Source organism: Nicotiana tomentosiformis, chromosome 3 (assembly GCF_000390325.3).
Source record: "Nicotiana tomentosiformis chromosome 3, ASM39032v3, whole genome shotgun sequence".
NCBI lineage: Eukaryota > Viridiplantae > Streptophyta > Magnoliopsida > Solanales > Solanaceae > Nicotiana > Nicotiana tomentosiformis.
In genome coordinates, this window is record NC_090814.1 from 151,157,640 (window position 1) to 151,214,639 (window position 57,000).

General features: G+C 34.9%; 5 protein-coding genes and 2 long non-coding RNA genes across 11 annotated transcripts in view; 2 read left to right on the forward strand and 5 right to left on the reverse strand.

Annotated features, from left to right (window-relative positions):
- Positions 1–2,320: 2,320 nt before the first annotated feature.
- On the reverse strand, positions 2,321–5,583 carry LOC104100888 (pectinesterase 3). The gene is made up of 2 exons (XM_009608256.4): positions 4,355–5,583; positions 2,321–3,116 (listed from the first exon to the last, which is right to left on the reverse strand). Exons 1-2 carry the CDS (start codon positions 5,406–5,408, stop codon positions 2,437–2,439), a joined length of 1,734 nt encoding a protein of 577 aa, XP_009606551.1. The 5' UTR covers positions 5,409–5,583; the 3' UTR covers positions 2,321–2,436.
- A 5,838-nt stretch (positions 5,584–11,421) lies between these two features.
- On the reverse strand, positions 11,422–15,690 carry LOC104100889 (pectinesterase/pectinesterase inhibitor U1). The gene is made up of 4 exons (XM_009608257.4): positions 15,248–15,690; positions 14,740–15,088; positions 14,301–14,632; positions 11,422–12,392 (listed from the first exon to the last, which is right to left on the reverse strand). Exons 1-4 carry the CDS (start codon positions 15,642–15,644, stop codon positions 11,701–11,703), a joined length of 1,770 nt encoding a protein of 589 aa, XP_009606552.1. The 5' UTR covers positions 15,645–15,690; the 3' UTR covers positions 11,422–11,700.
- Positions 15,691–22,305: 6,615 nt separating this feature from the next.
- On the reverse strand, positions 22,306–28,105 carry LOC104100890 (uncharacterized). 3 transcript variants are annotated; one of them, XR_011415088.1, is made up of 5 exons: positions 27,805–28,105; positions 25,830–25,981; positions 25,177–25,280; positions 23,164–23,465; positions 22,306–23,056 (listed from the first exon to the last, which is right to left on the reverse strand). It is a non-coding gene; the product is annotated as an uncharacterized lncRNA (long non-coding RNA). The 3 variants fall into 3 exon arrangements; XR_687359.4 differs by having other exon boundaries at positions 25,173–25,280; positions 27,805–28,104; XR_687362.4 differs by having other exon boundaries at positions 23,164–23,249; positions 25,173–25,280; positions 27,805–28,095.
- A 10,801-nt stretch (positions 28,106–38,906) lies between these two features.
- Positions 38,907–39,533, reverse strand: LOC138908693 (uncharacterized). Its single transcript, XM_070199376.1, has one exon. The coding sequence runs from the start codon at positions 39,531–39,533 to the stop codon at positions 38,907–38,909; it is 627 nt and encodes a 208-aa protein (XP_070055477.1).
- A 6,273-nt stretch (positions 39,534–45,806) lies between these two features.
- On the forward strand, positions 45,807–52,137 carry LOC104100891 (pumilio homolog 23). Of its 3 annotated transcripts, none has more exons than XM_009608259.4 (11): positions 45,807–46,030; positions 46,796–47,082; positions 47,384–47,747; positions 48,013–48,309; positions 48,535–48,702; positions 49,461–49,604; positions 49,896–50,015; positions 50,371–50,556; positions 50,838–50,986; positions 51,074–51,256; positions 51,713–52,137. In XM_009608259.4, the coding sequence occupies exons 2-11, from the start codon at positions 46,940–46,942 to the stop codon at positions 52,035–52,037; spliced, it is 2,079 nt and encodes a 692-aa protein (XP_009606554.1). In that variant the 5' UTR covers positions 45,807–46,030; positions 46,796–46,939; the 3' UTR covers positions 52,038–52,137. The 3 variants fall into 3 exon arrangements, with proteins under 3 accessions (XP_009606554.1, XP_009606555.1, XP_070053964.1); XM_009608260.4 differs by having other exon boundaries at positions 46,836–47,082; XM_070197863.1 differs by lacking the exon at positions 45,807–46,030 and having other exon boundaries at positions 46,593–47,082.
- Positions 52,138–52,220: 83 nt separating this feature from the next.
- Positions 52,221–52,684, reverse strand: LOC138907274 (uncharacterized). The gene is made up of 2 exons (XR_011415089.1): positions 52,558–52,684; positions 52,221–52,482 (listed from the first exon to the last, which is right to left on the reverse strand). It is a non-coding gene; the product is annotated as an uncharacterized lncRNA (long non-coding RNA).
- Positions 52,685–56,235: 3,551 nt separating this feature from the next.
- Positions 56,236–57,000, forward strand: part of LOC104100893 (ubiquitin-conjugating enzyme E2 34-like) — a 6,712-nt gene continuing 5,947 nt past the window's right edge. The window contains exon 1 of the mRNA XM_009608261.4: positions 56,236–56,392. The gene's annotated coding sequence lies outside the window, so the exon portion shown is untranslated. The remainder of the gene's footprint in view (positions 56,393–57,000) is intronic.

Here is a 57,000-nt window from a genome sequence, read left to right on the forward strand (position 1 = left end):
GTGATGCTATACAAATCAAGTACCAAACAAATAGAAGCTCATTTATACACTTATCATTATAGTATTTCTTCTTCCACCGAATTTCGCTTTGCGTGTCTCATGCAAAAACTAACATGAAGTTTTGAATTAATATTTGGAGTAAAGTGTAATAAAATATTCAGGCTAGTTATAATATGCTTAACTGAAGAATAATGCCAACAGAATTAAATGAATATTTTTTTCGCTTACGAACAGGGTATCTGCAAGGGTTTGGAAAGAAAAGCAAGGCAAAAGGCTCCCGTCTCTAACTATATAGTTTTATACTTTTACACCATTAATTAATGGAGTTTTATGACTAAATTTTCATTAAATTTCGAGCACTATCGTTGGATACAAAATGACAAAGCCTAGCTGCTCCGTTGAGAACTTTCAACTCCTTTTCCGTTACTCGATCTTATCTGTCCCTTTATATTACACCGTCTTTATCAACTTCCCTGTAAAATAACAATCATTTAGAAAGGCCTAGAGTGCTATCAAACCATTTTGTTTACTTCAATCGACTACAGCTCTTGGGTTGTTGCAACAAAATATGTACTAAAATAAAAGATGACCATATATTTCATCTCTTTTTTTTTATGGTATGTGGCACTATCTTTATATTAATTTATTTTAAAAGGAATTGCATATCTTTTTATTTGAAACAGTTAACGGCTTGTTTAAAGTAATATTTTATGGCGTGATAATTTAAGACTTTTAGTCTATTTGGCCAAATTTCTAAAATATGCTTATTTAGAAAAATGATTTACCGTTACAGTAATTTGCAAAAAAATACATTTAGAGAGTAATAGTTTGTGTTGAATAATCAATTTGAAAATTACTTTTGGTAATATATTAGAACAACAATTTGTGTTTCAGGGAAAAAACTTTTTAAGCTTTTAAAAAATAGTTTATGGTACTACTTAAAAGTACTTATTTTTTCTAAAAGCTCGAACTAACACTTTAAATCTCTAAAATAAATATTTGTTTAAACAATAACCACTTTTGATTTCCAAAAAACTTGGCCAAGTAGGCTATAGGTTGTCTTTGGAGAACATGGCCCAAATGTCAAATACCTTCAAAACTCCATTGGACCATGAAGAGCTATTATTCCCTTCATTAAACACTATAGGGTGACTACCTAACTATGGAGTCTCGACCATTTCTTCGTTAACTTGTCTTTCAATCAAGGTGGAGCCAGCATATCAAGCTTACGAGTACGAAATTTTAATCGCTTTAAGTTACAAGGTTAGAAATTAATAATTTATATATATTTAACAAATTTTTTAAAACAAATATAGGGTTCAAACCAAAGCTACTGGGTTCGGCCGAACCTGTTCTTCGCACTCTAGCTCCTCCCACCATCCCTCTTTATTTACAAACCAGTACAAACCGAATTAGAAAACCACACCAAATCGAAAAGTCAAACTAAATCGATTAAAAACCCCGATTAGGTTTGGTTTGAATTGGTTTGGTATTGAGTAAAAAATCTGAACCAAACCGACATATAAATATATAATTTTTATATATACTTTTAAGATTTTATATAGAATTTTCTTTAAAAAAATATCTAGAAATATTTGTGATTCTCTTGTGGGATATAATATTTATTTAATAGAATATAAAGTGCTCCATATTTATTAACCTTAAATAATGGGTTGTATGATTACTTTTTATCAAGTGTTACTCAAAATGTATCAACCTCTTTGTTCTTCCATTTTCATGTCATGTGTTAAGATCTATTAAATTCTTATATCTTTTTCGAATGTGAAGTGATTAGTATTATTTAGGTATCATATTGATTTTTATGTTTAATTACTAAATTTGGTTAACCTTGAAAGTGTATATCAACGAAAAATTATTGTCAGACAACTAAAAAAATAACCATTATGTGTTGCTAAAAAAATTCTCCCATAAAAATATTTTAATAAATAATATGTTTGTCAATTTTTATATTTTTTTACTAAATATATATTTACTTTTGAAAAAATTTAACAAAGTAAGATTGAAATATAAGTAACGAAAAATCCGAAAAATCCAATAAAATCGAATCAATCCAAACCGATATAATTGATTTGGTTTGATTTTGATAAAAACTGAATTAACCCGGTCCATGTACACTCCTGACCAAAAGGAAAGAAAGAAAAGGCGTTAAAAAGGAAGGCGAAACTATCTTTAAACGAATTAATGATAGTTTCCGCTATTTGTTACTGATATTTTAATCTTGCAAATTAAATCATGTGTGTCAGTTTTCTTCACATAATGATAGTACACTGCTAATTTCATAGAATTACAAGCATATTCCTGTGGGTTAAAAGAATGTTGTTGCGAGAAAAAGAATACACATAGTACATTGCAAAATAACTGATTTCAAATAAAAAGAAACTAATGTTTTTTACTTCCTAGAGAAGCAACCCTGTCTTACAAGGAGGAATCAAAGACCACTGCTGTATCTGGTAACCAAGTATCTCCTTGTATGAGAGACTGTACTGTGAACTTGGCGGCCTGAGCTGGTGTGATACTGGACTTATAACCAGCCCATTTGACCCTTTGGGCCACACCTGCACCTGGGCCTGTGTTTTGGTATTCGGCATAGAAAATGGTGTCGGCGGGCTCTACGCCTCGAACCCATTCAATCCAACCTACAGGATGCAAGAAGGAAGCAATATTCGACTGCATAATGACGGTAGTCGAATATTGCTTCCAAGGCCTGCCCAAATATGTTGGAGCAGTGAGATCATCCAATGGTGACAAATCACACTTTTGAATAGACATGCCTGAGTTCTGATTTGGGTCTTTTTTCCCTTGGGCCGTAATGGTAACAAACTGATTGCGCAGGGGCTGCCTGGGCTGGATTTTACAACTTTGGAAAACAACTGCGGCACTACCAAAGATAAAATCAATGGTGCCTGTAATGTCACATTCGCGGTAAAATTGACGATTGGAGTGAGCATAGAGTGTGTCTTGGAAGCCATCAAAGAGGCACCTGTAAAATACAGAGTGATCGGACTGCGATCGCATGGCCACGGCCTGATGTTTCGCTGCTCCAGCAGTGTTCTTGAATGCCATGTCTCTGGCTATGAATCCTCTACCAGCAACAGCTGATACAATTACAAATTGAACCAATCTTTAGCAGGTAAAATTGCTAACTGTACCTCAACACATACACAACTTAGCCAGCGCTTGGATATACATTTAGTTGAAACTTGACAAATGAGCTTTCGTGGGTTGAAAAATATATTTTGGAAGTTAAAAGTTGTATTTGGACAAACTTCAAAATAAGCTGCGAAAATCTATGGCTAAAGGGGGTCCTTAATTTAGCAGGTCTGCTTAAGTTGCAGCCAATTCTTTACTGTCCTTGACTATTTTTCTCTCTCATTTTTCACTAGAAGTGACAAGGCAGGCTAAATCCAAAAGGGGACAGGAAAAATGGTCAATCTACAATGATGTACACAGGATGCCATTTTAATAAGCATGTTACTTTGTGAATGTCTAAGCTAACCCACTAGTCAGCAAGTGATTTGACATGGATGAGCAAATTGAGGCATCAAATCACATGGCTACAAAACAAAAGCCATGTGCCATTCTGATGACACACTGAATCGTCTTGATAAGGCCATCTACCCCACATGCTAACATAGCTTAACATGATTCCACGCGTTCGCTATTCGATGTACCAAGCAATTCAGTATTTGGACATATATTTTATTTCAACCTAGTTGAAATTTTACGCGTGGAATAATAGATTTCACCCAAAAATCGCTTGAATTTGAAATTTTTTGAATTTTTTCCTCAAAATATAATCATATTTCATAACAAATAATGTTTTCATAAAATTTTTGAAAAATTAAAATCAAAATTTATGATCAAACTGGAGCTTAAACATTTAAATAGGTAGAGCCGCAAAAACAAAACAGAAAAAGAAATGCAAGAAAGAAAACATGAGAGTCAATTTCTTATACATAGCTCCTTTTGACAAAAATCCTATAAAACTGTTGATAGACTTCATTTTCTTCAACCAACAGAGTTTACCCTTCCTTTAATCTTGTACATTTTTAATCAGCTACACTAATTTTAAAACAAGAGGAAGATCTAAATAATTCCACTAAAAATATGATTCAGTTGTCTAATGTAGTAGTTAACCATGTAAGTTCAATAACAATTAATTTTGAATTTCTATTACTAACCCAAACGGCATTGTTGTTAGTAACAAAAGCTCAAATGCATTTGTGTTTAGTGTGAAATTACCGCTTGAATTTGATTTTAGACAGATAAAATAGCAAGAAATTAAAGGAAAATTTGTCTAATGGCATATTAGAGGTGAAAGATGAAAACTTACCAAATGTGGCCGTATCAAAAGTTGGAGTTCCATCAATGAAATTCAAGCTGCCGGAAACAATGGTCTTAGTTTTGCCATCTCCGTACATCATCACATTCCAAATAGATTTGTCCATTCTCACAGTTTCAACATATTCACCCGCTTTCACATATATCACAAATCTTACTTTATTCTTCTTAGGCACCCTTTTCACCGCCTCTTGAATAGTCAGTACATTTCCTGTTCCATCTTTTGCCACTGTCACATCTGGTTTCGGATTAACCTCTTGCAAAAGTCTCCTATCACCGGGCCGAACCCATTCGGGAAACTCATTGCTCAACAATTTCCTGTGAATTGGAATGTTGTATTGACCAAGAATTCCCAAAATATTAACCACAATAGCTAAACTGTTACTAGCATATTCAGTTGAGTTTTTCATTAAAAGCTTAACATCGTTCACAAATGTAGCATTCATTTCTTCAAGTGCATCCAAACATGTTTCTTGATCTGTTAATGTTGAGCTCAACCAAGTCTTGAGGTCATCAATTTTTGGTCCTGAAAGCAACTTCTGGCCTTCGTTCACATTTACTGATGAAACAGAGTCGTTGAGCTTATCGATTGCATCGTCAAATACACTCTCACAGACTTCAAGAGCGCGCTGTACTTTAGGTTCTTTAGTCAATTTGGACCAATTTTGTTGTACCGAAGACAAATTGACTAGGGAATCTTTGGCAAGTTTTAAAGAAAGAATAAATAGCGCTTCTGGGTCAGTGGTATTTGAGGCTGCTAAATTAGATAAACTTGAAAAGCAAGAATCTTTGTACTCAGTTACGCTACAGAGAGCTTCTAAGGATTGGGCATTAGAGGTAGTTGAAGGGATTTGCTTTGAGTTGGAGGAGTCTTTTTGGTTATTTTTGTGAACAACTGTTCCAACAACTATGGCTACAACTGCAATGAGGAGAAGAATGGCAGAGACAATTAAGATAATGAGACGCTTACGTGTTTTTTTCCTGAAAGCTTGTTCTTCTACTTCGTCCACTTTGCCATAGCCTTTGAAAGACTTGATTGTATCCATTAGATCAGAAAAAAGATTGAAAATTTGAGTTTCTTTATCAGATTTTGTAACTTGTAAATGGGAATGTGAGGGTTGGAATTTGGAGAAGTGCGTGTATACAGAGCTTTTTTCTTTGTGTCGTAGGTGACATGTACTGATGTCTGATTCTGGTGTGATTTTTATACAAAGTTTTAGGAGACAAATGGGCTTTCACTTTTTCCTAGATGCTTCTGCCTTTAAGATCTCACTCCTGCAATAATTTAGTGTCACAAGTTATCACTTCATTTTATTAATTATTAAACCAACATAAACATAATTGCAGTCTTCTTAGTTCTTTCGTGAAGCAGAATGAGCAACAGGATTTAATAATTATTTGGTGTTGGGTTGTAAAATCCACTTGCATAATTTGACGTTTCGACATGTAGTAAATAGTAATATATAAACCCTGCTTGTTTGTGAAAGTGAAAACAAAAATTTGAACCAAAAATTTTCTATTTGAATTGTGGTTTGAAAGTGTATTTTAAATAAAAAAATTCCAAATCTACACTTTCACAGTTCACTTTCAAAATTTCAAATTTTATGAACTTTTTTAGACTACAATTAGGATGGTAGGAGTAATAACTAGTACTATATGACAAAATGGTAGACCCCAAACTAGTTTGGAAATTGGAATGAGTTTCAATAACACTTCAACGACAATAAATTGCGAGCTGGAATTGATGTTAAAAAAACATGTAATATGCAAGTATAAAAATGTATATCACTAATTATAATAAAAGTGCATGTCAAATTACACACTACATTTATACTCTGTAACTCCAAGTTTGAAAGTGGAGATTTTAAACCTCGGTAATCTCTCTGTCGTGTTGGTCTGCATTGTGTTGTCTTTTAATTTTGCAAAGCAGAAATAATGATATTAGTTGGGCTGTCTATTTCCTTATATTTTGGGGAAAACTTGAATGCAAGTTTTCAAAGTGAAATATCTTGGTCATTGCCTCATTGGCCTCTCATCAATTGCGTGATGGAGAGCCAGCAAATCATGCACAGAGTATAGTATTTGAACTTTGACCCAAAGCAGAGATATACTAAAATAAACTTTCACGAAATACAAATTCATATTAAGTTTAAATAAAAAATGACGTTATATAGCCGCTCTCAAAATAATAATCGAAAAAATATATATATATTATGTATACTATATATAAAATTATATAAATTTTATACACTTTTTCGGCCAACGAATATAAATAATATTTTTTGGCTAAAATAATAGTACCCCAAGTTAAAATCCACAAATACAAAGGTATTTCGAGGTATAAAATTATCTTGTATCTACTGATTTTAAAAGCTCGTTTCTAAACAAATCATTAACCGCTAGATTGGATATGCAGCAGCTGGGATCATGCATGTACGCGGCCGGCAAGTCCAAATGTGAGACAGAGAATGAATGAGGAACGAAATATAATGAGATGAACAAAAGGGCCGCGTATGCCGTGTGCCTTAAAAATTAAGTCAACGGAAAATTGTTATAAATCCAACACTATGATGAATAATAGAAGTAGTAGTAATATATATAGTGGGTGGAGAGCGTGATCATTTTTAGTGTATCCACATGGAAACAGCAAAGCGTTAAGCAGTGTGCGGATCCCATTTTGTTGCCTCTATTCTCCGCTAATTGCGGCTTATAACGTTCTTTCTCTACTCTAAGTCCCTCCGCAAATGTGGTTAGTTGGTTGCCGGTTAGAGTTATATAAGTATTAGTTATACATATATTAGTTATGTAAGTATTAGTTATGCAGGAATAAGTAATGCATGTATTAGTTATGCAGGGATAAGTTATGCAAGATTGAGTAATGCATGGATTAGTTATGCGGTGATTAGTTATGCGGTAGTTATATAAGGATTAGTAATATAAATATAATATGAGTGTTATTTATTATTAGCTTACTTTATTTTATAAAAATTGTTAATATAGTTTAAGTATATATTTTTAAACAAAAAAATACAAGTTTGAATAAAGGGTATTCTTGTCATTTTGTGTTTTAATACAAGTATTACTAATACATGTATAAGTTATTCCACTTCTACCCTGCATAAATAATATATAGATTCTCTCACAACTTATACATGTATTAGTTATGCGGAAAATAAAAACATGAATCAAACACTGTATTAGCAATGCAACATTTTATGTGGAAATGAGGAAAAACAACCAAACATTGTATAACTTATGCTAGCTTCTATGTGGGGATTATTTTTTTCCCTTCTTTTAATCAAATAGTGTATAAAGTTATCCTAGTTTTAATACATGGATAACTCATCTCTAACCGGCTACCAAACGACCTCTTAGTGTTAGGGCCTAACTCTTTGATATCGGGCGTGGCGCGGCTGTGGCAAGGATTGGGCGTGATGGCCTTGCCATTTGCCGATGTGCGGGCAAAACGATCATGCGGGCAATGGGCAATAAATTGTCATGTGGGATATTGTGGGCAAGTATTGGCCAAGGTCTTGGGGCAGGCAAGACATGCTTGACAAGGCAGTGTGGGCAAGTTGAGGCGGCATTGCATGGTATGCGCAGCAAAGTCAATTACACTGGTACTTTGGGTTGTGGCAGTACCAAGTGCGGGCTAAGCTAAGGCACGGCAGTGCGGGGTGATGGCAAAGGCTTTAAATATCTAAGACAAGGTTATGTGGAGCAAAATACAAGCAATGGCACGGGTGAAACAAGGGTTGACGTGTACAAGGCAGAAACTCGGCCAAGACATGTGCATGTGGCAGTGCCAAGTGCGGGCTAAGCTAAGGCACGGCAGTGCGGGATGATGGCAAAGGCTTTAAATATCTAATTATAAACTTGCTAAAAATTTGTCTAAGTGTTGGGAAGGTGTAGTCAAGTGCGCAACTGGACTGCCGCGCGGGTGTGACTTTGGGCTGACTAAAAACGCCCCCGTGATAGTTAGTATGGTGGGAAAAAAGTTAGTACATAAGATGCATAGAATTTATAGTTTATGAGTTCGGAATTGGATTCTAGTTTAATAATTTATATCTATTTAATGAATTTCTTAAGATAAATATATGATTTGAACTAAAATTATTGGGTTTGGCCGAACTCGTAGCCGGAAGGTTAGCTTCGCCCATGAGTACACAGACTTCCAATTATACATAGCCAAATATTAAAGAAGATTATCTTGCTTATTTAGGCCTAAAATATTTACCGGCCGAAACTATTTTTATATACCTTATTAATCTATATTATCAATTTTTGCATTGTATAACAAAATGTTTATGACCCTAAGGTAATAGAAAACGTACATGTTAAGCATTTTGTAGATATTACTCCCTAAATAGGTAAGAAGTGTAATATTTTTCAAAATGAGCATTGCGTAATTTTTTTTTTTTTTTTTTGAAGATTTAACCCAAATAGCCGCCTACCTAATCTCTTAAACTGAAAATAGCCGGATGATTTATAATATATGCATAATTTATGTACACCATCCACTTCCAACTAAGAGTGGGTTACTTTAGTGGTGAGCACTCTCCACTTCCAACTAAGAGGTTGTGAGTTCGAGTCACCCCAAGAGCAAGGTGGGGAGTTCTTGGAGGGAGGGAGCCGAGGGTATATCGGAAACAGCCTCTCTACCCCAGGGTAGGGGTAAGGTCTTCGTACACACTACCTCAGACCCCACTAGTGAGATTATACCGGGTTGTTGTTGTTGTTGTTGCACAGTATATGTATAAATATGTATAATTATTGTATACTATATGTATACCGGCTACAAAAATTAAACATTAAATCAGACTGGCTATTTATGTAATAATCCCTATTTTTATTTGGGACCGCTTGGGCACATCGCATAAATGGACCAATATGAAACTAATAGGGATTTTTACCTAGCTATACTATAATAGAAATCTATTTACCACCTTTATTTATGTTCCTTATTAATTACTTTATATATCTATATTTACAAGTATATACAAAACCATAAAAAAAGAAAAAAAAAATCAAGATCCCTTAATTTTAGCATGTCAGTTACACGACATCCTCCCCCATTTCTAATAACCCTTCCCTACATTTAAGATTATGTTTCTTCTTTCTCTCTTTCTTAATAATCACCCAAAATCTCTATTTCCTATTGATACAATGCATATGAAATTCGGAATATTGCTCTAGAATCAAGTTGTGGGTAAGTTTTTTTATCTTGTTTTCTTTCTTTCTAAATTTTTTATTGTATGTGACATGTATATGATACATCAATACCCAAAACAATACTCAATACAATTCTAATACAATTATAATACGATTATATTAGATTTTTAGTGTAGAGTTGTGATTGAAATTTGAAAAAGATGAAGATCATAATTGTATCACAATTTTTCAGAAATGTATCACGATTGTATTATAATTTTATATGTATCATAATTGTTGCAGGAATTTTATTACAAATATATGATAATTGTATATTTATTGTATATTATTATGAGCAGTTGTGAGTTCGTGACGAATTGCAGTTTATATCACAAATATATGATAATTGTATATTAATTTATTACTGTATCAGGTATTATTTTGGGTATTAATGTACCAGATATAAGTTAGATACAATTGTGATATACGTATAATACAATTATGTTTTAGGATTGATGTATCTGATACAATCAAATATAATTATGATGCAGTTATCATACAATTATCATACAATTCATGAACATTTCTTCATTTTCAGTGTTGTCTAGTCTCCCAGTAAAAGAATGATACAATTGACGATTTTTTAATAATATAAAGTTGTCAGCAATGGTGGAAAGACAGAAGATGGAGATTCTTGGCGCAGATCAAGGGATTCTGGTGTAAAAAAAGGAAAGAGAAGAGGAAAGGAAAAAAAAAGAAAAGGAAATGATGTAATTGAATCACTTAATTGAAGTAACTAATAATGGGGTAGAGCATTTAAGGAGCAATGTATACACTTTGTAAGAAAAACGTATATACTTATTAAAACTATAAAACATAAAGAACATATGTAAATAAGTTTTTAATATAGTATAGTTAGGTAAAAATCCATGGAGAATACTGACCAAGCAAGAGATTGACCATGTTAAATGGGTTAGATATTTCTCTCACATATGGGCTTTTGATTACTTCAACCCAATATAGGTATGCAATTGAGCATGGTCCACTCATAAGAAAGCGAAAGAGAAACACTTGGGCATAAGCCCACAACTAGTAATGGCACATTGGATTAATAAAAAAATTATTAATTTATATTATCCATTAAAAATGGATTAGATTAAAAATGAGCCAAACGTGGATAAGATTCATATTATTCATTTAAAAAATAGATATTCAATGGGTTTAACTTTTATATTTGCAAAGACTCAAATTGGAGTTCCTTAAGTTTGGGAGACTAGGAATTCTTTCAAAAGTGATCATATTTAAGAAACCGGGATAATATGGATATCCATATTATCCGCCGGTTAACCATTTTTCTATCCGTATTAAATATGAGTCTGGTCAGATAATTTATCTTTTTTTTTGTATTATCTATTTTCGATCCGCCCCTACCCGCCTGTGTACCGCCCCTACCCACAACTTATTTGATAGCTAGTAGCGGTACTATCAGTAAATTTCAACTTGTCCCTTTTTCCTGGACAAACCTGAGTATACAATGTATAGAAATGTGTATGTTTAGCTGTTCCAAAAAATAATAAGCCGATAAATATATATTTTTATATTATATATATAATATACACTTTTAGCCAATTTTGTATTTTGAAAAACATGGCGGACTGGTTGGTATAAATAACTTTGGAAGCTGACAAGAGGGTGGTAGTTGAACTTCAATCATTGAGTAATGTTGCATGCATATAGAACAATTAGTAACACACTTAAATCGTGAACAAGTTGCTGTGCTCAAGAGTTTAGATGAATACATGTTAATCTGTTAAAAAATAATTAATTTATTACTTAAGATTTAAGGGAAGAATAATGAAAAAGCAGAGAGTAACAACAGGGGAAGACGTTAGGACAGAGATAAGTATATGGAACTTTGAAATTCTCTTGTTTTATTTCCACATTCTTTTTGGCTTTTCACTTTAAGATAGGATAATTACACACATTAGGGAATATTTAGGTCTATATCACTAAAATTCCTCAGCACGAATAGAAGTTCATAAAGCAAATATCCAAACCCCTATTCGTTGATGAATCTTGTTATTTCTCCATCAGCCAAACACCATTGCTCTTCAGCTCAAAATAAACATTTCTAATGAAAAACTTCACAAAAACTTGAAAACAAAATACTACTTAAAATAATGGATTTCAGAGGCCAAGAGAAAAAGGGAAGCCAGTGGAGCCCAACCAACTACCTCCAGCAATGAATCTACCAGGAGTATAAGCTTGGGCCTCAGTTGCACTTGTAATGACCTTAAATCCTCTCCATTTAACTCTTCCTGAGGTCCCAGCTCCTGCTCCAGTATTTTGATACTCGCCATAGAACAAAGTATTAAGCGCAAAATTCCCATTCCATTCATGCCATCCAGCAGAATTAATAACATCAGTAATTGACGATTGCATAATCACAGTTCTGGAATATTCTTTCCACGGCCTTCCTAGATACGTGGGAAAACTCTTCTGAACTGGTCTCAAATCAGACGTTGCACCAATTCTACAATTTTGGATCACAATACCAGTGTTCTGATTCGGGTCAGTTCTTCCTTGGGCAGTGACCATGTTCTTCTGACCCGAACCAGGACGTCGGGCATGAATATCACAGTTCTGTAAAACAGCAGCAGCATTGCCAAAAATAAAATCGACTGTGCCAGCAATTAAACACTGGACAAAGTATTGACGATTGGAGTGGACGTAGAGACTGTCCTGATAAGCTAAAATGTCACATCTATAGAAAGCGGACAAATCAGATCCCACGCGAAGTGCTACGGCTTGGTGTTTTGCGGCCCCTGCTGTGTTTTGGAAAGTTATGTCTCGGGCCAAGAATTTTTCCCCTACCGCGGCTGCACATCAATTTGAGACAACTCGTCAATAATTCCATCCAACTACATGCATAAAACGACTAATAAATGTGTATGCTATGTTAGATTTTGAATTTTCAAATGTCAAGATAGTTCTTTCCCTATCGAAATCGAATAACTATCCAAGCGACTAGAGTACAAAAAAGGTGAGAGCGTCACTATTATTGTGAGCTAAGATTGTACCAGTGAATTATTCTTATCGGGCGTGTCGGAGCCGCATGCCCTTCATCAGAAAATTATACTATTTAGTTTGGTAATTTTTTTTAAAAAAAATATATATACTATATAGTGATACCCCTTGATTTCTTGGTAAATTTATTTTTTTATATTTTGACTCATTTAATGAAAATTTTGGTTCCGGCGCAGCTATCGCGGACGTAATCAAAGGGATCAACTACTACTGGCTGCTATAAAGAAGAAAAGGACCTTTGCTACCATTAGAAAATTACAATAAAATATCAATTTCCTTCGATTCACTCCGCTTACTTTTATTTGTTCGAACTTTGTATAACCTTAAAAAATAATCAATGAATGGTATAATTTATCATGATACCCATATTAATTGATGTATATTTTAAATAAATTTGAAAAAAAATAATTTGAAATGAGTAATTAATACTGTGGGTATAATAGAAAAAAAAAATTATTTTTTAAATATTTTAAAAATGACAAGTAAAATTAAAAATTTATATTTAAAATATGGACAAGTAAAAATAAACGGAGGACAGTATTATAGTCTTAAATAAAGCTATTAAACGTCAAAAAGGTGACCTCGTTGATACAGAAAAGTCAAAAGTTATGTAGTATTAAAGAGGAAAGACGCCAGTCCCAGCTGGAAAGCAGCAGCGAGTGCACGGTAACCTTTGCTCATATTATCACTAGATATAATTGGCCAAAGTGGATGACAAATCTAAATCCTGCTGTCCCTCCAATTTGCTTTTCTATACCTTTCCAGACGTGAGATTCACGATTTCTAGATTGAGTAGAATATAAAGGCTAGACACTAAATTCTGTTCAATTGCTACCAAACAACTAAAAGTACTGAACTTTAATTCTTCTTTTCTCATTTTAAAGGTAAATTAGTGAACTTTTTCTTATTTTCAAGTGAGAATAGATCAGCTTTATTTTCTTAATTTTTTTTAAAATGTGATGTAACATATTAATAATTTTATACTTTAGGATGGAGTAGGGACCGATAATGTTCCTAAATTGCACCCAAAAGAAAAGATAATGTTCCTAAATAGTATCTTCCCACATGGCCACATCCCTGCCTTCCTTTGCAACATTACGTACTATTTTGTTCGTGTGTGGAATATTAGCACATTTACCAGGATTCCAGCTCCGAAACAATGATTTCGACTTTGGAATGGGTTTAACTTATATACACTCAGCCTAAAGAATGATTTACATTAAATTTTTCATAATAATTCTGTCATAAGTAATTCAAAAGGCAAGAGTAACCTAATACAACATATTAACTGACATGATATTGTTAAAAAAAAGATGAACTATATAAGTTAAATCATTTTGAAAATGTTATCAAGAAATGCTTGTTGCCGACAAAATTAAATCGTATGCTTACTTACTTTTCACATTATGGTTCTTATCTAATCCATAAAACACATTACTGAGGTGGTCCTAAGTTTAATATCTGCTCGTAGTCACCGCAAGTAGATCAATCAATCAATCAGCAATAATATTAAACCGCCAGTTTAAGGACATTCACGCCATTTAAGATTAGTTAAAATAGCATTAAGTCCAATTAGCGATAGTCAGCCGCAGACCTAAACTAACTCTACCTGGTATTAGTAGTAAACTAAGGAATTAAGCAGAAGAAAAAAGTCACAATTGTTTTTAAGCTAGCTGGATACAAATAATTGAACAACTTACCAACTGTAGCGGAGTTGAAAGTAGTGCTACCATCTTTCACATTTCTACTTCCTGTAATAATAGTATTGCTCCTGCCATCTCCCATAAACATAATATTTGTCTTCTTCTTCGGAACATCTACATTCTCCCTGTAAACACCAGCCTTTATCCTTATTACATACCTCTTGCTGCTCTTCTCTGGTGCTTTTGCTACCGCCTCCGACACCGTCCTGAAATTTCCGCTTCCGTCCGCCGCCACAACCACGTCGGGGCTCACCGTCGAAGACTGCAGCATTCTTCGGTCCCCAGCGGACAACCACTCTGGCCATTCACTGTTGTCCTCTCTCAACTTCCTGTTGTTTAAGATATAATTAAGTAAATAACTGAATACTCTTTAATTATAACAATACTACTTGCACTGTTGAACTTTAAGATAATCGGACCACACAAATTTTAATACCTGTTAGTAGTGGTACCCTTCAACTTCATCTCATTAGCAATGTCTGTATCGGTCATGTTACAAATCATAGCTAAAGCATTACTGCACATTTTTTCTACGTGCTTTTGACCTTTCAGCAAAGCTTTGCGAACCTTTTTATCGGCGTCATCGTGAGAAAAACCGTCAAGGCAAGTCTCTTGGTTAGTAATTGCGGAACTTATTAGAGTTTTGAGGTCATCTGCGTGGTCTTTCAGAGACTTTTTGTTGGGATACAGCTCGAGGTCGTCTATGGCCGTGTGGAGTTCGTCGAGAGTCTCGTCTATTGTCTCAAGGCAATCGTGCAACGCAACCTTTTCTCGTGGCGTTAAACCTGTATAATTAAATAATTACTAAAAATATCAGTTACACAGTTTAATATGGTATACAGGCGATGGTATAATATAATTAAATACTGTAATTAAAAGTGTACTTTGTTAGATAGTTTTAAGTGTTTTCAAATGAGATGGTTATGCATTTTAATACTTAATACCTTTTCTTGTTTTGATGAGTTTCTCGACCGTAAAGAAGTTGTGTTGAACGGCCTTGCAAGTGATATTCAAGGACAATTCAATGACGTCTTTTTGGCTAGTTACTTTTTTGGAGAAATCTGAAACACTTGCAATTGTAGAGTAACATAATTCGGGGTGCAGAGTGTTTTCACACGCAGATTTAACAATGGCATGAGCTGCAGAGGTAATGGCCTGTATGTCTGCGTGGTCGTTGGAGTTATTCGAACGGGATTTTACTCCGGCAACTACTCCGATAACTGCAGCAACGAGTAGGACTGAGGCAACGACGGCCAAGAATAGTTTCTTTTTTCCTTTGGAAAAATTAACGTTCTTGCCGGAATCCAATATTCCGGCGAAGAAATCTTTGACACGTGTCATTTTGGATGAAGAAATAAAAGGTTGAGTTGTGAAGAGAAGTGTTGGATTGGTGGGGTTTTATATCAGTGACATTGGTCCTATTTTTTCAATATTTTGTTAAATTTTGTTTTAGTACTAATTTAATTTGCATGTAATAATAGATGCCACATGAATGGTGGGATTGGTATCTATACTTTTCTTTCCTTTGTTTTCTTTCGTTTTCTTTTTCTCGATGTGTGCCCCATTTGACCTCGTGCCTTTATCAACTTTAATCAATTATTATAACTCTAATCAGTGATGTTGGCATAATGACAAGATTAGTTAAAAATTATATGTTGTGTACTTGTGTTACAAGAATGACAAGTTGGCGAAGCAAAAGGGCTTTAGCCTTGGCCCTTGGGTAACTTACAGGATAATATTGGTCATTGTAAAATGACGAATCAAAGTGAATGTCTATTTTACTTGGTCTATTTTCTGCGTATTTGTTTCCTTAGCATGACATTTGTTGGCCAATCTTCATTCACTGGCTTGCTCTTTTGCCCAAGTGTTTTGTTAAACTTTTACTAATTTGGAGCAGCTAAGTGCCCTAGAACAAGAATCGTGGAACACTGGCATTATTTTTCTTTTTTAATTTATCTCGAAAAAATTAAATGTAAATTTTTTTTATGATTTGGTAACTTTAAAAGTCTTATTTAACCTTTAATGATATATTTTTTATATACATACAAATGTCGTAATATGTATTAAGCCAACTAATTTTAAAAAAATTCTTAAACTTTGTATCGAATACCACGATATAAAAATGAAACAGGAAGAGTAACATGTAGTAGGCAGCTACTGATCTTGTGTCTTCGTGAATTGAAATCCAGAATTGGAGCAACAATTCTGCTTACATGTTCATTAAAATATATGTAATATTTTTGGTTGAGACCCTATATTATTATTAAATTATATTGAATATATAAAAATAATTTATCAAAATTCCAGTAAGTTATTTTTTACTGGACTCATAAACTCAAAATCTAACTTCGCCTCGGGGCTAAAACAAAAATTTTGAACATTCCGCACAACTCAAGTAGTGATGCCTTGAGGGTGAAAAGCCGCCAATCAAGACTCCATATGTCCATGTTGAGTCCTTAGAATCCAAAGTTGCAATCCCAACAACAAAGACAGACTGACGCTTTAGCTATTGTAATCCACATTTTCTGTACCACTTACGAGAGAAGAGGGACCAGTTTTAGATTTTTCACGTCTTCTTAAACAGTAAAAGGATCCAATGTGCTCTGAAATTAACTGGACAGAGTATCACCACCGGGATATGGTGCAGTGGATGAGACTGCTCCTCTCTTAACCAGATATCTCGAGTTTGAGTACTGAGTATGGAAAAATCTTTGGTAGGGAGCGCTACTCCCGAATGAGATCCTACCCGGCCCGAATCCGAATATAGTCGAACTTCAATGCGGGTACCGGACACCGTGTGCGAAACCAAAAAAACCGAAATAGAGTATCACCTTTGAAAGACAAATGTATTGTAGCTAACTAAATACTACTAACGTAATACTAAATCCCTCGACTGTATTGGCAAATGCTGCTTTGGAATGATAAAACAGTGAAGCAGCCACTACTTTAACTTTATTAGCTTCAAAATAAAGCCAGCCAGCAAACTATGCCCCACGTGTGATAAATAAAGGTGCGAATATGCTACTCTGTGGACATGCTAGTATACGAAAACGATATATAAGCTACGTTCGTTATCCACTCTGCCCTCTTAATTTTCCCCAAAATATCAGAGAAATCCAACATATTTAGAATTTAGATTCAACGGTTACAACCCCACAAGAAAATAGGACAATCAAATTTATTTCCAGAAATAAGAAATTAACTCTTAATTTCCCTGATTAGTTCCCACTGACCAATAAATATTCTCGCAGCTGAGTAGTCTCGTTTTTTATCAGTTTGGGTGAAACTCTGTCACTATCTCATTTGAAACTTAAATGATTAGAAAGATCATATTTTTTATTTACTTAATTATATTTTTAACACGGTGTATTTGTCTGATTCTTTTTTATTTGTTAAGCACAAGAAAAAAAAATTCAATAATTAAATAGCGATGAGACTCAAACTCAAAACGTCAACCAGGTGACGGGAAGTTATATCAACTCGTATCAATTTTGCAGTAATACCATCCTAATTTTTGTTTCTCTGTGCATTACCAAACAAAAATTTACTAGCTAGAAAACAAATTAAATTATCAATTCTAACTATAACGAAGAAAAATAAACAGAAGAAAGATTGATGTAACAAGCCTGTAATGAATCATTAATTGTCAACAGGATTTGAAACTTCAAAATGGTAGATAAGAAATTAAGGCTGCAGCTAGTCGTCGAAGTAATGTTGACTAGGGGGGCCATGGACTTAGCTAGCTGTTAATGGACTATTGCTAGTAGTAGCTGTGTCGTTGTGCTGTATTAATCCGAAATTTAGAAGAATCAATATCGGCGTCCATTTGTTTTGTTTTCTTCTCTCGACCATTTAATTCACATGGCGTGGCCGAGCTACAATATTAGCTATGAATCGGACGTTTTTTCACTCAATTAGAACTCATATTTGTATTAATAAATTCTTTAAAAATATATAAACATTTAATTGCAAATCAAGTGACTTAATCAAACTATAAATTTGATGACAATTCAGAACCAATAAATTTTAAATTCTGATTTTGTGGTCACTATTAACATGGCAAGTTGCGTGTCCAATGATCCTTCTAGGTTGGCTTTGTATTATTCAGAATTCCAGACAGTTGTTGTCCGCTATTTCCGTTTAATATTCTAACAAACTGATTATGTCTCAACCAACATTATTGATTTATGTACCTAATAAAGTACATAATTTACTAATCTAAATGAATTCAAAATATAAGCCAGAGCACATCAAATGTCATTGTACTTAGTTACTAAATAACTGGGTTGAAATGACTAAAGCTTTATTTTCTTTTAATATATATTCAACTACTAGAAATATTTGCACTTTAATTTGTCATTTTTGCAGTTAAATCAATTAGTAGCTTATACCCAGCCCTGTTTGCCCAAGAAAAGAAGGCAATATCCCATATGTTGGTTTAGCTTTTTCATACTCCCTCCGTACTTTTACATATTCATTATATTAAAAATATATTTTTCCTTTCATCTGTCCATTTTTACAATTCAAGAAGAACATAATTTTTTTTCTTTGTTTGACCCTTATTATTAACTACTCATTTCCAAAATTATTTTTCAATATTTTTTGAAATGCTATCATTATTATGGATAAAATTATAAAATATATACTTTATTTATTTTTTCTTAAAAGGAGTGCAAAATTTAAAGCGAAAAACTAAAAATGAAGGAGGGAGTATTTTTTTTTCTCCATTAGGTTAAACACATGGACAACTTCTTTTATTTTTCTTTGGCAGAATAGCTTAACAGACGCCTCTACTTGTCCCGTTTTGAGATCCCAACCCCCATACCCTACGAAGTTTCATTCAGACACCTCAACTCGTGCAAAGCAACTCTTTTAAACCTCTTTGACCTCGCGTGCTCTTCAAACACGCGATATGGATGACACGTCAATGTCCAGCTCAAATTCTCTATGCCATATCATCATTTTTCACTATTCAATTTCACTCAATATTTGCTCTGCTATCTACTCGTCCCTTCTCCCACCCCAAATGGACCCTTTTCCTCCATTAACCCAGCTCCAAATACACCCAACAACCATTTTTCGAAAGCTCACAAATAAATAAAAATCATTCCAAAAATCCTTGCTAATTGCGCCCCTCATCCAAAAAAAAAAACTCTTGGGAACCATGCAATTCCTATTCTTCAGTAGATACATTGATCATATTGATGATGATTCCAAGATATTGCTTCAACAAGAAGACACAGATACTTTTGAGCATTTTAACGATAAAAAATTATTTAAACAAGATAAAACTCATATTTATTTGGGTCTCCACCTTCTCATATCTCAATTAAATCTCACCCACTGCCCTAGATCGTTGTTCAATTAGTTGTTGTTTACTAATTTACCTTTAGATTATGTTTTCTTTCAAGAATCGGAGGTGGAACACAACTCTTCTAAGTATCAAAGAGTTTGAAATAGGAGTAGGAAATCTTCTTGTTAATGCTCCGTCTAACAGTTACTATTGCCCGTATCTTGAGACTGAAGAGTATAGGAAGATGCGAGGGTGGGGCAGAAGAGTATGGGAGTGAAGAAGAGTACAGACGAGGGAATTCACGATAGTGGGGGAAGAGTACGGGGAAGGGAATGGGAAAGTTAGCTTAGCAATTATTTTTAAGTTTCTTTTCTTTTTATCTTTATTTTAATCTTTTTAAAATCAAATTCATTGTTTCCATTCACTTTATATGCGTGCATCTCACACATTTCGTCCAACTCAGCCGGCTTAGCGCCGCATAAGCTTGGTCAATAGTCAGAGGGATTTAAAAAAGTTATTTTGAACGAGTTGAGGTGTCTGAATAAAACTTCGTAAGGTATGAGGGTCGGAATCTCAAAACGGGACAAGTAGTGGTGTCTATTAGACTATTCTACCTTTTTCTTTTTCATTTTTTGGGGGGTGAGGGTGGGTGGGGAGAGAAAATACAACATAATAATACAGGAATATTATTTCGCCATATTTGATGCAAATCTCGCTGGAAAGATTTCTTATTTTTGGATTCTATTATTTACAATGGCAAACGTTGATGCTTCTTTTCTCCTTTTCCTCTTTTTCTTTTCTCCTTATTCGATGCGTCATCCTTTACTGTTGTAACGCTTTATAGCACCAAGTAGGGAAATGATATTTTTTGGAGGTTGATTTGTAGAGTAGTTGTATGTATGACGGCACACTTGTTAGTGGTGGAGTGATACGTACTTGTTCATTATTAATCAAACGTTTTGAGAAGTATAAAGTCACCTTTGTCCGAAAACGCTTTACTTCTTAATGTGAGATTTTCCAGCACGAATCTGAATTTAATCGAACTTCAATGCAAGTAATAGACAACGAATGAAATAAAAAAGGTGATGCGCATGGATCACGTTTAATATATATAGCCTGGATTCTCCATCAATATTATTGTCTTTGCTCCATCATTATTTTTTGGGGGTCATTTTCTGAATTTCCAATAAGCCTGATTCAACACTTACGAATAATTAGTGTACATAAGGAAGAAAAATAGAGATGGAATATAAGTAGGATTATGATTTATGCTCTATCAAGCATAAAGTTGTTGGTGTTTTAAATCCAAACAGAAAGGTTTTATGAGTGATCGATGGAAAACATTATACGTCCACCAAATTTTATGAGATTTGTTGAAATTGGATTAATGAATACCAAATCAAATTAAGAATGAGGTTTGATTTAAGGATACAATGGCATCATCTTAATCAATGGCCCGCATGGGGTTGGATGAGTAATTTTTCACATGGAGACCAGAGACGGACTTACATGGTCACTAAAGGGGTCACCGGAACCGTTAGCTTCGACAAAAACTGTATATGTATATTTGTATATACATCAAGGACCCCCTAAATAATTTTGATGTGCCCCTAAAACACAAAAGTTAGATTGCTGGGGTGGTTTGACATGCAGCATTTGTTCCTCCCTCTCTAGACGATTAGCGTTCAAGACGCAGCTCCAGCAGCAATGCTGCTCATTTTCATTTTATTTTTTTCCTCTTTGAATTCAGGGTAGTTTAGTATTCTGTATTTAGTGCTCGATTTGGTTTTCTCTTTTTTATCTTTTCTGGGTTCAAAATTTTTTTTGCACTAGTACATATACTAAACTTAGTTTAGCTTTCCCCCCTTCAAATCTCTCTCTTAAAAAGCCTCAAACCAAGTTTCTCTCCACGATTAGTTCTTTAGTGCTTCTACATAAAATAGTCAAAAACATTTTTGAGAAATGTCTTTCTAGACGTTGAAAAAGATAATAGAGAGACATAAAAAGATTAAAGGAAATTGGGAGGGGAATAAAATATTCCATTAGCAAGAAGCCAATTATATTCTTTTTCCTATAACTAAGCTTATAAGCATCATCATTTTCTTGACTTGTATTAAAATAAGTAATTTAACAAAAAAATTCCCCCAAAAAGAGTAATAGAAAAACTCCAAAATACTTTTGCCTTCAAAAATTACTTCGGCAAATTCAAAAATTACTTCGGCAAAGTAGCATACCTCTATCGATTTAGCGATAACGATTGAGACTCTGCTTGAACTGCTTAATGAATATTTAATCTTAATTTTATTTGAGTACATTTTTTTATATTTTAAAAGATCTTTTTAATCACCGACTCATAATCATTAAATTTTCAAGGAGTTAACACGATAGCTATATATATATATATATATATATATATATATATATATATATATATATATATATATATATATATATATATATATAGCACGGTGCCCCCGCTGTGCTCAAATCCTGAATCCGCCTCTGATAGAAACCCGAGATGGATTCTCCTCACCAGCAGCCTCATCAGAGCTCATCGCACCCGGCTTGACTAGAGCAGTTTATATCTCATGTGTGATTTGTGCGTTATTGCACAGTAAGCAGATTATCCCGTGCGCACCCGAAGGATAGCGACTGCGGGTTTTTCTGAACATTTCGAAAAAGAAAAAGAAAAATTTTTAATCAATGCAATTTGACTTTAAAAAATGATAATTGAGGCAGACTTCCAATATTCTTAATGTACCATCCAAGTAACAAAACACAGCTACGCTTTATAATATATACTAGTAAGGTGTTGCCCGCGCACAGCACGGCCCCAACATGAAAATTTAGATTAACATCTAGGCTCCGGCAGTAAAAATGCATCTTGCTTCAATTATTCTCAAACCTAATGCATATAAGACCATACATACATTTCACATGACCAAAGCAAGATAATTATTTTTTAAAATAATATATATATACATGGTTTATGGATAATAGCTCCATAACTATTACCATGGCCAATTTCAGACTTTTAACTGGTGTAACTGCTAGATTTCTCTGCATTCACTGGATATGTCGGGTATCACCTGTCGGGTATGTTGATGTGGTATGCTGCAGAGGCCCGTTTGGTGGATGATAGATTGACTCAATCCCTTGGCATTATTTCCGATACTGCAAATTTTTGCCTCTTGAGGCTTCTTAGAAGCTGATTGATCATAAGCATGCTAGTGTGGCATGCCAGTACCTGTAGTCTCGGGCGAAGATTCTAATATTTCCAGGATAAAATTTGTCGCAGCTGGTTGGTGGAGCATATATCCAGCAGCATCACCCTTTTGATTTAGCTAATTCACGGTATTAAGTATTTCCTGAGTTTTAGCAAATGCATCCAATGGATGGCCATCCTTCTCCTTAAAATAGGATAAATCAAATGGGGCTACGGATTTAGCAACATGCATCCCTGAGGTAAGAACATTCATCCCGAGCTTCATAGCAAATTAAAACACTCCTCTTTTTCTAAAGAGAACATGAAAAACAGCAAGATGCATCTAAAAAGAACAACGATACCTTTTCTTTGAAGTCTTCTGGAAATTGATCATTAGCATCCCACAGTGTGTCAATTTTATCACGGTTAAGTATCTGAATATTTTGACCTAATAAAAGATGTGTTAAACATGGTTCGAAACATCATCTCTTCCCGGTCATCGTGCAAGATAATACATTCCAACACGACATCACCTTTTATACGGCAAATGATATGAATCTTAACCAGTTCGTTTTCTAACTGGAAAAATATGATCTGGACTCCAAATTAGAGGTTGTATACCATAAAAATTGGAGCAGTGTATGAGAGAAAGTCCGTATGGATTCTGTAAAGCATATCACTTATCAAAAGACCAAATACAACTAATTTTACCTAAACAAAAATATAAAAGGAGTTTTCTATAAAACTAAGATGTCAGAAATAATTCTATTCACTCTAAATCAAATATATATATCTTTATCCCAATGAAATAACACTCAATACATATTACCAGGATAAGTTATAACCAACATCACCGAAGGAAAAATATGAAAGCAATTATTGGTCAAATGAAGATGTCAGAAGCTTCAATAAATCAAATTGTTAGTCAATCATCAATCCATTATAAATCATATATAGCACCCCTAGTCATCCTAGTAGAGACAATACATCCCTTTTCCTCACTTTATATGCATTTACAAAAGAGTTTGACAACCCATCATCAAATTAAACAATGACTTTTTTCTTCAGGTGAAGCTTGTGAAAACGTTTTCTTTTTTGTTGGTTAGTTAGTGTGAAGTTTTTGGATAATATTACTCTATTTATATATGAATCCAGGAAAAAGTATGTATCATCCAACGAACTTTCAAACGTTACCTTCTTTCTCAAAGATAAGGAAAAAACATTTAGAGGAAAAAGATACATTATCTGCTTGTAGTGACGGATAACATACTTTTCTTTGGTGTAGAGAATAAAAATTTCGGAGATCGATCAGCAACTGTTAATGGATACTGTCCATAAATACGAAATATGGGTAGTCGAATCTTCTTCTCCCTAGTTCTTATCGAATCTTCTTCTCCCCAGTTCTTGTGAAAATAGCTGATGGTAGAAAGTTACAGCTACTTCTGCAATTTCCCTTCATCTTCTGATCAACTATATTGCTCGCTCTTGATATTATGAATGTTTGGTTTCCTGCTCCTATCCCGTATGACATTTTAAACAAAAGCTAAGCTAGAGTTTCCATCTTCTAACCATTTCACTCTTCCCTTCTGTTTTAAGATAAACCCTCAGCCTTTAAGCTAAATATATTCTGCAATAGATTTATTTAACTGGTTTCTGTTTTCTGAACTGTTAACCTTTATATATGTCTCCTCAAGCTGCTGTATTTTACAGTCAGTAATCCAGTAATATGTTTAACCAATCAATACATGTGACAAACAAAGTCTAACTTCCTAACCAAAAATATTTGCTATAAGTATAATATGTGCTTAGAAATGTCTGTTTAAGAGAACCGTCGTACCTGACTACTATTTTCCTAGTTATTTGATTTGAATATATACCTAGACCTTCCACGTAAGAGGTTACCCTACCACCTACTATTCATTTGAATAAAACTGCACAAATTGTGGAATAATTATTATGAACTACATAAACCCAAAAGTAGAGACTCAAGGAACACATCCTGTCTAAAATACTCTCTGGTGCTTAATTATCCCCATTTCCCAGTGGCATAGGGTATATGTATAACCTGAATACAATAACAACAGGCAGATATAAGCCTGACAGTATAGTAATTTGATTATACTGACAGAAAATAACACAGAGAATGCAAGCAAAGAATTCTTTGCTTGAGCAGTTGCAGCAAAAGAATGCTGCGGGGAAAAAGAATGCTATACCAATATGGTATAACGAAAGCAGCAAAAGTTTAGTGCAAGGAAAAGGAAAAGAATGTTTCAATTCCTTTTATCTGATTTCAATCGTGTGGAATCCAACTGATATCTGAATCAAAAATAATAACGACATAGATAACAAAGCTACGAAATTGGTCGCTTACCCGCCTGATAAACCGAAATAAGCTTTTATCTGGGAGTAGTCCAAGAAACACTTTCTCCTCTAGATTTTTGGATTGCCCACGTCATAAAAGTACAGGAAGAGATAAATCCTGGATAAATATAAGAAAATATCTAGTCATTGATAAGTAAAGAAAGGCCTCCTAGGAATTGTCCTGTATTTCTATTTGATATTTTTCCGCCTTAGATTTGAGTCCATAAGAACTATTCCCCCTCCTCCCCCCAATCCATAAATAAGAATGATGAAGTGTGGTATACATTCTAACATTGAAAATAATCTCAAGCATTCTTATCCTAGGTAATGATATGGACACACCGGGTATAGTTAATTAAGATTACGTCGTTAATTTGTCAAATAAATGTGCTCGAGTTAAGCGTTCACTTCAATATTTTGGCATCATTTTGGTGTATAACTAATGAAATAATATAGAAAATCGGTATTGAAGTGAGTGCTCAGTACTCTCCTTCGAGGCATACATTATTATCAACACTGTCATGACATGAACCTTAGACAAAAAGATATAGCCCAGCCTTCATATACTATTTTTAAGAAGTGAAAAAAAGGACCAACCCATAATTATTGGTCATTGACCATTTCGTAAAGACATATAAATGATGTGTGTGGTCATATTGACGCATACCTCATGCTATCTTCTCAGTCATTTGAATAACAATCAAACTTTGCTTTGTTATCAGTGAGCAGATCCTATAAAACAAATCAAGACGCATCCAACCCCGGAAAAAATCACCGCTTCGTCAATTTTGACATCAAGATAGTAATTCAAGGTTGTTCCTGTCATAATCAAAAGAAGAGTTCCAAATTAAACAAACTATGGTACTACGAATTACCTTTCACAGAGGACAACATTCATGAGTTGGCTATTTCAAAAAAGTTTATAAACCATTGAAGTTGAGTCTACTAACATCATAAAGATCAATCAAAACAAAGTACAACACAGTCTAATTTCTATCCATTCTGAAAGAGACTTTACATTAGCATGCAATGGAGGCAAGTAAATGCCTAAAACTTGAGCTCCGGCAAAATACAAACACTCAGCCAACGTAGTATGCATGTTTAAGAAAAAGGAAATCAAGAATCTTCTCTTGACTATATTTCCTGCTTTACAACTTAACTAAATATTGACTAATAACTATAGTATACAGCGCAGATATTGAGCAATATATTGCGAGAAGCTCAAGGTTCTGCAGGGAAAAAGCATTAAGCAAGCAGAACTCAGTATTGAGCACGAATTGAGTAAAATCCTGAGCTTTAACGGACTTTAAAGGAGAACAATAATTCATCTATAATTTTAAAATTCAAATAAAGTTTACCTATTTATGGTCTAATTTTATGCAAAGGAAAAAAGGAAATATTATATAGCACAATATCGGATTACACTTTCCTTTTCTCTTTTCGATACCATGGAATCAAAGGCCAGGATCACAAAATTCCCTCGACCTCAAAAAGGTTTACAACAAAAATTTTAAGATCGAAGTTTCTCAAATTTAGTGTCTAAATTCAAAGCTTTTCCCCAATCAAACTATTACGGTTTATCCGAAACAAATTTACCATCGGTCATAAAAAGAAAAAAAAAATATGTATTTCGTGAAACCAGCATACAGTGTAACCCTGAGTTAACAAATGCTTTGTTCCTCAGAGAAAGCAGCGGCAAAAACTAATCAAAATACCCAAAAAAGGACCTCTTTAAACCGGCAAACGTTGCAACCCTCGATTAGTTTTTTTACTTGAGATTTCACAAATCCAACTCTTTGAATTTTGCTTAAAAAAAAAAGTAAAAGGAGAAAGCAAAATCTGAATCGGCGATCCCCAACGCGGGTAACTATGAATTACCATGACATCCATTTCTGAATAGCAGAAATTATGCTTCACTCGATTGGCCACTTCTCATATAGTAGATAGGTGCACTTTTTATGGCTCGTTGGAGAATTATGTCAAACACATATAGATGGATAGAATACATAAGAAGATGAGCAAGAAATTAGATTGAAAGACAAATGGTAAACGTTTAGTAAAAACTTTGACTGATTCAACAATTTCCTCAGTAAGAGCAAACACAACTCGACAATTAAACTTCCTGTGTAGCAAAGGCCTAGCATCCCATGATGGCAGAGAGAAACACAAGATAAGAAGAAGCAAGCTCACACGAAAACAACAATCCAAACGATAAAAGTGACCAAAGGGTAAAGCTAACAACAAGAAGAGCAAGGGGAGACAGGGTTGCAGTCGCAGAGGAGTTTGAAGATTGTGAAACTTTTCATATGTTGCTAGATTGGCAAAAAAAGCATTAAAATAGGACGTGTCTCTGTGCTCACCTCTTAACCATATTCTTCTAGGAAAAATCAATTTACTTCCAAGAGTATAGAATTGAATTTTTAATAGCAAAAATCCAGTATATCAGAAAATAAAAAATTAAACAGAAAGACGGAGGAAAAGGCAAGGTGAATCGAATACCACACGGAATAATCTAAAAATATGTCACCACCCAACTGAAAACTGATACATTCAAGAATTTATTCAAACACATAAAGAGCAAAGTCTTAGCGTGAAGTAAAAGATGAAACAGAGAAATACAAGATGAGAAAAAGATAACTCACAGGAAAACAAAGATCCGGACTGGAAAATTCACCAAAAGTGTAGAGATAAGAACAGGAAAAGTGAGGAGAGAGAAGGTGAAAACGGAAATTTGCAGACGGTGGAGCTTTTCTGATATAACTCGGGTGTTAACCTTTTGATCAGTGAACCTCCATCTGCCAGATTTCTGAAAGACCTGTCTGCCTGGTACCGATAAGAACAAGAAGAGTGAGATGAGAGAAGCCAAAGAAGAGTCGATATAATCCAAGTGAAGCCAAAATAAAGTTAAATGGAAAGACAATATTGACCTCGAGGTGCCGAGCAAACATGTCGTCCAGGTGTGAGCTAAGTCCCTCTTATAAGATAGTAGAATGTACACATGCATGAATGATTTTTACGAGAATGACTCATTTTATGTTTTATTGAAATTTACTCTACTTTATGTTGTCGTTGTCAAATGATGCTATACAAATCAAGTGCCAAACAATTAAAAACTCATTCATGTTATAAAATAAAGACTATAAAAGAAATAAACTGAAAACAAGTATAGAGGGAGATTGATATTTTATTCAACTTCAAATTCATGTACATAATGAATTGAAAACTCCTCTATTTATAGAAGAAAGGAAGCAGCTGCGAGGTTTTTCAGAAAGCAGCTGCAAGGCTTTTCTTTAGCTGCTTGTAAGCTGTCTGCATGAGCTGCTTGCAACCTGCTTGTTTAATAAGAAGCTGCTACAAATCATTTCATTGAGTTGTTTGCAACCTGCATCAGTTGCTTGTAGATAAACTTCAACAGAGTACTAAATGGATAATCTTCTTCAGGAAGATTATCTATATCGGAGTAATAAATGAACATCCACAATATAACTATTTTCATAACACTCCCCCTTGGATGTTCATTAAAAGATAATATGCCTCATTAAAACCTTACTAGGAAAAAACCCTGTGGGAAAAAATTCTAGTGAAGGAAAAAGAGTACACATATTTAGTAATACGGATTGCTAGCTGTCTCATTAAAAACCTTATAAGGAAAACCTTGTGGGAAAAAATCTTAGTAAGGAAAAAAGAGTACATCGTGTATTTTACTTCCCCTGATGAAAACCTTGTTTCAAATATTTAAGTTTCTGCATTCCAATCTTGTATATCATCTTCTCAAAAATTGAAGTTGGTAAAGATTTAGTGAATAAATCTGCTGGATTGTCACTTGAACGGATTTGTTGCACATCAATGTCACCATTTTTCGGAAGATCGTGTGTATAGAATAATTTTGATGAAATGTGCTTCGTTCTATCTCCTTTTATAAATCCTCCCTTCAATTGGGCTATGCATATAGCATTATCTTCGTATAAAATTGTAGGTCTTTTATCACATTCCAACCCATATTTTTCTCGAATAAAATGAATCATTGATCTCAACCATATGCATTCCCTACTTGCTCCATGAATAACTATTATCTCAGCATGATTTGAAGAAGTAGCGGCAATAGATTGCTTTGTGAAGTGTCATGATATGACAATACCTCCACATGTAAATACATACCCGATTTGAGATCGAACTTTATAGGGATCGGATAAATAACATGCATCTGCATAAACAACAAGATCTGCACTACCTTTGTTGGCATAAAACAAACTCATATCAAGAGTTCCCTTTAAATATCGCAATATATGCTTAATCCCATTCCAATGTCTCCGTGTAGGAGAAGAGCTATATCTTGCTAGTAAATTAACAGAAAATGCTATGTCAGACCTTGTAGCACTAACAAGATACATAAGTGCATCAATTGCACTGAGATAGAGTATTTCAGGACCAAGGAGTTCCTCATCCTCTTTTGGAGGTCAACGGATCCTTATTCACTTCAAGTGATCGAACATCCAATTGGTGTACTTAATGGGTGCGCTTTGTCCATGTAAAAGCGTTTTTAAGACCTTTTCTGTATAGACAGATTGATGGATAAAGATCTCGTCTGCTAAATATTCAATTTGCAGACTAAGACAAAGTTTTTCCCTTTGGAGCTCTTCTGGAGTTCCTATGATATTTATGCCGTTAACATAAACAACAAGTATAACAAGCTATGATGTTGTGTTCTTTGTAAAAATGCATGGACAAATGCCTTCATTTACATAATCTCCATTCATCAATTCAGTGAGGCGATTATATCACATGCGCCCAGATTAATTTAAACCGTACAAAGATCTTTGTACTCTGATTGAATGCATTTCACGATGCTTTGAACTATATGCTTCAGGCATTTTAAATCCTTCAGGGATCTTCATATAGACTTAATCAAATGAGTCATATAGGTTATGCCTTGCATTTAGATGGCATGACATCTTCAGGTGTCTGGACTACAAGTCCGATCCTCACAATCTTTTACAATATTGTGCACTATATTGCATCAAATATATCGTCGACGATCATTTTATATCGGTTCGCAAGTGACATAACTTGTTGAGATCTCATCACTTTCTTTATTTTCAGGTACCTAAACTTCTTCCGGAGTTTCATGAAATGTTATGTCGTGGAATCTTCCAGAGCTTATTTCCTCCTTATTATGATCATTTTGATCATTTGCTCCTATTCTTTTCAAGGATTGTTACCTTTGGAACCGTTTGGTCTACCACGCTTCATGCGTACAGTAAACTCTATCCTTCAGGGACTTAATTTTAATAGGAGAATTTGCAGCTGAAATATGATATTTAATTTTGGATCAACAAATACTTCTGGCATTTGATTTGAATTATCTTCTAAGCGAGGATCATATTAATGATAATTCAAATCATATAGCACATTTTTTAGTTGTTTTATTCCATCCCCCAAATGTTAGAAAAACTAACTCATATCCTCAATCTTATTTGAAAAACCTATCTTTGTGCATTGTGGTAGAAAAATTAATCATATACCACACATCAAAAGTTATTAGATAGTAAAAATATTTGGTTTCTGATCCTAAACCAATTATGAGGGGAGGACTTATCATATTTTGTTGGTCTGATGCATACAAGTGCTACTGTATGCAATTTAAAAAATCTTAGACCAACACATGAGGCGTTGTTCTCATAAGCAATAGTTTAGCCATTAATAGGAGGTATTCAATGCTAAACTAGCTTGGATATAAACCAGCATCATCAAGATGAACTATCTTGATTTCATAATCTGAAAATTATGTTCTTAATTGAGAAAGATAATTTCAAATGCCAAACTATAGGTTGACAATAAACATACATGTAACCATCTTATATATGCATTTATAAGTGGTTCACATGATAGGTGAATGTGCCCCTATTCACCTTTTATATATTCCATAATTCGGGGATTTTAGTCTCAACTTTAGCTGGTATAATCAAGTTAGTATGAGAACAAACAACACAAGAGAATTCTTGAAGAATCTTCTAGTTCTTCAGTATATGCTTATCTGAATTCTCAAATAGCTCATTTAAAGATGGCAAATGAAAACTTCAAGTTTATCATAGCATGTGCTATCTCTAAGTAAACTTCTGGTTTACTATGGCATAATCTTTTGCATCAGTAAACTTCTGATCTACTGTGGCTACTTTTGTATCTGTAAATTTTTGATTTACTGTAGCCACTTTTGCCTCAGTAAAACTTCTGATTTACTGTGACTGCTTTTGCATTAGTAAACTTCTGGTTTACTGTGATACATGATATAGTACAACTTGAAGAATAAGGCGGGTAACTTCTCACATACATATTATTTTACCCCATATGATTGTGAAAACATGGAGATTTTCAGTCTTCCAATCATTTGTGGTCTCAATATAATAGCCATATGTATCAGTAAACTTCGGGTTTACTACAACATATGTTTTGACCATAATTATATAATATGAATGACATATTTGTATATAAGCTCTTCGAGAGCCTTTCTTTATTATCCACAATCTAATATTTACTAGACACTACTGGTGTCATGTGTCTTCTAGACAACAATTAGCTCTTCAAGAGTTGTTGATACATTTTGTACTATCAAATATTGCTCAGACACTTTTGGTATCATGAGAGAAAATCATAATCAAATGAACAATATAAAATTAATTCTAAATTTGTAAATGACGAAAATTAAGAATTATAATATTTCTACCACTAACTTTGTGACAAATATCTCCTTTAAGGAGAAATATCATTAACATCTGAATATTTTGTATCAATACGGCAATCACATAGTCATTGCATCTTTTAAGAAAAGATACACGAGTTATTATTTCCTTTGGGGAACTCAATAATTAACCATAATATATTAATGTGGTTGTAGTAGAAAATATTTTACAAGAATGCTTTTGCCTTAGAATGATACTTAATAAAATTATCCAAAATATTTTACGTACAACAGATACGTGCGACAACGATCTTTATGCCACAAAAATAATATTTATATCATTTGTTATTCTAGCTCTTCCGGAGGTGAGTTGTGGTATTTCTTCATTCACTACCGGGAATGGAAATGTGCTTCAAAAATAATTTTGAATAGCTCATTATTTTATTTACGCACAGAAAGACACAATTTCATAATATTTTCCTGCTTCGGGAGAAAATTTCAATTGTGTTACTTCTTTAGGAGCAAATTAAAATATGAAAAATTGAGTATATATTCTCTCAATCATATTACCTCGTCTGGAGGTGAATTATAATATATTTACATCAAGAGCACGTTCATATTTACGACTTTATTAATATTATCACATTCACTTCAGGGAATGGATTAATATTTATCAAAAATTCTCATCCTTCAGGAAATCGAATATAATTATCTGAACGCGCATTAATCACATCAATTGTGATGCTTTAACCTCTTTTAAAATATTTACTACTTCAGGAGCAAATCGAGGCGTGCATGTAATATAGAGAATATTTCTCTAGCTTATCTTTAATTGTAACCACAGAAAACCTAAATTATCACTTCTGGTGGTTAACAAAATTTAGTTACAATGAGATATACGAAACATAACCACTTCTGGTGGTTGTATATTTCTTGCAAACTCTGCTGAAGTTTAAGTGGATCTAACAATGATATCCACTTTGTAATCCATTATTAAGATAATTAGGATGACAATAAGCACAAAATAACTATTGTATACATGTACGTAGACCGCAATCGTTTGCCATATAAAAACTGGTGTGTCTCGCTACCATATAACAACTTAAGTAAAATCAATTATTTTTTTCAATTTCACGAGACCACATCCAAGTAAAACGGCATCGGCATCATTAGTTGGCTAGAAAGACAGTAATTAACATATATGATAAACATATATTTATTCAAGCTCAAAAGACATAAAGAACATAATTTAATAGTAGTACTTATCTTAAGAATACCAGTAGGATTGCATCTCAGGTGTTCAGAGAAATGAAATTTATAACAAAGACTCACCAATTACGTCACGAGAGAAGAAGCACTCCACCTTTATTTGCCGAGTTGCCTACAGTCAATTGGTGATTTTCATTCTGATAAAAATACTTTCAGACTGATGACAAGATTAGAAACTCGTGCTGATAACGTGTTATAAAATAAAGACTATAAAAGAAATAAACTGAAGACAAGTATAGAGGGAGATTGATATTTTATTCAACTTCAAATTCATGTACATAATGAATTGAAAACTCCTCTATTTATAGAAGAAAGGAAGCAGCTGCGAGGTTTTTCAGAAAGCAGCTGCAAGGCTTTTCTTTAGCTGCTTGTAAGCTGTCTGCATGAGCTGCTTGCAACCTGCTTGTTTAATAAGAAGCTGCTACAAATCATTTCATTGAGCTGCTTGCAACTTGCATCAGTTGCTTGTAGATAAACTTCAACAGAGTACTAAATGGATAATCTTCTTCAGGAAGATTATCTATATCGGAGTAATAAATGAACATCCACAATATAACTATTTTCATAACAATTTATACACTTTTCGTCTTAGTATTTCTTTCTTTCCACCGAATTTCGCTTTGCGTGACTTATGCAAAAACTAACATGAAGTTTTGACTTAATATTTGGAGTAAATTGTAAAATATTCAGGCTAATAGTATGCTTAAATGAAGAATAATGCCAACAGAATTAAAAGAATATTTCTTTCGCTTACGAACATTTGCACTAAGGTAAGACTATCGTGCGAAGGGTTAGAAAGAAAAGAAAGGCAAAAGGCTCTCGTCTCTAAATATATAGTTTTACTTTTACACCATCAATGGAATTTTACGACAAACTTTTCACTAAAAATTCGAGCACTATCGTTGAATACAAAATGACAAAGCTCAGTTACTTCGTTGAGAACTTTCTAACTCCTTTTTCATTACTCTTATATCTATCCCTTTGTTTTGCATTGTCTTTATATTTCCATGTGAAATAACAATCATTCAGAAAGGCCTAGTAGGCTAGCATTAAACGTGTCCCAGTTCTATCTTCCTAATTGTTTTAATTATAAATAATCCAAAAAGGATATTTTATATCGAAGGACCTGTTATATCTCTGTATTCGAAAATATATTCAAAAGCAATAGCAATAAAAAAATCAAAAATGTAGAAGAACAGAAAATGAATCCGAGCCCACTGAATTCACAGTGTTTCCTTAAGGAACTTAATCCCCTCTTAGTACCCGAGGTTTAGGATTATTTTCTCCCATGATAGAACGGATAACCTCACCGGTGTAGCGTCTAAAGAGTTACAACTCTTCAGGTAAGGTTGCAATTCAAAATGGTTGTTTTATAAAAACGGTCATTTATGCAAACCGTCAAATTCAAATTATAACGGAAAAATTAAAACAGAGGAAAATTAAATTACCGTTACAGTAACGGTCGTCCAAAAAATTAATCAATCAATCGATCATTTGACCAAGTCCAAATCTGAATCCGAATCCGAGCCGAGCGAGCGAGCGACGACGATGGCGCGAGACTTGCCTTCTTCTCAACTCTTTAAGAGCTAGAAGAAGAGCAATTTTATATATATATATATATATATATATATATATATATATATATATATATATATACATCAAAAGTCTTTTCCTCCTCCAATATGAGACAATGTCCCTATATATATATATATATATATATATATATATATATATATATACATCAAAAGTTTTTTCCTCCTCCAATATGAGACAATGTCCCTCTGTCAAGAAGGGAAAATCAAATTTTTATTTTTCCCTCAATTTCCCATTCACCCTCTTTTAAGCTCTAAGAGGCTTAAACCCAACAATCCCCCACATGAATGGGGAATGGCTATATCACGGAAATATGCATGAAAAACTATGTGATTTACAAGCAAGGATTAATCGCATCTGGATAAGTAGGTTTCCCTTTGAACTTTCCGTAGTGAACTTATGTCGGATATACTCGATCAATCGGTAGATTTGATATCTTTGAACCGTCGAACTTTGGTGTATACCTAGACAATCATAAGTCACACAATCAACCCTTAACCGTCTTTGGTTCTCATTGTTGTGTTCGTTTTAGCCATGAACATCGCCTGATTTCATAAGTGCGTAGAAAACTAGCCTTACAAAGTTTTCCTTAAAGCGGCTAATATTTCACACTTACATATGTGATTCCTAAACGTGTCATCCCGTAGATACACTGTTTGATGTACCCCGTATCAATTTAGAAACTATTAAAAAGCCTTTATGCTTTATCCTTTGTACTAAACAATGTATCATCACAATTATGGACCAAAATTTTAGTTGACAATGTTGAACCGTCATTAATGACTTTATTTGATCTCCTTGAACCTAGATCTTGGGATCTCCAGTCTTCTAGGTAGAGTTACCGCCACAATGACTTGTCCTCGGCCATAGTCCCATTCCCCTCGATGATTTCTCAACTACCTCTCTAGTCAGGCCTTTCGTAAGTGGATCCGACAGATTGTCGCTTGACTTTATGTAATCAATTGTGATGATCCCCCTTGAGAGTAGCTGCCTAACAGTTTTATGTCTTCGTCGTATATGACGAGATTTACCGTTATACATGACGTTCCCAGCCCTTCCAATTGCCGCTTGACTATCGCAATATATGCATATTGGTGTCAACTATTTGGGCCAAAATGGAATATCTTTCAAGAAATTCCGGAGCTATTCAACTTCCTCGCCGGCTTTATCTAAGGCTATAAACTCAGCCTTCATAGTAGAGCGGGCAATACAAGTTTGTTTGGACGACTTCCAAGATACCGCTCCTCCACCAATAGTGAATACATATCCACTTGTGGACTTAGAATCAGTTGAACCGGTGATCCAATTTGCATCACAGTATCCCTCAATCACTGCAGGATAATTACTGTAGTGCAAAGCAAAGTCTTGGGTATGTTTTAAATATCCCAAAACTAGTTTCATCCCCATCCAATGAGATTGACCTGATTACTCGTGTATTGACTCAATTTACTTATTACACAAGCTATATCTGGTCGAGTACAATTCATGATATACATTAAATATTTCAGCACACGAGCATAATCCAATTGTGATATGCTTTGGCCTTTGTTCTTTGCAAGTGCAAGATTCACATCAATCAGAGTCTTTGCAACTTTAAAATCGAAGTACTTGAATTTTTCAAGCACTGTTTTTATGTAATGAGATTGCAACAAAGCCATACCTTGATAAGTCTAATGGATCTTAATACCCATAATTAAATCGACAACTCTCAAGTCTTTCATATCAAACTTGCTAGTTAGCATACGCTTGGTCGCATTTATGTTAGCAATGTCATTACTCATTATCAGCATATCATCCACACATAAGCAAACAATGACTATGTGATTTGCAACAGTTTTAATGTACACACATTTATCACATTCATTTATCTTAAAGCCATTTGACAATATTGTTTGGTCAAATTTTGCATGCCATTGCTTGGGTGCTTGTTTTAGTCCATAAAGTGACTTAACAAGTCTACATACATTCTTTTCTTTACCTGGAACTACAAACCCTTCAGGTTGTTCCATGTAAATTTCTTCCTCCGAATCTCCATTTAAGAAGGCCGTTTTAACGCCTGTTTGATGAATTTCAAGACCATATACTGCAGCTAAGGCTACTAACGTTTGTATGGACATAATTCTTGTAAATGGAGAGTATGTATCAAAATAGTCAAGACCTTCCCGTTGTCTATACCCTTTGACCACAAGTCATGCCTTATATTTGTCAATAGTACCATAATCTTTCATTTTCCTCTTAAAAATCTATTTAGAACCCAATGGTTTATTGCCTGAAGGAAGATCAACCAATTCTCATGTATGGTTGTTCAGTATGGATTCTATTTTAATATTGACTGCTTATTTCCAAAATAATAATTCCAAAGAAGACATAGCTTCTTTGAATGTTCGAGGCTCATTTTTCAATAAGAAAGTTACAAAATATGGTCCAAATGAAGTAGACGTTCGTTGACATTTACTCCGTCTTGGATCCTCCTGATTATACGTACTTTCTTTTGTCTCCTCCCGAGGTCGTTTAGATCCTTCACCAATCGACTCACATTCCTTTTTATACGGATATATATTTTCGAAGAACTCAGCATTATCTGATTCTATAACCGTATTATTATGAATGTTGGGATTTTTCTGATTTATGCACCAGAAAACGATATGCTTTACTATTGGTCGCATATCCTATGGAAACACAATCAATGGTTTTCGATCTTATCTTTACCCTTTTGGGTTTAGGAACTTGCACCTTTGCCAAACACCCCCACACTTTAAAATAATTCAAGTTGGACTTTCTTCCTTTTCATTTTTCATATGGAATGGATTGCATTTTGCTATGGGGTACTCGATTTAATATCCGATTAGCCGTAAGAATAGCTTCCCCCCACAAGTTCTGGGGCAAACCAGAACTTATCAACAAAGCGTTCATCATTTCCTTTAGTGATCGATTCTTTCTTTCCGCAATCCTATTGGATTGGGACGTGTAAGGGGCCATTGTTTGATGAATAATTTCATATTCTAAACTTATCTCTTCAAAAGGAGATTCGTATTCACTACCCCTATCACTTCTTATCATTTTTGATTTTCTTGTTAGGTTGCGTTTCAACTTCATTTTTGTATTGCTTGAATGCAACTATTGCTTCATCTTTACTATTAAGTAAGTAAACATAGCAATATCGAGTACAATCGTCAATAAAAGTTATGAAATACTTATTTCCACCGCGAGATGGTATTGACTTCATGTCGTAAATATATGTATGAATTAAGTCTAAAGGATTTGAATTCCTTTCAACTAACTTATAAGGATGTTTAACATATTTAGATTCCACACATATTTGACATTTTGATTTGTCGCATTCAAACTTAGGTAATACTTCCAAATTAATCATTTTCCGCAAGGTTTTATAATTGACATTTCCCAAACGTATATGCCATAAATCATTTGACTCAAGTAAGTAAGAAGAAGCTGAAATTTTATTATTGTCAACAACCATTACATTCAGCTTAAAAAGGCCCTCAGTAAGGTAACCTTTTCCTAAGAACATCTCATTCTTACTTATTACAACTTTGTCTGAAACAAAAATACATTTAAACCCGTTCTTGACGAGAAGTGAAATAGAAACTAAGTTCTTCCGTATTTCAGGAACATGACAAACGTTGTTCAGAGTCACCACCTTGCCAAAGGTCATCTTTAGGAATATCTTTCCATAACCTTCAATTTTGGTTGTTGCAGAATTTCCCATAAAAATGGTCTCGTCGGGTCCATCGGGAGCATATGAAGCAAATGCTTCTCTAACAGCACAAATATGGCGGGTGGTACCAGAATCAATCCACCACTCCTTAGGATTTTCCACTAAGTTGCATTCAGACAACATAGCGCACAAGTCATCAATATCATCATTTGTTTGAACCATATTTGCTTGAACCTTTTTCTTCTCTTTCTTTGGAGCATGACATTATACAGCTTTGTGTCCAACCTTTCCATAGTTGTGACAATTTCCCTTGAATTTCTTCTTTCTGGATATTTATTTAGTCCATAAGACTTCTTCCGCTTCTTCGGATTAGTTGGAGCAGTTTCAATAATATTTGCTCCCATAATTGTTAAGTTCCCACGTGTCTTCTTTTCTGCAACTTTATTGTCCTCTTCGATCCTCAATCGAACGATGAGATATTCGCGTTTCATCTCTTTGTGCTTGTGTTTCAAGTAATTCTTAAAGTCCCTCTATAAAGGAGGCAACTTCTCAATCATTGCTGCAACTTGAAACGCCTCATTGATGACCAAACCTTCAACAAAAAATTCATAATTAGTAACAGAATTAATACTTTCAACATAAGCATTAATTCGGATTATACCTTCAGCAAGGAGATCGTGAATGATAACTTGCAACTCTTGAACCTGGGTAATGACAAGCTTGTTGTCTACCATCTTATAGTCCAAAAACTTAGCTGCAACGAACTTCTTCAAACTGGCATCCTCGGTTTTATACTTCTTTTCCAACGCCTCCCATAGTTCTTTCGAAGTTTCCACATTACTATAGACGTTGTAAAGATCATCCTCCAGTCCGCTAATAATGTAATTCTTGCATAAGAAATCTGAGTGCTTCCATGCCTCAGTCACCATAAAACGTTCATTCTCAGGAGTTGATTCCGGCAGAACTGGAACGTCCTCTTTGATAAACTTCTGTAGACTCAAAGTAGTCAAATAGAAGAACATCTTTTGTTGCCACTGTTTGAAGTCAATCCCGAAAAGTTTTTTGGGCTTTTCCGACGGAGCCGGTGGTGGCACAGAACGACTAAAAGACGCAACATTGCTCGTAGAGCCAACCACATGATTTTCTATTTCTGTCATTTCTGTTAATCACAAACCAGAAACAAAATAAATTAACGGTGAAGTATTAAAATCTTCAAACCAAATAACTTTATCAAAAACAGATTATATACAAATGTGAAGATTTTATTTCTTCAAACCGAATACAAAAGGAGTAGAAAATCCGAAGATTTTAGTCTCTTTACAAATAGAATATAAGATGAATACAAAAAAATAAATTAAGTTCCTTAAGCTTGTTATATCTCTGTATTCGAAAATATATTCAAAAGCAGTAGCAATGGAAAAATCAGAAATGTAGAAGAACAGAAAATGAATCTGAGCCCACTGAATTCATAGTGTTTCCTTAAGAAACTTAATCCCCTCCTAGTACCCGGGGTTTAGGATTATTTCCTTCCAAGATAGAACGGATAACCTCACCGGTGTAGCGGTACTTCAAACTCCAGTGATCAACGAACTCAAAGAGCAGTAGTAAATCACACTTGCTGTTTTCTTTTCTGTTAAAACAATACAGAAAGAATAAGGAGACCTCAGAATTTTCGTAAGAAAAATCTGACGGAGAGTTCATGTATTTATGGCCAAAAAATGTTGGGTTATATTGAAGAGTTACAATTCTTCAGGTAAGGTTGCAACTTAAAATGGATGTTTTATAAAAACGACCATTTATGCAAACTGCCAAATTCAAATTATAACGGGAAAATTAAAATGGAGGAAAATTGAATTACCGTTATAATAATCGATCATTTGGCCGAAGCCGAAGCCGAGCGAGCGACGACGGCGACGCAAGGCTTGCCTTCTTCTCAACTCTTTAAGAGCTAGAAGAAGAGCAATTATATATATACCCATCAAAAGTCTTTTTTTTATGGACCCAAAAGGTCATCTTATATTTTAGAACTCGAATCTGCGCTCTTAAGCCTTAAAAATCTCATTTTTACCCTCCTCGATTTTGCGTGCGCAGTCCGGGCAGGTTTTCGAAAAAGCTTTTATGTTAAAAACTAATGAAAATAAGAATTTTTGCCTTAAAAGTTGATTTTGGTTGACTTCGGTCAATATTTTTGGTAAACGAGCCCGGATCTATGCTTCGACAGTCTCGGTAGGTCGGTATCGAATTATGGGACCTGAGCGTATGCCCGAAATCAAATTTGGAGGTCCCTAGCTTGAGTTATGAATCTTTGATAAAAATTAAAAGTTTGAAAATTATTTATTTTTAAGAATTGATTAATATTTGGCATTGTTAGTATCGGGTCTCCCTATATGTATTTTGGTATGTATTTTGGCATTATGATATTTAAGACATGTCTGTGAAATTTGGTGAGAAACGGAGTTGATTTGGCGTGATTCGGACGTTCAATTGAGAAAATAGAAATTTTAAAGTGTTCTTGAGAATTTCATTTGAATTGGTGCTAAATTTAGAGTTTTAGGTGTTATTTTGGCGATTTGATCGCGCGAGCAGGTCCGTATGATATTTTTAGACATGTGTGCATGTTTGGTTTGGAGCCCCGAAGGCTAGGGTGAGTTTCAGATAGGTCACGGGATATTTTGAACTTTGGAAATCTTGTTTTTCTGCAGAATCTGTGTTCTGGCATGTCCTTCTTCGCGTTCGCGAAGGCACTCTCGCGAACGCGAGGAGTAAACTTGGCAGCTGAGCATTTCTTCTCCGCAAACGCGAAGGCTTGGTCACGAACGCGAAGCGATGGAGGCGTTACCCTTCGCGAACGCATAGCGTTAGGCACTGGGGATGGGGAGTCAGCCTTTTCTTCATTGCGAACGCGAGCAATGTCTCGCGAATGCGAAGACCAAGGAAGAGTAGCCTACGCGAACGTGAGCACTCCCTCGCGAACGCGAATGCTTGGCAGGCCATACACTTCGCGAATGCGACAGTGCTCTCGCGAACGCGATGAACACTGTCGCCCATCACTTAACATAATCCAAATCGGGATTTTTGCCAAAAAACTCATTTTTCTCAAAAATCAAACGGTGAGGGGTGATTTTTCAAGAGTCATTCCTTCCCCAAATTGTTGGTAAGTGATTCTAAACCATTTTCTTTCAGTTACCCATTACATTTCTTGAATTTTCAACCTAAAATCTAGAGTTTTCATGGTACAATTAGGGTAAAAAAATAGGAATTTCGGGAATTTAGACTTCAATTTGAGGTCGGATTCCAAAATTAATTACATATTCGGGCTCGGGGGTGAATGGGTAAAAAAAATTTGGTCCGAACCTCGGGTTTTGACCAAGCGGACCCGGGGTCAATTTTTCGATTTTTTGGAGGAAAAATTAAAAATTTTAATTTATGAAATATAATTGATTCCTTTAGCAATATTTGATATTATTGAGTCATTTTTGAATAGATACGAGTGGTTCGGAGGTGAATTCCAAAGGAAAAGCTGTGATTGAGAATTAAGTGGCCTTCAGAGCGAGGTAAGTATTGTGTCTAACCCTGACTTGAGGGAATTAGGAACCTTAGATTATTTGCTAAGTGAAATTCATGTGAGCGGTGTATATGTGAGGTGACGAGTACTTATGCGCCGCCATCTTACTTGTTTTCCATGTTTCTCTGTTTTTCTTATATTGTCTTATTCCTATGCCAAATTACTACGTGTTATACTGGTGCTATTCAAATTATCGTTCTTATCATGTTTACGGAACTTTCTGATGATAATTGAGTTTTTATTTCAAAGTTGAGATTGATATTATGGAACCAAATGTTGAAGTAAGGTTTGTACTTATTATTCTATTTCCCTGTTGTTATTCATACATTGCATTATGGTAAGAGAGAGTGTTAATGCACGAAGGATGATGCCGTACCATATTGTGAGTGTTAATGCATGAAGGGTGATGATGTGCCATATTGTGAGTGTTAATGCACGAAGGGTGATGTCATGCCATATTGTGAGTGTTAATGCACGAAGGGTGATGCCGTGCCATATTGTGAGTGTTAATGCACGAAGGGTGATGCCGTGCCATATTGTGAGTGTTAATGCACGAAGGGTGATGCCGTGCCATAATATGAGAGTAAAAGTACGAAGGGTGATGCCGTGCCGTTTCTATTAATTTTATGGGGAGATTGAGAGTAAAAACACGAAGGGTGATGCCGTGCATTTTTCTTTATTGTATTCATTATTCCTGTTAATTCATGGTATATTGACTGCTCCGCTGATCATTCTATTGTAGTTCTTTATCTGTATTCCCCTTAGTATGTCTCCCCTCCCGACATTTCCTATTTAGTTCTTCATTCCTGTTATTTGCGTATATACTGTTAAATTGTACAGGTTGATTGTAGGTGCCTTGCCTTAGCCTCGTCACTACTTCGTCGAGGTTAGACTCGATATTTATCAGTACATGGGGTCAGTTGTACTGATGCTGCACTTTGCACTTTCTGTGCAGATTTTAATACCGGCTCAGGTTGATCGAGATTTGCTATTGGTCCGCTATCCGGAGACTCAAGGTAGATATATTAGCGTTCACAGACCTTGAAGTCCACGTCTATCTTTTTATGTCCTACTGTTTTCTTTCATTTAGACAGTTGTATTTCTTTGAGACTATTACTTGTAGTAAATTCTAGAATGCTCGTGAATTGTGACTTCAGATCCGGGTGGTAGTAATTAATACAGTTTTATGATATTCCGCACTTATTATATTTTATTTTAGTTAATTATTGCTATTTACTGAATGGAAATAAGAAATTGTTTTAATGATTCTCTAACGTTGGCTTGCCTGGCAAGTGGAATGTTAGGCGCCATCACGGTCCCGTCGGTGGAAAATTTCGTGTCGTGACACTTTTCCTTCTCCAATATGGAACAATGTCCCTTTGTCAATGAGGAAAAATCAAATTTTTATTTTTTCCTTCATTTCCCATTCACCCTCCTTTAAGCTCTAAGAGGCTTAAACCCAAAAGGGCCAATTGTCTTTGATTTGCTCTAAGAGGCTTAAACCCAAAAGGGCCAATTGTCTTTGATTTTGCAACATGATACTTAAATTATCAAGTCACATCATCTTCTCCAATTTGAAGCCACAAGCCACCTTGCGAGTTCAAATTCTATTCATAAAGAATATGATTTATATGAACAGAAAAGCGGGAAAAAAAAACTCCAAATCTGAAACAACGATCATGATTTTGCTCCAGGAGTAGGTAAGAGGTTTTATTTCTCTCCCAAAATTTGATTTAGCAAAAATTCAAGAACCACGACAACAATTAAAACATAATAAAATGACAGATGACGAACTCACTTTTGTCTTCCCTTAGCTAACTTGATGAATTGTTAAGTATAGTAATGTCAAACGTTTCAATTAAATCCCCAATGTCAGTTAAGGAATGTTTTCATTTTATTTATGTTCACCATCAAAATCGGATAATAATTAAATTTGTAAGTAATTTTAAGTATACGCGGATTAATTTGATACAAAGTAATAAATTAAGTCAAATTGAACAAACAAAGATAAAATAGATTCAAACCATACTGGGAGGATAGTTCGAGCCTTATTGAAATATTAAAATATTTACCCTCGATCCAGGCTCGCTATGGCCAGCACTAATGAACAAGAGAAATAGCTAATAACACAGAAAATAATAATATATTGCTTTAGAATGCCTGTTACAATGTCGCCATTGAATACAAATCATCTCCTTTATATAGTAGGAGAGTTTCATCCCTAATACAATTCTAAAAAAGGTAAAAATCATCTTTTTCGTTAATCATTGATCTGCTGCCGATACGGTCCGAGAACCACCCCGTGATATCCGGTCGGACGCGGATATCACGGCCCTTCGTTAGTCATGTGTAACCATTTGCCGATGCTTTTTCGAGGTCTTGGAGCTCGAACCGAATCCGGAGGCGTGGTCTCGATAGCTCCGGTGGTAAGCTCTGTTCGGGCCTTAGCACTAGAGGTATATCCGGTCGGTCTAGGATATAACGGCCCTCCGTTGGTCGTGCTTGATTGCCCGACCATGTTGTTCGAAGTCGTTCAAAGCTAGCACCGATTCCGAACCATGACTCGATGAGACTCTTGCCCTGATTTCGGTCCCTTATCATCACGTCTCGAGCTTGGCTTATATTGTCGGAGATCGGAGATACCATGAGCCCGATTTTACCCGTCTACAGTTTCCATCCTGGTGTCTAGTACTTGTTTTGGGCCGACTAATTTGAATTTACCCGTCATTCATGAATATCTCAATTTTAGGGGTAAAGATAAAGTTTCTCCTTTCTATTGTATATTTCTTATTCTTTTTAAAAAAATTAACAGCGATAAAAAGAGATATTGTTAATATAACAAATTGAGTGGTATGTTTGAAACAAAGAACTTCTAGTAGGTAGCATTCTATCCCGTTAAGGTCGAGCAGCGGAGTTAGAATTTGAAGTTTATGGTTCAGGATTTTATTATTTTTAAGTTAGTGAGTTTTAAATTAATAATTTATACATATTTAATAAATTTTTAAGTATAAGATAGTAGCTGAATATGACCCTGTATATCTGCTCTCAAAATATTTATAAGTGGTTAGATGTACGGCTATTTGGGTTAATTGTTCTTACGGTAATAGGCCTGTTTCAGTGCTGTTGGGCCCAACTCCTATTATTGGGCCTTCAACAAATTAGACCTCGTAGTATTTTTTTTGGCCGAAAGTACTTTTTGGCCAAAAATTGAGGTGTTTGGCCAAGTTTTTGGAATGAAAAAAATACTTTTGAGTAGAAGCAGAAGTAATTTTTGAGAAGAAGAAAAAAGTAGCTTCTCTCCAAAAGCACTTTTCTTAGAAGCAATTTTGAGAAAAATATAGTTAGAAGCAGTTTTCAAAAGCTTGGCCAAACACTAATTACTGCTCAAAAGTGCTTTTCAAATTAATAAACTAAACACAAACTGATTCTCACAAAAATTATTTTTAAAAAAAATACTTTTAAAAAAAGTAATTATCAAAATAAGCCGATTTTAGAAGCACGGCCAAACAGGCTTTGCTCCTCGTCTTGCTGCCCTCATTGCAGAAAGAGAGCTGCTTTTCAAGAATATCAGTTGCTTTTGTCCCGTAAGAAATTTAGTGTAAGAATTTGTTGACCTAAGTATATTGCATTTGTACTCCAATTTTTTTTTTTTAATATTTATTTTCGTGTTTTGTAACTATGTAAGCCTCTGCAATTCACTTTATGCGCTTTCTGCTATGTTAATTATTTACAAAAATTGGTCATTAGAAATGTTAAAATTTGAAATCTTTCATTTATATTTATATAAAAATTAATTTAGATATATTATATGATAATATAGTAGTACTTCATATTAAATATTAAGGAGCCTAAGGCAAGGGCTTCACCCTAGAGCCGTCACTTTGCGAATAAACTGAACATGCATTGAAATATCTAGGGTTTCTTGTTTTAAGCCCTGTCTATGCTAAATGAGGGTGTTTTTTCCAACTGGATTGTCTATACATGATTACATGGGCTCAGTATTATCAATTGCCATATTTAGTTGGTTATAACGTCTAGTTTCATAAGATTATAGTTTTGGTATTGAAGTGAAAAGGCATTTCACAACAGGTATTTCGACTCCTCTCATCTTTTCCCTTCTTCCCTTTCTCTTCTTCCCTTTCTCTTTTTTTCAGTTCTTCTTTTCTATCCTGCCTTGTTTTCTATTTTAGGGTTCTGCTCTGTCTTTTTTTTAAAATTTCTGCTGTTCACTGTTCGACTCCTCTCCTCTTTTTCCTTCTTCTCTTTTCTCTTCTCTTTTCTAATTTTTTCAGTTCTTTGTTCTGCCCTGTTTTCTATTAAAAGCGAGTGCTCTATTTTTTTTTAATTTCTGATGTTCACTCTGTTTTTCTGCAGTTCCCTGTTCTGCCCTGTTTTAACAATTCTGGTTTTTTTTTTTGGTTGTTGAAGAATAGTATTTTGCTCCTTTTGTGATCTGGTTTTGCATTTGCTTAATATGTTATGACTTTTGAGTATTACTGCCTACCTAGTTTTAGTATCTATTATTTTCTTCTTAATTTAAGAATTGAAACATTTGCTTAATATGTTATTTTTATCGAGTTCTTCGTCATTTATCTTTGCCTATTTAGTATTTTTTTATTTATGTATTAAATTGCGCAAAAAAAAAGCACACGCTCCTAGCTTCTCGCTTCGGTGAAGCAAGGCCTCCTCGCATTTTTCCGCTTCTCGCTCTCCAAAACACTGACCTTGAGATGTTTTTAGTGAAAATACCTAAATATGTTTCTTTGACGTTATAAAGACGCTGCTTTTCTTTTCGAATTTTTGAATAATTTATAAATGTTTGCTTAGGTTTGCTGTTGAATCTTATGTTTACAGTAGGCAAGCATTGCAGTGTAAAAACCCATGGTTTCTGTAGGTCTGCAAGCTTTAATTTTGAGAAAACATAAAGCCTGTGATTTGACGGACCAGTCAACTGCTTGAGAGGATAAAACTAATAATTAGGGAGAAAGGAAAAGAAGAATGGGCCGAAAGACGTCAAAAAAGCATGCTGGAGTTGATGTTGATAGTACTGTTGAAAGTGTATCTGGAGGGATCGCCTATGGCAATGATAGATCTCGTAAGCCCGACAAGACAGCCCCTGTTCCACAAACATCATTTCTCAGGTTCTCATCGCATATTCGTCATTTCCAATTTTATTAGATGATCTATTTGACGTTTTGAAGGGGAGCCTCGGCGTAACTGTTAAAGTTGCTGCCATGTGACCCGGAGGTCACGGGTTCGAGCCATGTAAACAGTCTCTTGCAGAAATGCAGGGTAAGACTGCGTACGATAGACCCTTGTAGTCCGACCCTTCCCCGGACCCTGCGCATAGCGGGAGCTTAGTGCACCAGGCTGCCTTTTTTTAAGATCTATTTGACGTATTGCAATCTGAAGCATTCATACCTTGTTAATATTCTTATGTAGACAGCAGATTGATCCCGAGACTGCAAAATACTTTGCGGAGATTGCTAATGCCATTGAAGGTACAGAAATTGACCCAGAGGAGCGGTCTGTCATTTGTGGAAATGCATTGGAAGAAACCAGAGGGAAAGAAGCAGAACTTGCAACTGATTATATAATAAGCCATACTTTGCAAACTCTACTTGAAGGTTGTTCTTTGGATCACCTTTGTAGTTTCCTTCAGAGCTGTGCAAAGAATATCTCTCATATTGCAGCCGATAGATCAGGCTCTCATGTGGTCGAAACAGCTTTAAAATCTCTATCTTATCACCTTCAGGAAAGTGAGAACCATTCTCTGATTGAACAGGCTTTGATTAAAATTTGTAAGGTATGAAATAGTGTCATCGTCATTGTTTATAATGGTTAAATGTTTTCCTATTGCCTAATTTGCATTACAACATGCTATTTGCTTGCTTAATCCTTTTCTGTTCTTGTGGTTCTACGTGAAACCCCTTTTTGAAATCTGCTATAAGATTTAAGGTTGGAAAATGTCATAGTGGATCAGAATAAAAGGTGGATGATAATTTCTTGGGCATACATGATCCATGTTCTTAACTTGATTGTTCATTGGTTCTTTTACTTTTCTATATCAGGCAATTGTTGTCAATCCTGTTGATATAATGTGCAACTGCCATGGATCTCATGTGCTTCGGAGTCTTCTTTGCCTACTTAAAGGGGTGCCTTTAGAAGAGTTCCATTCCACAAAGTCATCAGTTGTCTTGGCTGAACGCTTGAATCTCAGGACGCCTCATGCAAAAGACAATGGCTCACTGCGGTTTCAGCAAATATTTCCTAATTTGCTTAAAAATTTCGTATCAGAGATGTTAAATGCTGCCAGTGAAGACATTTCAAAACTTCAAACTAATCAATACAGCAGTTTAGTTCTGCAGGTATACAATTTATGTTCCCAGGCTCCATTGCTACATCAGTCTTTTTGCTGACAGTATGTAAATGTGCAAAAGATGATAAAGACCACTATGAAAATTGGAAACACTAGTAATACATGCTTGTGTGCCAACTAATGATTCATATGTTGTTTAAGGCCACTAGTTTAAACCACAACTGTGGAATTACATATCAATGAGCAATGATTGATTTTATTCTCTTATTTGCAGACTGCTTTGAAATTATTGGCCGGAAATGAACTGGAATTGTTGCATTTAATTCGAGTTCTTCTTGGGAGCAGCGCTGAAAGTGCCAATACTGGAAACTTGTTAGAGGGAAAAACCATGAGAAACATTTCAAGGCTAGTGGAAGAAACTGCATACAGTCATTTAATGGAGGTAAAATATCATTGATGTCTGCCTATGTTTCCTCTTTGTACATGCGTTTCCAACAGTAGTGTTGTATATTTAACTGTTTTAAGAGCTCCGTAGTCATGAATCTATCTGTATGCTGCACACATTGTACTCCGCTTCTGTTAATGGTATTATCAAGATAGTGACAGTTCAGTCTAATTTGAATGGAACATTTAGATATATGCTTGGTCATAGGACTATAGTACACTTCAGCATCTACTTTAGATGCATGAACCTTTTCCCCCCTTATGCTGCTGCCCCACAGTGATTGTCGTAACCTTTAAATTGGTGAAATGCTCAGTTGTTATGACTTATGAGCCGACAGTTTTGGTACAATTCCAGCTGAATTAGTTGCCCGCCTCATATATTTGGCATATCAACCTTCTATTTATGCAATCTAGAATCGCTACTAGATGTAAGGTGGTTGAACCTGTTAGACAATCCAACCATCTGAAAGAGAGCATAAGTTCTTTGTCGTTAAGGCAAATGTTTGTTAAGGCAATTTTCCACGATTAAGGCAAATGTTTGTTAATCGTGGAAGCAGAGAGCATAAGTTCTTTGTGGTTTGTCAACATTTATCCACCTTTTTCCTATAAAATCAGCTGAAGCCTAGGTCTATAGAGACGTTGCAAATTTGCTGACATGATGATTTACTGTGCTTCTTTTAGCTGCTTTGCTTTCTAACTTGTACAATGTTCTCCTTGTTAGAACTTGTTTGACATTTTAATGCACAAATGTTGCAGGTCATTGTGGAATTTGCTCCTGAAACATTGTACAGTGAGTTGTTAACAAAAGTTTTCAGGAAGTCATTGTTTCGAATGTCATCTCATCACTGTGCGAACTTCGTCGTGCAGGCTTTAGCATCTCAAGCCAAAAGTGAGGAACATGTAAGGCTTTTCAATCTTCAATATTACGATATTGCTTTCATGTAAGATAAGCCGAAGGTCCAGTAGAATTGAATCAGACAACCTTGAAAACTTTGTTTAGATACAAATGTTGGTAGATGTTAAAATCAGTATGCAGTGCGCCAGATGACCTTTATGTCTTCTATTTTGATTGCACAGTTAAAACTCTTACTGGACATTATACTGTAAGCTTGAAATAGGTTTTGTCAACATATTCTCATGTTTAATCATATGTTGGTTTATAGTATCACTCATACCCTGTTTTGTTACAAGATGGACTTGATCTGGGAGGAGCTTGGGACAAAGTTTCGCGATCTTTTCGAAATGGGAAAGTCTGGAGTTGTTGCTTCTGTCCTTGCTGCAACTCAAAGGCTCCACAGCCATGAACATGAGGTTTGTTGTGGATATTGATGGTCACACTTTATATTTTCCAATGGTTGTGTTCATGATTTCTGGATATTCTTTTTGGACGATATGAGGAAATAGGGGAGGAACTGTTCTAAGTTGTTTTGTACTTCGTACTGTATCATCTTGGTAATGATTTCAGTAAAATATACTTTGTCTGATGAAAATAAATATCCATTTACTTAGTATTCAGTTCATTTATTGGAAAATATGTCTTTTTGTATTAATTTCCTTCATCATCATCATACCCTATTTTACTTCATTATTGATAAATATTCTTTTTTACTAGAAAGAAAGAAGGATCAGCTGAATGTTTCTTTCTTTCCATTTCTCTTGGTTTCAGTGCTGTCAGGCCATTGCTGCCGCTGTATGCACAGGGGATGAGTTTCCCAAGTATATCGTCCCCCGACTATTATTTCTTGAAAATTTCTTCTGCTCAGGAGACAAATCTAACTGGAGTTGGCCACAAGGAACAAAGATCCATGTAGTTGGATCTCTGATTCTGCAGTCGGTATTTAGACTTCCCAGTGTATGTGTCCCTTTTTCATTCTTCTTTTGAATTTATTTTTGTGATGTACATTCATGTGTGTCACATATTCGCCTCTTTCCAGCATTCCCTGCCTTTTACATTACTTTGCTTATAGTCTTTAGCTTCAGTCTGACATCTGATGCGGATCTATCTAGTTTGTTTGGTTCAACTCTTATATTTTCCCATTATTTCAGAAGCCAGTGCGTAGTTATCGTGTATGTTATGTTCTCAACTGTTGTTGAAGCTGTCAGCATGATATAATCCTTTTTTATATGCTACAGGAACTCATACAGATCTATGTTACTAGTATCACATCTTTGGAAGAGCATCATGTTTTTGCGGCATCGAAAGATCCTAGTGGTTCACGGGTCATTGAATCTTTCCTCAACTCGAATATATCGGCAAAGCAAAAAAGGAAGTTAGTGGCCAAGTATGTATTACAGCCGACGTTTGTTACCCATTTACAGTTGATAATCATATTATTGATTTGCTAATAATGATGATCTGTAACCTGAAGGCTTCGAGGACATTTTGGTGAGCTCTCAGTGCACCCATTTGGCTCATTTACAGTTGAAAAGTGTTTCACTGCTAGTAACTTGTCCCTGAGAGAAACAATAGTGTCGGAAATGCTACCTCTCCAATCAGAGCTATCCAAGACTAAGCAGGGACCTTACCTACTGAGGAAACTCGATATTGACGGGTAAGCTATGGGTTTTTCTTTTCCATCTTCACGGTTTTACCTCTTTGCCACTATCTAATGTGGCTTAACGACGGAAGTTCACAGTGCTCTGTGGCTGAGAGCACCGTTTCTTTTCCAATCAGGGATCTGTTGTGTCATAACTCTTATTGTCTATGCATCTTGATCCTGTTCATTGTCACAACGTTAAAGGGCTAGGTACATTAAGATTATTGTTTCTCCTCATCCTAACACGACTGCTTCTTATTCTTTATAATTTAGTTACTTCATGCTGTTTATCATTAACATTAGCATCTGAACTTTGAGATTACATGCTGTAATTATTCACTTATCTTCATTAGACAATCGCAAATCGACAGTGAGCAGACCTTATGAAACCATTCTGACAGACTCATTTAAAGTTGAGTTGAACTTTCGTGGTTTCTCTTGTACTTATTTGGCTTCCTTTTCTGTAAATAGATTTGCTAGGCAACCTGATCAGTGGAAGTCGAGACAAGCTTCACAACAATCTGCTCTCAAAGAATTTTATGCTACATTCGGACCAACGGAAACCAAATCACTTGTAAAGGATAGCTTTCTTGCTGATACTCATTCCAAACCAAAGCAAGAAAAATTGAAAGATATTAGGAAAGAGATCGAGACAACTTTGGCTTCTTCCAAAACTTCAAATACCCCCTTTTTGGCTCATCAGGTTTCCAAAAAAGTGAAAAGGTCGAAAGATGAGAAGAAAAGGCATACGAGAGATGGTCAGTCAGAATCTCAAAGAAAGAAGATTAAAGTTTAACTGTAATGTTTATAGGTTTATTCAATTTTACGTTACTGTGAATGATCAGTTTTGGTCACTTTCTGTTGTTTGATCAGAAAGGCATGGAACTTCTATTGGATGCTGAGTACACTTGAATTTAGTTGTTCATGCAATCTTTGTTCTTCATTTTCGTTAAATGCTTCATTGATAAGTTTAAAATGGTTGGTTCGTAAATGCACCGTTATGAAAAAATTTAAACTATTCACATCTGTAGAACTTTGGGAAATACATCTAGCAACAAATGTAATAGCTACCGAGGAACAAAATTGGATCCTGTAATTTGTACTGCAAGTGACTATCCTAACTGGAAAATGGAAACTAAATTTATAATAGCAAACTACATTCATATTGAATGAACAAACTGCTCCAGAGACACTCTGCTTTGCTGAGGTGATGCTTTTAGTCATCCTATGGGGACTTGAACCTGGTACAAGAATGTGATATTTGAGAAAACTGCTTATGGAGGTAAGATGTGAACACTTTTGGATTCAGAAATTACTTGTTTTGTATAGGATTCCATCTGCTTGGAGGTATTCTCCTAAAGCTTGAATCAACTTTCTTGAATGGTTGCTTCTGCTTTGCATGCAGACCTTTGAGTGTTTGTGATGTTGAAGCTTTTGTGGATGGATGCTCTCTGAAGAGGAAGCGAGCTGCATGTGCGGGATTGGACTCTGAACTAAGAATCAATAGAAGTGCTAGAACAAAAGCAGCTAGTATTCTTGAGTGGCTCTTCATTTTCTTGCTGTAAGCTGTGTTTAAGGATGTTAATGATGGGTTTTTTGCTGCAGGGTGAGTGGAATAAGAGGTGATCAAGATAATATGTCTTTGGAGCTGAGCTGATGAGGTTTATATATGATGTTTGAATGTAGTGAAGGATCCGATGCTAGTTGGATCATGTGATGTTCCTTTGACTATTCTGTGTTGGAACTCTGATTTCCAGATAAGTTGTTAAAAGTTTCAGAGTGGTCATGTGACCTGGCACGTGATAATATTTTATTTACTGGAAGCCTGAAGAGGTGGTTATTATAATATTGTCTCGAGCTTTTGATATTGGAAGATTTGATTACTTCCTTGAGGAATTGCTTTGATCTTATTCTAATTCTTCGGAAGCTGTTTTAAATGGGGTGGTACTAGTTGGCCTTTCCTTTAACTCAGCTACTTTTTGTGCTTGCCATTTTGTTGTGTTTCAAATACGTTCCTTAAGCTCTTGCACAACGTGTAAATTTTCACTGGATTTGGCGTAAGGCAATCTGAATGCATAAAAGGAGAAATGCGTCTCTTCTTCTTCTTCTTCTTCTTTTTTTTTGCCTCATCCTTTTTGGGGATACTTAAAAGGAAACGCGTTACTTTTGGTAAATAAAGTTGAATCCCATGGTTTTGATTCTGGCACCGGGCTCTCTTTTTCCTGTTAGTTTGTCTAATTAATACTTGTAGCTTATAAGGCTTCTTTTTAAAAGGTTCAGAGTATTTGCAAGTCAAAAAGATGCTCTTATTTTTATATTCTGCGGATGCAGTCTTGGAAAATGTTTTGTTTTATGGAAGGAAGCAGAGTTTCACTTTTTATTTGGCGTTATTTCTATTATTAAAAAGATTAGCTTTCTGATAATCGGTGTCCTTAGAAGCGCAGATCCCGATTATTTTAAAGACCATTGTCCATCGACCAATTAGCACTTTCACGAGCCTACCTGCACCCCTCCCCCCTCCCTAAGGGGTTGACACTATCTTTTTCTTTGCTAACAATCTCATCCGTCCTATTATAACCAATCGAAATTCAGATTTTAGTGACATAACTAATTCGGATTTTTGTCGAGTTGAGCTCATAGTAGGACAACACTTCTTATTACATTTTTTTTTATTCTAATGACTAAAAACCGAAATCTCTGATTAAAGGAAGCAGACATCCTCTATTCCGCCACATCTACAGTAATGGGTACCATTACTCAACAATCTTTACACATAAAACATGAATGAAGGTGATTACCGGCACTTTTTAACTTTCTTTTCCCTGGAAATTTGGTGTGAAATCTGGAAATTTGAAGAAGAAAGGAGTCACAGTTGAAAAACATGACCAAGAGGCGTTAAAGTTGCATCTACCTAAGCTGCTTCGTATATTAGTCTATCGACATTAGATACAACTAAGCCGCTCTCTTTCCAACTAATAATTTCCTAGTCATAAGACAATCTTTGCCCACTGTAAAAGTATTTGCAGCTTTCTTCTTTTATTTCTTTGTTAAGGGAGGTGGCTGTTGATGATATTTATATGTATTTTATTGGTTTACTGATTACGTAATAAATATCTAGGTATAAAGTTTATAGCAAAGTGGCAAACAAATTAAAGTTCAACGTCGGTGTGCCTTAAAATATAAAATACCTATTGTTTGATCCAAAATTTAGATCTAGGTTTAAATAATTAGATTTTGTAATAGAATAGAGTTAATCTTAGCCAATATTAATATTCAAAAGATTGTTTAACTGATTTCGTGGCAAAATGCCACAAATTCCGTTTAAATAGCAGTAAATGTGTAACAATAAATAATATTCAATGGTACAAGAATGAAGGGAATGGCATTAAAAAGTAATAAATGATATATAATGGCATTGATGTAAATAAATGCAAGTGAGGTAACCGAAAAAGGTGAGATTATGTGATATTCCTCCTGACAACGATATGTATGTAAGAATCTTTAGAGAATGTCTAATATGTTGTTCTTTACAATGAGTGTCCAACCCTCCTTTGTTATCTTTTTATTTATATGGGCACAAGAGCCACAAAAACCTTAATAGTATAAATCGGAGGAATATTTACTGGAGTATTCTCCTTAAAGTCTTATCATTAAAACTAGCCGTTACTGTCCTTCTAAAGGGAGTGTTCGTCCTCATTCCTCTGCTGAGTCAACTTGACCTCGTCTTCGTCCTTCGTCAGATCACTCCGATCTCGCCTTCGTCCTTTGTTGAGAACACATTGATGACGTGTGTCAGCCTTCGAAGGTTCTCTTAATTGACTCGGCCCTTAGGATAATTTTTAGACAATACAATTATATAGAGCAATTCTTTGCAATTGAGGAGATTTATCTTTATTCAGCTGCATACATAGCTATGCATTTCGTTGTTATAATCAACTTATAAACAAGCTTTTGTTAAGGAAAAGCTTCAGAAATATATCATTTTGTATCTAAATCACATCAGACTACTAAATAATGAATTCGAGTCTTTAGCACGATATCACAATTTTTTTAGTTTTAAAGCAAAGAGGACTATATAGTATATATGGTTGTCCCATTTGGAAGTTTACTGCACTTCAGAAAGCTAACATAAAGAACATTTCATCCATTTCTAAAAGTACATCTCATTGCGGTTTTTCCTTCTTCTTCTTTTTAACCGAATAATATAATGTTATGTGAGTTATAGTCTTTCTTGGTAAGCATTAGTGCATGAAAACGGGAACAGTTGAACCACTGGCCTCTATTTTCTGTTCTGCGTCTGTACTTATTCCTATTATGTACTTTTCTAGTATTATCTTTCATTTTATACCTTCTTCTTTTAGAATGAAATGACGGAAGTTGGACTATATGAGTCGACACTTCCAAACACAGATTATTTTAAGGTTTTGTATACATAAAATGTTTAAAATCTTATAAATTTATAACCACAGTTGAGCGAGGGTCTCCCGGAAACAGTCTCTCTACAGGGGCGGAGGTAGAGTAAGAGATGCAGGTTCGACCGAACCTAGTAGCTTTTGCTCAAACCATGTATTTGTATTAAAAAATCTGTTGAATATGTACAACTTGTTAATTTAGAACCCAATAACTTAAAATGATTACAATTCTGAATTTATAAGATTAAAATCCTGATTCAGCCTCTGCCTCTTTGCCCTTCCGGGGTAGGGGTAAGGTTTGCGTACACTCTACCCTATTCAGACCACTAATGATATTTTAGTGGATTGTGTTATTGTTGCATATAAATTTATAACCAAAAAATTATTTGACTCCACAAATTAAAGAATACCATACAAAATAGAATTAAGAATACTAGCATCATTCTTAGAAATGGAAGGAGGAAAACGTGCACACGTCACAGTGCCACACGGAGAAGGACAAATCCAGGAAATTTCGCCATAGGGGTAAATTCGTCCATTAATAAATGGGAATATAGTCACAGAGAGGTCAATTTTGTCTTTATATCAATTTTATCAAATTGCATAATCGGACTCAGCTTCGGCTCGGGTCAGTCACCATCAAATTGAAGCCCAAAACGAGGAAAAGTTTCTCTTCATCAGATTCAGATTCTGAAAAATCTCAATTCGCCCAATTAATCATATTCCTGCACGATCTTTGGTAATACATTGTACCTTCTTCTTTATGTATGTATGTATGTACGTACATGTTGTTCATGTGTCATTGCTTTCGTTAATTTTGATTTTGATTTTGGTTTAATGGAGTTTATAATCACTAGTGTTTTAATTTGTTAATCTGTAGTTAATTACTGTATTTTCCGGTTACTTGGTACAATTGTTTGTTGAATTACTTGCTTCAGCCATGAACTGTTCCTTCTATCTAGTTGTAGCATTTCCATCACCAATTTTCCTTTGAGTATTGGATTATGTTTAGGCTTTCCCTCCTTGTAGATTTGAGAAAAAGGAAACAAACAAAAAATTGCTTATAAATGTAAGTATTTTTGGTTGATTTTTCCTTATTTAAAAAAAGGCAATAAAACATGCTGCCTTTTTCTTCTGCGAGATTTTTTTTTTTTTTGTGTGTGGGGTTGGGGGGGGGGGGGGGGGATTCCCAAACATATATGAACCAGATAGAGTTAAAGTATATTTATAGTTCTATTACTGGTTACTGGGGCTCAGTGGATAATTAAGTTAATTTTGGTAGATTGGAATCTCAAAATATTTCTAGCAATCGGCTGATCAGAATTTTTAGCAGCCATTTAAACAAAC

What these genes read in the sequence shown, in the direction of transcription:
- LOC104100888 (XM_009608256.4), bottom strand. Translation starts at nt 5,408, where the DNA reads ATGGATACAATCAAGTCTTTCAAAGGCTATGGCAAAGTGGACGAAGTA. An exon ending in TTTTGATACGGCCACATTTG is followed by an intron (nt 3,117 to 4,354) that starts GTAAGTTTTCAT and finishes TAATTGTATCAG; the next exon opens with CTGTTGCTGGTAGAGGATTC.
- LOC104100889 (XM_009608257.4), bottom strand. Translation starts at nt 15,644, where the DNA reads ATGACACGTGTCAAAGATTTCTTCGCCGGAATATTGGATTCCGGCAAG. An exon ending in AAGGGTACCACTACTAACAG is followed by an intron (nt 14,633 to 14,739) that starts GTATTAAAATTT and finishes CTTAAACAACAG; the next exon opens with GAAGTTGAGAGAGGACAACA. An exon ending in TTTCAACTCCGCTACAGTTG is followed by an intron (nt 12,393 to 14,300) that starts GTAAGTTGTTCA and finishes ATTGATGTGCAG; the next exon opens with CCGCGGTAGGGGAAAAATTC.
- LOC138908693 (XM_070199376.1), bottom strand. Translation starts at nt 39,533, where the DNA reads ATGACAGAAATAGAAAATCATGTGGTTGGCTCTACGAGCAATGTTGCG.
- LOC104100891 (XM_009608259.4), top strand. Translation starts at nt 46,940, where the DNA reads ATGGGCCGAAAGACGTCAAAAAAGCATGCTGGAGTTGATGTTGATAGT. An exon ending in TCCACAGCCATGAACATGAG is followed by an intron (nt 50,016 to 50,370) that starts GTTTGTTGTGGA and finishes TCTTGGTTTCAG; the next exon opens with TGCTGTCAGGCCATTGCTGC. An exon ending in AGGAAACTCGATATTGACGG is followed by an intron (nt 51,257 to 51,712) that starts GTAAGCTATGGG and finishes TTCTGTAAATAG; the next exon opens with ATTTGCTAGGCAACCTGATC.